Source organism: Peromyscus maniculatus, chromosome 2 (genome assembly GCF_049852395.1).
Source record: "Peromyscus maniculatus bairdii isolate BWxNUB_F1_BW_parent chromosome 2, HU_Pman_BW_mat_3.1, whole genome shotgun sequence".
Taxonomy (NCBI): Eukaryota; Metazoa; Chordata; class Mammalia; order Rodentia; family Cricetidae; genus Peromyscus; species Peromyscus maniculatus.
In genome coordinates, this window is record NC_134853.1 from 22,358,700 (window position 1) to 22,430,788 (window position 72,089).

Consider the following 72,089-nt stretch of genomic DNA (forward strand, 5'->3'; position numbering starts at 1 on the left):
GGTTAGCCAGATCTTAAATAAATAAATTAAAAAAAAACTTATATCCTGAAGAATAGACAGAGCAGATTCTAAGTTCCATGGGAAAGTGTTTTATTTTGCCAAGAAACAGATATTTCTTATGCTTTAAGTATCTGAAAACACAAAGATCCACCTCAAAGGAACCACAGCTTCTTCCTACTCCTATAGTTAACGTGACATCATATCACATGACTCCTGAAGTCTCATCCTATGCAAACACTGTAGATTGTTAGTATAAAACTTTTCTGCCTACAAACCTTTCCTTTGTAACATTTTTTCCTAGTCTTATAAAATAATTACCCCTCTGCTTGAAATAAATCATTTTGGTTCATATTTTCTTTATAAACACTGCTCTTGCTCTAATAATGCCCTTTACTTTCTCCGTAGGTAAATTTCTCACCACTAGTTCACCTATACCACTTATTCCTCTAGCAAGACAGACCCTGGGATCACTGCCAATAAAACAGCACACGAGAAAAGAAAACATTGTTTAGATTATTAAATTTTAAAGCACAAGTGAATTAAAAAGATGATTTAAGATAAAAATTAATTGAATATTTATGAAATAGCATGATATGAAAGTTGAAAGGAAACTATGAGGAGGGAAGGGCCATGAAAACAGAGGGAAAACTGGAGGCAGGAACTGGACCAACAAGGCAGGGAGAAGGAGGATGAGAGAGTGTTACCAGGGAGTGGACAAAATCAAAATGTAATGATACATATATATGGAAATGTGATAATGAAATATCTTTCTTTGCATGTTAACCTAAACTTCAAAATAATAAAGTTAAATAAAATAGCATGCATTTTTAACACTTTAAAAATAACTAGCCCTGCGGTCTAGTTTTGGACCAGTATATGAGTGCTTGTCCAACAGGTCCAGATGAGGTAAAAGCCCACAGGGACAGTCTTACTCGGCAAGGACCAGTGGACTTCAGGATACTGCAGGATACAGCTGGGACCACGCGGCCTGCATTCTCTCTTCTCTCTCGTGATATTGATGATTCTCTTGGTGGGTTTAGTGTCATTTTGTCAATCTTGCATGGAACAGATGTGATCATTCCTGGAAACCCAATTTTTCTCCAATATTTTCCCCTAAAATTCTTTGGGAGCTGATGCTTCTCAGGTTTCTTGTCTGGGGAAGCCAGCTGTCTGAAAGAGCCTGGGAGCTGTTCTGATTCAGAGCTGACAGGATCGGAGGCAGATCACCACTATTTCTGTAAATATGTTTTGAATGATATTGTTGTTCTTGAAAATGTGTGCCCATGTCAATTACCTTTTAGTTTTGTAAAGACAGGATGTACCTAACTCGATATTTGGCCAAGCCAGCAAAATGATAACTGTTGTTTTGGGTTGAAAGATGTTTTGATGTTAAAGTTGGGAAAAACACATTTGACATATTTGTTTTTGCTGGGGGTTAATGGAGGATGGAAAAAAACATGTTTGTTATTATGGGAAAAAAGTAAATAAATAAATAAATAAATAAATAAATAAATAAATAATAAATAAATAACTGTTACACATCAGAATTTTTAAATCATTTTCCAAAGAATGCTACTTTTTTCAGATTTTCAAGGTGCTAATTGCCCACAGGAGGGACTATGTCCAATCAAACGTTTGGAAAATATTGGGTTCAAGTTAGGCAGTTTTAATTAGAGAACATTCCCTGACAGCACTCTGTTAATGTGCACACTGGCTTTTCTGTCTCTCAGGTAGAAGGTAAAAAGCTATGTGCTTTTGAGATGGTAAGCAAAGCAGGCTCAAATTTGTGAAGACAATTGTGGTTTAGAGAAAACAGTGAGAGACATGAAGAGCAGAACACTTGGAGTGGGAGATGTGTAAGGAAGCTCTTCAAAGACATTGTTTAATAAGAGCTGCTTGTGAAAATTCTCATGTCCCAACTTTCAGAATAAACGTTTACAGATTAGGTGACTCAAATGAAAAGACTCACTTGCTCCAATGTTCTGATGACCTCTTGTGGCTCAAAAGCAAAATGGTCCCTTGAGAAACTACTGACACACTGGAAAAGAGTATCCCCTGCTCTGGTGAGCAAGAGAGACAGTAAGAGCCAAGTGTGGTAGCACAGCCTGGGGTGGCACAGCACTCAGGATGCAGAGAGAGGCAGGAAGTGCATAAGCTTGACCAGACTGGACTCTGTCCCAAAATAAATAAATCCCAGTAAAACAAAATACAGACTCTGGATTAAATGAAAAAGAACGTCCTTGCGTTTTTGAAGTAAACAGATACTTGAGGATTTTGAAAGTCTTGCTTTTGCTTTGTCGTTGTGCCCACATAAATACGTATCTAGTAATACATGATGATTTCTTTCTTCTCCTTTTCTAATAAGACTGAGATATCATGTCAGACATCTAACAAGTCATGCCATGGTCTCACTGAAGAGTACTGAGCTGCCATGAGGGAAGGCATGAACCTAATCAGGCCCAGCTTTAATTAATATACAAACAAAACATAATATTTAGTTTAAATACAAAAGATAAATGGACATTAGGTCAAGCCTCCCTGTAATCACTGACAGAGCAGGTTTAACAGCTAACCTGAATATGAAAGTCTTTCTTCTTCTCTTCAGAAGAAAACATTAGGACATCCAGAACTTCCGGTTAGTCTGGGGCTGATAAAATCCAAATACATTGTATAAATTTATGAAATTCTCAATGAATGGGAAAAAAATAAATAATATCAAAACTTTTCTAACTCTTAAAATTATCCAAAATTGACTAAGTGTAAATGGTCTTGTTTCCAACCTCAGAAAGACAAACATTTCTGTGGTGGCCTATAAAGCCAATGATCTGATCACAGAAGGTCTACTGATCCAGGAGTGCCCTCTGCCTGCAGTATGATAACTATTTGAAACCAGTGTCCAGACAGCCAGTTTAGTTTGCCTGCTCTCTTTCTGGTATTGAACACAGCATGTGTTTTCTGGGTTTGCTTGTTGGAACCCACTTTACTCTAGTTGAGATCCTTGAAGAAGTATATGGAAAAGTTAAGTTTGTGTGTCTGTAGAAGTCAATATTTCAGCAGGACATTTTCCTTAGATGGATGGGGGTGTTTGTTCTGTTTTTGATATGTTCAATTTTAAATAGGGGGATATTTAAGGAAAGGCAACCATATACTCATCTCCAGAGGAGCTGATCATATCTGCTCAAGAAATCTGCCACCCAGGAACTGACCTCAGCTTCCAGAGAGGCATGTAAGCGCACACACTACACAGCACATGCAGGGCCTTTTCCTGGACTGCAGTAACAAGGGTGATTTCTCATGGTTCATCAATGTTGTTGAAATGGCAGGATTTCCTTGGTTTTGTGACAATAATAATAAACACACACATCAATTTCTTCATGCACACATTTGTTGATGAATACCTCAGATGTTTGCAAGTCTTGGCAAATTTGAATAGCACCACAATGAACACGGAAGTATAAATATCCTTTTGAAACACTAATGTCAATTTCTTTAGCTATATATATCCAGTTGTGGGATTTAGAACACAAATACTGTTTGATCTCACTTATATGTGGAATCTGAAAAGCTGAATTTATAGAAACAAGGGTTAGAATTACCAGGGATGAGGACTGGAGGGCTGTGGAGATGCTGGCCACTAGGGGTACAGTTTTGGTCATAAGGTAAATAACTCTGGGGTGCTCATATATAATGTGATGACTATAGTTAATAATAGTGTATTGTATACTTGTACTAAAAGTGGAACAATGGCAGCATATTCTGAACTTCGTTTGTTCTACAGAATGTGAATGTGTTGTTTTGTTGTTTTCTGATTCACATAAAAAGCCTTTAAATACTGCAACTGGAGAGGAAGCTCAGAAGTTAAGAGCATTTCCTGCTCTTGGAGAGGACTAGGGTATCTAATGTCTCTCCTGGCCTACTCAGGCACCTGCATCTCAGCAGACATTCGTGTGTGTGTGTGTGTGTGTGTGTGTGTGTGTGTGTGTGTGTGTAAGAATACAACATATACATATATTAAATATATACAAATGTTTAAATATATACGTATATAAATCTTTTTGTAAGTTTTTAAATACTAAAAGAAAATGTCTATTTTTCTTGTTTTCATGGGATAGATACCCCTAGCAGAGTAGGCCAAGAAGAGATACATGGGAGCACACTGTTAGATGGGATGTTTCCTGTTGGGCTGACAGTGTAGCTCATTGGTATAGTTTGCCCAGTATGTTCCAGGGTCTGATTCAGTATTCAGCATTGAAAAAAAAAAAGAATGAAATCAGAAAAATTACCATAGAGATAATAACCTCCAGCATATAAATAGTGAAACATAATATGATAAAAACTTTGTTGTTATATATTATTTCTCACTCCCATCCATTTTAACTATATGAAATGATGACATACAATCATCTTCAGACCTATGAAAGTGATAGATAAGCTCGTAAGCTTCACAATAAAACATATTCAGGATGTTTACAGATGGTGAGACTATGGGAAGGCCGACCGCGGCAATATAAGAACCTCAGTCACCCATCAGTTGCAGACTTTCAGATGTGAGCATTGTATAAAGCTAAGTTTGATTCTCTGTGGTTCTACAAAAACTACAGCAGCATTTACCTTGATTGGATCTTTCCTATTCCCAGTCAGTGTGGGAAAACTGAGAAAGCCCAGAGAAGTTCTGACCCTTAACTGTATGTGAGCATTTGGCAGAATTCATAGGCAATCCTACCTAAGAACTCCACAAGACATTTGTTAGCTTGTGAGCCAAGTATGTTGGGGAAACAAGTGATCCTTTGGAGCATTTAGGTGCCGGCTTGGTTGAGATCCATGGCACTGCCAGCTGTGCTTTCTGAGCCGCCTCATGGCTTTTGAGATCTTGATTTGTTATCTGTTCACTCTGGAACCCAAACTGTCCTCAAATTCATGGCAAATCTGTGGCAGTCTCTCAAGTGCTACAACTGGAGGCCATCACACCCAGCGTTTTAAAAAAGAGTTTTAAAAAAGAAACTTTCATTCACATTTACAGTGCTAAAAAAAAAAGAAATAAATGTAACATAATTAAAGTTCAGGTGTCATTGGCAAAACCAGACATAACCTTGACTAGGGGAGGGAAGAGACCACCAGGACCCTTCCTCTCCCCTCCTCTCCCCTCTTCTGGTCCTGACAGTGAATTTTTCCAGGGTGTACTTAGACCATTTGGCTGACTCACTGTTGATGTAAAAACAAGACCCAGGCACTGTGTTGAAAGCTGCTGAGACTGGAGTAAACTAGTCAGTAGCACCCTGACTATCAGCTGAGCACTGCGACACCCACACCTTCCCGACCAGACCAGGGCCAGCATTCTGTGTCTGCCACTTCGGCCTGAGCAGCATGCTTGAGACTGCAGAGCTGTACTTCAATGTGGACCATGGCTACCTGGAGGGCCTGGTGCGAGGATGCAAAGCCGGCCTTTTAACTCAGCAGGACTACGTCAACCTAGTGCAGTGTGAGACCTTGGAAGGTAAGCCGCTCACCTCATCCCATTAAAAGAAAACACACAAACAAAAAAGATGTTACTCTCTGGAAGGGAGAGAAAAGGGCTGTGATGTTCTAGTCAGAAGGCGGGAACAGGTTTTTAGTTCTGGAATTTAGGCGCCCTGAGGCCTGTGGTTTGGGGACCTTGGATGTGAGGAGAAAAGAACTATCCATATTCTCTAGACATAATTTAACATTCCCTTCCATAATGAATGCAGGGGACACCCACCCAAGAAACCCCCACCTGCCCCCCTGAAGTTCTTGCAGTTATTTTCAAATATATTGTTTCTATATTGATCCTTTGACCTTAATTTGTAATGTCTCAATAAAGAGTACTTCTCACACATTTTTGATATATCCTGATAATTGTACTTTAAAATGCTGTGTTTTCTTGGTTGTCCTATCCACATAATTATAAACACTATTTCATAAGGAACTTCACCAAACATGCTAGAGTCTACAGAGAAAGAAACAGCTAATAGAGTGTAGAGAGATGTTTGTCTAGCTCCAGTTTTTCAGTATTGATTAGAGACTTGTTTGAGATTTTCCTTTAACTGAAGGACAAGTGAGAAAGAAAAGCCAGGAGTGTGGTGGGCTAAAAGTCCTGGCTTTGACCTCTGCTGTGTCTAAGTTGGTGACCCAGTTCTTCAAAGACTCTGAGCCTCAAAAGGCCTCCTTTATACATGGGGAGAGAATTCCTACTTAGTTATTAAGGAGAAAAAAATAGATACACACCCAGTGAATGATAATTTTTCTTAAATCACATTTTTCCCAAACTTTAACAAAGAATGCACATCTGTAAACATTTTGTTATTAAAAACAGCTTTTCTTGCTCATTTTTGAGAAACTTCCAGATTATTCTAGAAGTAAGAGAGTGATAAGGGAAACACTCTTTGAGAAGGGATTAACTGGGTGGCACACAGAAGGTGGGGGCTGGGACAAGCCATATTTATAAAACAGCTTCTGAAGGTGACTTTGCTAGCTTCCCCAAGAGCCTGAAGGGAGCTGAGATTGCTGCTGTAGAGTTGTGCCTAGTTACAGCCAGAGTTAAGTGCTTAAGGTGGGGTCAGCCTTGACCTGCCCTTTGATTTACTTTATAAACAGATCTTTCAGATGGTAAATAATTCTATTGACTGCAAACAATGATACATAATTCCAAATACAGCATATTCAGTTAGGAGTTGGATGACTAGAGAATGTTAATTGCTTATAGAAATGTCTGCATAAATTAAAGTAGGAAAAAAAAAACCTTCACATAGGACAGAATACTTGCATGAGAGAAGTCAGTCATTTGGATAAATTCTATTTAGTTTTGAATCAAGTCTCCACAAGCAATAAAAAAAAATGCTAATTTAAATGCAAGTAACAATTAAGCTGTCTTTTGATACCAAACACTTACTGTTCAAATCACAGAGAAATCAAAGAAGTTGTATCAAAGTCAAAGAAAGAATTCTAAGATATAAAAAATGAAGAGGATACAAATCAAGAATTAAAAGTTACCACCAGGGCTGGAGAGATGGCTCAGTGGTTAAGAGTAAGCACTGATCTTGCAGAGGACCTGAATTCAGTTCCCAGCACCTGCACTGGGCAGACAGCTCACAGCCATCTATCTAATAACACCAGGTACGGGGGCATCTGATGCCTCGGGCCTCCAAAAGCACCCCCATTCACATACACATGCATACCCACCCCTCACACATACACGTACACATAATTAAAAATGAAACAAATCTGTTTTTTTTTCTTTTTTAAAGTTATAAGATTTTTTTTTTTACTATGGGGCATTTTCACCAAAAGATTCTATTGAAAGAGGAAATGGAAGAGAAGAAGGGACTATATATAGTATGTGTCTGGCCTAGTTAGGAAACTCTGCCGAATGCATCATTGCTTTATTATCATTATGCCTCATGATTTTTCTTTCTTCTCAATATGAATTTTTTCAATTATGCAATTCCCAGATATTTATCTGTCTACAGACTCAGAACTCAGAAGGGTGGGCTGACCCAACAGAACCTCATGACAGCTTATAGGGACTGCCTCCAACCATATGTGAGTCTGTGTGACAGACTGCTATTAGGAGATACCCAGAAATACTGGCTATCAAAAATCAGTAAACCACATTCGAGGTATCATAGATGCTGAAAAAAATCCAGACGAGAAAACTTAAGAATTTTTAAAATGTGTACTTGTGGGTGTGTGTATGCCACATGTGTGCAGGTGTGTGACAGAGGTCGAAAGAGAGCATGGATGCCTTGGAGCTGGAGTCACAGAAGGTTGCACACCACCTGACGTGGTGAGAACCAACGCAGAGCCCTCTGCAAGCAGCGCAGCAAGCGCTCTTCATCTCTGAACCGTACCTCCAGCTCCTTAAATAAGAACTTGTTAACCTCAGACAGCTGAGGACACCGAGGCTTAGAATGGCTGTGAGCAACCTACATGCTACCAACAACAGAGAATAGAGATATGGGTGTTTCTTTACCACTTAATTCCTACGTAGAGGTACATTGGGTATATTGGGAGGTCTGGCTCCGCGGTAGAGTGCTTGCCGCTTGCCTAGCCATGCGTGAGGCCCCAAGTAACATCTCCAGCAACACACACACAGATACAGGAACCGAACCATGCTGTTTTGATGTCAGTTCTCTTTTGCTAATAGAAATAACACAGACTGCCCCACTTAGTCCATTTCTAGGGTGTTAGGAAGTAAACAGCCCCGGAAAGCAATGTATTTGTTGCTCTGTGAAAGCGCAGGTTCCTTTTGAGCCAACTCAGGGTTAAGAATCAATCAAGGGCATTTTGTGGGAGAGAAGTTAAAGACTTAAGGACTTCTGTTTACTTCTGCAGAATATGCACTGTGCGAACTGGGGATAGAGAGGAGAAGGCCAAACTGTGCTGTCACAGTACTATGTTGGAGCAGGTGCATTTTGCAAAAGAAAAGCTGACTTAGCAAAGATTGAATTTTCTTTCACTGTTTTAAAGCCTGTTGTCTTTAAACGTGTTCTGGTGTGATAGCAGCAGACTGTTTTAGAACCACTTACAAAGGACATACAGTATTTCAAGTAAACTTAGAAGACAGAAAATAAAATTCCCAGGAAATCTTTGGGAAGTCCTCATATTCAGGACTGTGCTGGCTTGTGAGTGTTGTAGCAGGGCAAATGTGGTCAGAAACACTCACCCATTCCAAGTCTGACCCTGACTAACCCAAGCACGAACTAGTCATGGGAGCCACTGCGAGTCAGTCTTTCCAGGGAACAAAAGAAGGAAGCTATTACTCTTTTTGAAAACAACATACTATTTTCATCAAAATCTCAATTACAAATAATTGTAGAAATATTCTTACCTCTTAGATGGAGACACCCATACCAGAAGTTTAATAATGAGTAGGCTTTTCTGAACATGGTGAAAGTATGCACCGGCTCTGGGGTGTAGACTGTACTCTGGACTGGATTTTCACATTGTTCTCCTTGCCATGAGTCTTCTGAAGGGAACGCAAGATGCTCACTTTATATTCTTAATCATTAGGTCTCTTCAAAGGGATTGATCTCCAGTGTTTCCCCCAACTGTGCCTTCAAGTAGGAACTAACACAGCCAGCATACATCAAACACTTTCTGGCTAAGGCCAAAGAAGCAAACATGGATAAGACGTAGTTCCTGCCTTAAAAGGACTCTCATTCTAGAAAATGAAATGGCTAGGCAAATAAGAACCCTTAAAGAGCGCAGTTGAGCAGAACCCATCAACATTTCAAATGCATAAAAGCAGTGTCTGGAAATTTCACATCCCATCAAAAGGCTTGCACACATGTGGGAGGACATATGTGCAAATGGTCTTCATTGTATTATTACTTGGAAAAGCAAAAGATGGATGTTGTGTTAGTTACTTTTGTATTGCTGTGATAAAACACCATGACCAGGGCTACTTATAGAAGGAAGGGTTTATTTCACCCTCTCGTTCCAGAGAGATGAGTCCATGATGGCAGAGTAGAAGTGTGGCAGCTAGAGCTGAAGCTGAGAACTTAACATTTTGAACACCAATGATGAAGAAAAGAAATGGAATCAGAAAGAGCATATGAGGCTTTGAAACCTCAAAGCCCACCCCCAGGAGGTACTTTCTACAGCAAGGTCACACCTCCTTAGATCCCTGTAACAATGCCACCCCCCAACTATTCAAGTGCCAGCATCTATAAGGAACATTCTCATCCAAACCTCCACAGGTGCCAATCAAATGTCCCTCTGTAGGAAACTAGTTCATTAAGTTTGGGGACATTTTTATAGTGGATTATTCTATAGCTGGAAAAAATGAAAACTAAATTGAGAAACTCCTGGATAGTGGAAGTGGAAAGATTACCAAGGCACATGAAATGAGTAAGCTATGCAAAAAGAGGACCATGCGTGACATGAGATGTCTTAGCTTCTTAAAAGGTGATAGTTTTTTGTTTTTTTTTAAATGGCTTTATGTGATTATGTAGATGCAAAGAATGTGTAATGAATTAAAAGAAACTAAATACAATTATTATAACAATTACCTGAAGACAAGAATAAGTAATGGGTGGTGTTGATGTGGCAGATAAGGAACATTGGAAAGTTTTCACTGTATATACACACATACACATTCTTTTTAAATTTAAAATATGGGGGCCAGAGAGATGGCTCAGCAGTTAAGAATGCTTGCTGCTCTTTCAGAGGAGTAAGTTTTAGTTCCCAGCACCCATATCAGCTCACAACTGTCTATAACTCCAGTGTCAGAGGAGTGGATGCCCATTTCTGACCTCTGTGGACACTTACACACACACACACACACACACACACACACAGACGTACAAATTAAAAATTAAATTTTGTGAAAAAGTAAAACTACATGTAGGAGGAAGACTTATCACGAAGACTTTTCTCTGAATCGTGAGACACAATTCGTGCCTTTCATTCTAGCACTGACTTTTGTTTTATATTTGGAATGAATATGCAACACTGCCATTGTTCCATGCTACACCAGTGGCTCCCACTAAGCTAAACAGACATCAGCTGACCTCTGCCTGTCCATCTTTCAAGCTTTGGGTCAGAAGCTTTTGACATTTTTAGACATATCTCTTCAATCACAAATTCCCTCCACCTAATTTTCCTGGAGAATGTCTATTCCCCTTTTAACCCTCATTTCAAGACATTACATCTACTGTATCCCTGGTGACACAGAATTGGCAAGGTTCAGCTTTGTGGTCCATAACTTACAGTGAACCTAATCTTGTGTGCAGCATCTATGACATTTGCATATATCACCTGCCAAAGGACATTAACCTCATTTACCTGTCCTACTGCAGACTAAAGTGTCAGCTTGTGAAGAAATAAGGCACCATCTGTTGCAGAATATTTGTTTAACTTTGCAAGGATGTGCTGCATTTGTTTAACTAGGTAAAGATGTGTTGCATTTTTTTATGCTGCAGAAAAATTGTTTAACTATATAAATATGTGTTGTATTTGTTTAATTATATAAAGATGTGTTGCTATTTTACCTTGCCTAAAGCACCTGATTGATTTAATAAAAAGCCAAACAACCAATAGCAAGGGAGGAGGTATAGGAGCAAATTCCAGACAGGGAGAGTAAGTAGGAGGAGGAATTTAGGATTGAAGGAAGAAAGAAAAAGAGATGCCAGGGAGACACCAGGGGCCAGACAGACAGACATGGAGGAAACAGGAAAGTAGGACATACAGAAAGAGAGGTAAAAAGCCCTGAGGCAAAACGTAGGTTAAATTAAGTTAAAAGAGCTAATGGAACAAGCCTTAGCTAAGGTTGAACATTCATAATTAATATAAGCCTCTGTGTCTTTATTTGGGAGCTGGCTGGTGACCCAAAGAAAATTCCAACTACAACCATCTCCTATCCATAAGCTATTTTATGGTGTGTGTGTGTGTGAGAGAGAGAGAGAGAGAGAGAGAGAGAGAGAAGAGAGAGAGAGAGAGAGAGAGAGAGAGAGAGAGAGAGAGAGAGAGAGAGAGAGAGAGAGAGAGAGAGAGAGAGAGCTTCCTTTTCTTTTTGGCACTACTGGGACTTGAACCCTGAGCCTGGGACATGGTAAACAAATGCCAGGCAAGCACTCTACTACTGAGCTAACTTCTTAGCTGTAGTGTAAGCTTCAATTGGCAGAAAGTATACCTTACATCCTTCCCTCTCCAGCCTCCTGAAGCCTAAGACTGTTCTGTATAGCACAAATCCAGCCTGTCTATGCTTCCTAGCTCTGGGATGGAAGCAAGCTATGGAGTCTTTGGCTTTGGAACTTCCTTATCTGATACTTAGATTTTACCTCTCAGATTTATCTCAGATTATCTCCCAATTCAGGGAAGAACCAGAAATACCTGGAGATGGTTTGTGAACTTTGAAACTGGCTCTCAATTGCAATGCCTATGCAACAAGAATTAGATTCTGTACAAGTCCTGTCTACTCACAGCAGAGAGACGGCAGGTTCTAGGAATTAAGCGTTTGTAACCCAGAGCGTGTTAAATTCTGGGAAACTGTGTTTTAGTTTCCTTAACACTTTAACTATGTAGGGCTTCACCCCACCCCACCCCACCCCCGCACACCGAATCTCATTGTCCCTTTCAGTGAAAAGAGGCGGACACTCTGGGAGCTGATTCCTGCCCCCTGGACTGTATGGTATCCTCACTTCCCATCCATACAGGTGGCTCCAGGGGGGCATTTTTTTTTCACGAAGCAATATAAATATAAAATACTTATTTTTTCAGAATTTAATGGGTTTCATGAAATCTGTGGGCGACTGCTTTCCTTGTTCCCCGTCTAAATTCTTCATTTTGTGTTTTGGATTATTTTTGCCTTGTATACAGAGGATTAAAGATTAGCACAGACATTCTGACATTGACTAAGCTAGTATGTCACAGTGGGTGGTAGAGGTCTTGCTTTTCTCTGTTAGGAAGTTGTTAAGGAATGTATGAATGTACAGTGTTCGGATCCTGCTCTTAGTTCACGTGTCTGTGTCTGTAAGATGACAGATGTTCGTCAGGGAGTCAAGTGTCTAGTGTCGTTAGTGCTCAGTGCCCTTCCCCTTCAGTGTTGAGCCCCAAACCTTCCCTTCCTTTTAAGTTAGGGGGTGACGGGTTTATATCAGTAGCAATCATCAACCAACTACTTGGTGGTGACTGGATTTGGCCTGATCACACCACAGTGCGGCTGCTTGGGTCCTTGTAGAAATAGCCTCAGTTTCTACCATTCCCCAAGAGATTGCTTTTCGCCTGACTGAGAGGGACCTGGAGACTCCTGGTTGGAGGTCCCTGGGTCATTCTGAAGTGGGGGTGAGGGCCCGGGGACTGGTACTGCTGTGGGAAGTCCTTGCCCCTCGTAGATCCAGCCTTAATGTCTGACATCCCAGCCCGAGCAGACCCTGCACAAAGTGGATATCAGAGTTACTACTGTGAGGAGTAAATAACGAGGATAGTTTTACCAAAGAGATGAGATACCACATCCTGTCTGCCTGTTACCATGATTGGAGTGCACCCTTAGAAAACTGAATGTAACACAAACCAGGACATTTTTGGAAATTGTATGCTCTCTAGCAACTTTGTGTGAATTTTTATACAAGCACTGTTTTATTAATTATATAAAATAGAAAAATAGAAAAAAAGAATTAGATTCTGGTTCTAGATCTTCTGCTAGATCAGAAGTCCGGAAATAGCACCCATTTCCAGGTTTGGATTCTTTGTATTTGACACACGACTGTTGATTCTGTTCTGCTTCAGTGATAACTGATTTTGGACACTCTTATTCCTGGGAATAAGAAAGTGAAGAAGGCTGTGTGGTGCCACATGTCTGCATTGTAGTACTTAGGAGGCTGAGGCAGGAGGATAGAGTTTGAGGCCAGCCTGAGCAAGTTTCTTTTTCAAAACAAACAAGCGAACAAAAGCCTCACTGGACTTCATAATGAGGTGCTGTACACTCATCTTCTGGTGCCAGATTTCAATCACAAATGAAATATAATGCTTGAGGGTCATACATTTGAAAAAAATTGAATTAAGTGCTGTGAAGAATAAGAAGAATGCTAAGACTATTAAGTACCGAAGTGATATCTATCTCAGGATATCATTGGTAAGGAAAAAAAAATCACTAAAAATTAAAACTACAAAAATAGTTCCAGTTTACACATGACAGTGAACCAAACTTGAAAAACAGTATTTTAGGAATACTCATGGAGATGACTTTGGAGAAAAGCTTAAAACAGATAAACATTCTGGGCATTTGGGGAGCCAGTGACTTAAAGGAAGTAAAAGTCAAGTGAATCAGTCTGGCAGTAGCATTACAACAACTGGAGATGAGGCTGGAGTTAAAGTTGAGAAAAATGTTGAGGTGCCTTGAAAGTCTGATTGTGAAGGTCAGGATGCTGTTGGTAACACTGGGTAAGGATAAGAGTCACATCTAAGTCTAGCAACAGATATGGACACACAACCTCTCCAGGCCTCATTTTCTTCATCTATGAAATGGGGTTCAATGAAAAGTTAAGAGATGACACATATTAAAACCATCTTATTAGTGGTAAAACACTCTATACATCTATAAATCCTGTCTTAAATTACTTAGAACACCAAGCAGCTCTTATAAGCCACTTGTAAGAGTGCTGTGGATATCACTCTATATAAATAAAACACTGATGGCCAGTGACCAGGCAGGAAGTATAGGCGGGACAAAGAGAGAGGAGAATTGGGGAAACAGGAAGAAGGAGGAGAGACACTGCAGCCACCGCCAGGAGAGGCAACCTGTAAAGATGCCGGTAAGCCACCAGCCACGTGGCAAGGTATAGATTTATAAAAATGGGTTAATTTAAGATAAAAGAACAGTTAGCAGGAAGCCTGCCACGGCCATACAGTTTATAAGTGATATAAGCGTCTGAGTGATTATTTTATATGTGGATTGTGGGACTGCGGGGCTTGGGGAGCCTAGAGAGAAGCTCTCCAGCAACAAATGGCGCCCAACGGCTCGAGATTCCACCTTAAACCTGAGAATATTTAATAACCAATTCTAAACAGAGCCAAAACCAGGTTCCTGCTTCTTGTCTCATACGGGCAGCTAGACAGCGCAAGACGCAGGTTTGAACACTGGCGGGTTCCTGGCGTGTGCGTTTGACCGGCAGTATGGCGGGAATGAGGCGTCTGCCACCAGCACATTACGCTGTGTGGTAGATTTAGCCTTTACTAGTATAAAAAAAAAGAGAGAGAGAGGTTTCTGGACTACACGCTGCTTTGATAAAAGCTTAGACCTACTATTTCTGAGAATTGATGGCTCCCAGAGCTGGCAGAAAATGTACCACCGCCATGTTGGGAAGCTGAAGTGGGCAAAGCCAGCAGCCACAGCGCCGTTTCAGGCTTAAAGAAAAAAACATATACCGTTATATAAACAAATAGTATCTAAAGATAAAGTGTTTAAAAAAAAACAGTGAAGGTAATAAGCCACGTAAAGATGGCTATCACACATAGAATCTGGATTATGTTCTCTTTGATATTCGTAACTGAAGAAAAACATTTGATTACAAAAGCTGTTGAGTTATGCCAAAATGTATATTTTAAAGGTACCTTCACTTCAAAATTTGGATTTAAGGATATGTTGCTTTGGAAAAGAGATTCTGCTTTTGTTTCCACAGAAAGCCAGAGGCTGTGGATTTGTTCCAGATTAAGATACATCAGGTTTCACCAGCCAAGACCCCCTGAAAGGTCTCCGATGACACCATGGCCCAGATGATCCAACATCCAGAGCGGTTTCAAGGCAACTGGTTCACACAATACAGCCTCACGGACTACCCCATAGGCCTAAAATTTTCTTTGCGTCCCCATAAGATACAGCGCCCCCCTCCAGCAGGAAGTAGTAAGAGATGCTACGCCCAAATTCCCAAATATACCAAGCTGGCTTTAGAGGTGGAATTGGCTCACTCCCCCTCTAAACCCAGACATATTGCTTTAAAAAAAAATCAGAAGAGCCCTCTGGTGTGGGACATAAAAAAAAAACAATATTTTTATTTAAAACAGGTTGATTATAAATGTGATCTCTTTCTAAAAAAGAAAAGGGGATATGATATATAGGAGGATATGGAGATGATAAGATAAAAGGGTAGATTAATGAACCTACTTTTAAAGAACAACTTGTTTAAAATGTTTTACATTGGTATAGATTTTAGTTTATGTTTAAAATGTTTTACATTGGTATAAATTTTAGTTCATTGATACAAACTTGAAGTTAATTTTGTTATACTGTATATATATATATATATATATACATATATTTCTATTCTTGTTTGAGGTATTATGTTTATATAACTCATTTAAAATTGTAATGGATAATTAAAAAATAGATTAATAATTAGTCATCTATGATAATCATATCTGTAGCCATGTTAGTTAAGTCTTCTAGGTATACATAGATATATTTCAGATAGATAGGTAATCTTCAAACACTTCATAGACCTAGAGAATATGGCACTTAAATAACTTAGAATTCTGTTGACATGAGACACAATTGCTCCTGGCTGCACCAATTCGATCCCGAGAGAATGTTGGGCTTCTAAGACATTTCCATTTGGAAGTTTGTCTTCTTGACACAAAATGGCCTACTGGGCAAAGAACTACCCTTGCCTTGATGGCTGACAGTACAAATGCAATGCTGTCCTTTCTGGAAAAGCGGGACACAAGGAAAGCGACCACTGTACTCTGCCAAGACAGGGTAAGGTGGTCTCTTAAAATTCCTGCTTCTAAAAATGGTCTGTCAGATACTCTAGGCCTGTAGCCAATTTGAATGCACCAACAATGCTGAGAAACATTAGGTGACTGTCCAGGCTGCCAGCTGTCTTGGTCTACTCTTGCAAGATTCCCGAAAGTTGCTTGCATCCATCTACCATTTCTCAGGTACCATTATGTTCCTTCTCAGGTCTTTGATGTGGTTGAAGACTAGATAGTCGTAATTTCCTCAGTTATGATAAAAGATAAGTTAGCTATAAAACCTGAAACTCACAAATATAAGATAGATAGGACATCTTCTTTAATATTGTAACTATAATTCTTGCTCGGTAATTGTTTTGTTATATGTAATTTTACCATGTTAAAGTTAAAACCTTCCTTTTTAAAAAAAGAAGAAAGGGGAAGTGCTGTTGATATCACTCTATATAAATAAAACACTGATGGCCAGTGACCAGGCAGGAAGTATAGGCGGGACAAAGAGAGAGGAGAATTGGGGAAACAGGAAGAAGGAGGAGAGACACTGCAGCCACCGCCAGGAGAGGCAACCTGTAAAGATGCCGGTAAGCCACCAGCCACGTGGCAAGGTTTAGATTTATAAAAATGGGTTAATTTAAGATAAAAGAACAGTTAGCAGGAAGCCTGCCACGGCCATACAGTTTATAAGTGATATAAGCGTCTGAGTGATTATTTTATATGTGGATTGTGGGACTGCGGGGCTTGGGGAACCTGGAGAGAAGCCCTCCAGCAACATAAGAGCAGGACAAAATTGAAACAGTTCTTAGGAAAAAGTAAATGTTATGCGAGGAGCTCATTAACAGCAAAGAGCCTAGGAAAATTAATTAATAGATTGATAAAAGAATCTGAGTGTCAGATGATCATCCAAAACAAGAAAAGGTAGGAGTGGGAAACAGCAAAGAGATGTGAGAGATGCCTATAACTCCAGCAGTGGGGAGGCTGAGGCAGAAGGGGGTTGAGTTCAAAGCTAGCCTTACCTACATGTGCAAAACTTCAAGACCCTAGAAAGGGAGGAAAGAGGAAGCAAAAGAGGGAGAGTTAGAGAGGGGGGAACGAGGGGAAGAGGAGAGGGAGGACGAAGAGGGGAGGGGTAGAGGGAGGGAGACCAGGAAGGAGGAAAAGAAGATTTTGTAGTTGGAAGTTTCTCTGGTCCTGCCCAGGACCTGCAGTCAGGATGAATCTCTCCTGCCTGGTCCTGCAGCCACTCAGACCCAAGTAAACAGAGAGAGGCTTATATTAATTATGAACTGTATGGCCATGAGCTCAGGCTTATTACTGATTAGCTCTTACACTTGAATTAGGCCATAATTCTTATCTATGTTTAGCCACATGGCTTGGTACCTTTTCTCAGTTCTGCCTTGTCATCTTGCTTCCTCTGTGTCTGGCTGGTGACTCTTGACTCAATCCTTCCTCTTCCCAGAATTCTTCTTGTCTGCTTATCTCACCTACACTTCCTGCCTGGCTACTGGCAAATCAGCATTTTACTTATCAACCCATCAGAGCAACACATTCACAGCATACAGAATGACATTCCACAGCAAGATTTGACATACTAAAGGACTGAAGGGGATTATGAAGTTTTAATACCATTTGAATAATACTAAGTTAGCAAAATAGAGGAAGAAGTGCATGGCTTTTTAATAATTATTTTCTCATTGTTGTGACATAATGTCTCATATACACAACTTAGAAGGAAAGAAAGAAGTAGTGTGTCTCACAGTTTGAGGAATGACCAGTGCATCTTGGCAAAGAATACACAATGACTCAGCCCATATGGCAGGAGCTTGGGTATGGTCTGCTCCCATTTTTAGGATTAGAAGCAGAGAAAGGGCTGTAATTTTCTAGGACTTCTCCCAATAGGCTAACCAGCTGGACTTACCCACTAGACTCTATCACCCAAAGGTTCCACAAGCTTCCAAACAGCACCATCATCTGTGCACCAAGTATTCAAACCCAAGAGCCTGGGGGGATATTCCATACTGAAACCATAACAGATATATATATATTGAAATCTAGATAATTATTAAATCCAGTGATGGGACTGAATACAAAAGCTGGGAAATTCCCCACTTAGAGAATAAAAGTCAAAGTTCTTAGACAATCAAACTGTTTAGGAAGTAGAGGAATACACAAAAGAGAAAAATTAACATCTTGAAGTAGTCTCTATATACTGCCTCTTGATATACTGCAGTTGCCTTTTTAAGCTGATGATTAAACCAGAGATATCATTTTATTTAGCCATTGCCATAGCTTGACTGTATGGACTCCCCCCATGCCATGTATGTGTATGTATGTATATGTGTGTAAGTGTGTGTGCGTGCGTGCATGCGTGTGTGTGTGTGTGTGTGTGTGTGTGTGTGTGTGTGTGTGTGTGTGTGTACTAGATGTGATACCCAGGGCCTTACTCATGCCATTCGAGCTTTCTAATATTTTCTGCATCAGAAAACAGAGTTGAGAAAGATCAGTAGGCCCCCTTAAGCTCAGCACTAGCAGAGTTGGAAGATGGGAAGGTTTCAATGGCTGCAGCAGTACCCTGGATGACAGGTGCGTCTAAAGTTGCCTCTTTGGCATAACTTCCAAGAGAGAAGAGAAGTTTCTTTTTGTTTGTTTGTTGACTTAGAATCTCCCTAGGTAACCCAAGTTGGTTCCAAACTCTTGATCTTTCTACCTCAGCCTCCAGAGCACTAGGGTTACAGACATGTACTAGCACACCCAACTTTCAATTTAAAATCAGGTCCAAATAGCAAGCTTCACAAAATAAAATAATTTTCCAAAATATCTGCCAATAAATGAACACAAGGGTTCTTGGTTAGGGTTTCTGTTGCTAATGAAGAGACACTATGACCATGGCAACTCTTATAAAGGAAAACATTTAATTGGTCCCGGCTTACAGTTTCGGAGGTTTAGTCCATTATCATCATGGTGGGACATGGTGGCATGCAGGCAAACATGGTGTTGGAGAAGGAGCTGAGAGTTCTACATCTTGATCTGTAGATAGAAGAAGGAGACTGTGGATATCGTGTTGGGTGTAGTTTGAGCATATGAAACCTCAAAGTCCCCCCACCCCACAGTTCTTCTAACAAGGCCATAGCTCTTAGTGTCACTCCCTATGGGTCAAGCATTCAAACATGAGTCTATGGGGGCCATACCTATTTAAACCACCACAGAAGGTTAATAATGAAGATACTGTCTCATTCACTACCCACCTGGCTTTGGATCATTCCCTTTATGGGGGTAGTTTCAAACTCAAAAGAAGCATTTTACATTCTGACAAACACGCATTCAGGCATACATAGATACCTGCCACTTTATGTCATAAAGTACTCTCGTCCATTAAAATGGCCTAATGGATTTCTTTTCTATTGCTGTTTAGAAACTATTATATTCATTAAGTACATAGGGATGCCACAGTCTGTAAAACATCGTATTTCCTCATTTAATAGAGAAAATACCATGCTACCTCTATTAATAAAATGGTAGTTTGATCTCCCCACATGTGCTCTGAGGGCAGCTCTCTTGTTTCTTAGTGGCTTGAAAGGTATGTGTCCTGCTTCTTACAAAGAAGTAATCCCCTAAATTATTCTATTAAAGCCTTTCAGTTCCTATGGTAAAGAAGCCTGTGTATCCAGATGAACTTGATTTCAAAGCCTATTGCTGGCACCCTACTTAGATGATCATTTAAGGAAATGCAAGGGAAAAATAGTGAACCCATTTTGAAAACTATACAACCCTGAGCACTATACAAATCTCTGGATGTGGATCATATTGGTTCTGGTGAAGGAAATGGGTCACTTATTCCATTTTCTAGGACTCCAGCATGCTAAGAATCCTCCAGGGTCTGGAGCAAAGAAGGTATTTCACTACAACTTCTCATTGGCAGGGAAAAGGTTTGAAAGTTATTTAGCTTAAAAGAAACATATGTCACTGAGCAAAATATCATGGTTTTGAAAGAAATGCCATCATTTGTGTTGCTTCTGTTGGCAAATAATCTTTGGTAGTGAAAATAAAAACTGCAAAATTACATAAAAATCTGTACCATCAAAATGACAGACAAACAAGGCATGGAACGAAGTGTAATTGCTTAAAATTGAGTTAAACAGGTAATTGATTCAGTAAAGAACAACTTTGATGCAAAATCTATTCAAGACACTGAAGAAGAATCCAATGCCCTATATCTCAACCTCTCAAGAACCTCATCACCCCTCCCCCAGGTATGAGTGGCATCCAACCATAGATCAGAATGGCTCCCTGTTAGCCTTCCTTGGGACAACACATGCTTATTTCTTGAGCTTCAATTCTGCTCTCCTACAATTTTTTTAAAGTGACACATTAAAATTTCTATTTATGATGTACATATTTTATATGAATCAAGTTTTTTAACTACATAAAAATATGAATATTACACATATCAGTGGGGTCACTATTTGTTGAATATATCTATCTCCTTGTGATGTTTTAATCTTCCTTGTCAAGTTGAAAGGATTTGGAGTTGACTAAAAGACATAGGAAATTGTATTTGAGGGGTTCCAAAGGCTTAAGTGAGGAGGGAAGACCTACTCTTCGTGGGTACTGCTGTCCTATGAGTGGATCCCAAGCTGAATAAAGATAGGGGGAGGAAGAAGCCAACTGAGTACCAGCATCTCACTGCCTCCTAAATGAGGGAGATGCAGTGTAAGCAGAAGCTTTGTCTTCCTGTCCCCATAGCTTCCCTGCCACAAGGACTCCACTGCTTCTTTTTAAATGATTTACATGTTTTATTTCATGTGTATGAGTGTTTTGCTTACATATATATCTGTGTATCATATGCATGCCTGGTACGCACAGGGGTCATTGGAGCCCCTGAAGCTGGAGTTATGGACAGTTGTAAGCCCTCATGTGGCTCCGGGGGATTGAATCCTAGTCTTCTTCAAAAACAACAAACACTCTTACCTTGCTGAGCTCTCAGCACACCACAGTGAAAAAAGCAGTTTAGATGGAGCCCCTGGAATTGTGTCATGGCTTGTTCACATCTTGGTGGATCAGGAAGCAGAGAGATTCGACCAGAACCAGAGATAGATGTAAGCTTAATTAGAGCTACGACAAACTGTAGGATGGTAAGAAGGGCTAAGATAATAAATGTAATTGTGGCAGTGGGTCCCAACTTCAAAGCCCACTTCCAAGCTGGGCAGTGGTGGCGCACGCCTTTAATCCAAGCACTAGGGAGGCAGAGCCAGGCGGATCTTGTGAGCTTGAGGCCAGCCTGGTCTACAGAGCAAGATCCAAGACAGACACCAAAACTACTCAGAGAAACCTTGTCTCGAAAAACAAAAACAAACAAAAAAGCAAAACAAAACAAAAGCCCACTCCCAGTAACCACCTTCCATTAAATAGGCCATAATTCTGGTCTCTAAAAATAACACCACCAGCTAGGAAACCAATATTCAGACAAGTTAGCCTTATAGAAAATATTCAAAATACAGCAGGTGCTATGCCAGAAGTATTAACAAAGTGTTTTCAAATTCAGGTCAGTGAAATCGAGGCTTTACAGAGTATGTGATGAATTATTGTATTGATCGACAGCAAATTATAGCTTTTAAACGCCTTTGAAGTCATTTAAACATGGCTTTGAAGTCATTTAAACATGGCTTTGAATCCCAGTTTACTTACATGATTCTAGAGAATGGGATCCACAGTAACAAAAGCATGGCACATGGCCTTTTGAGGAAGAATAGACAATAAAATGAAGCTGGAACTGAGTTCAATTCTCTGCAACACAAACCATTGACATGAAAAGAGTGGATGGTGCAGTGGTGATGCTTGATTCTGTGAGCACAATGTCTTCTAGTTCCAGTACAACCTCCATATAACTCCCCCATTCCGGCCTTCTGGACTTCCGCCTCTTCGTCCATAACTAGAGGACACTGAAAGTGAGCCATGGGGCTGCCCAGCCCACCCTGTATGTATGACTGCGGTCGCGAGTCTCTCTTTTCCTCAAGTTGGACAGAGCTTTAGCATTCTCAAGTTTTTCGAACTATTTACTAAAGATTAAAAATGGCCAACGAAAAGCGGTCTGTATCAGTGAGGGTTCTATACAGGAACTGAACCGACAGAGTGAGTGCATATTGTAATAGGAAGTTCACTAGAACAGCTTATAACCCATGGGGTCTGGGTGGCCCTCTGCATGATGGTAAGGCTGACAACCCTGTTGCTGTTCAGGCCACAAAACTGGACACTACAGCAGTCCCCATGTGATGCTGAAGGCCTAAAAGACTCCTGGAGAGTCCCCTGGTCCTGAGTTGACAGGGGGACAGCAGTGGTGGTCAACAGTGGCAACAGAACAGACACACATCACCAGCATAAAGTGAAGGATGTCAAGCAAAGGACACTTTTCCTCAGGCCTCTGTGTATCTGGGCCTCCACCAGAAGGTGCAACTTAGGGTAGGGGAGAGCATTCTTGGATAACTTGGAAATCATCAGCCTGGAGGACTGTCTCGCAATTGAGTCCAGATCCTGTTAAATTGACATTTAAGATTAACGGCTCTGGTCTAGGGGTTTTTGTTTGCTTGCTTGTTTTTAGCTGTGTGAAATACTGTTTCTTGGGTAATTTGAAATTCTTATGGTGTGCTACGATATCACTATTTCTGCTGACTTTTCACTTCTTTGGAGATCATCACTCTAGTCTAATGATGTAAAAATCTAAGAAGATAGTGAATATGTCTTCACCTTAATGCTACCACAAACACCTCTCCAAGTTTAACTTTACTTGGGGTTCTTTGCATTTCAGATCTGAAAATTCATCTCCAGACCACTGAGTACGGCAACTTCCTGGCTAATGAAACAAACCCTCTCACTGTTTCCAAAATTGACACAGAGATGAGGAAAAAGCTCTGTAGAGAGTTTGACTATTTCCGGAATCATTCGCTGGAGCCCCTGAGCACATTTTTAACCTACATGACGTAAGTGAAGCTCTGCTAAACCCCAGTGTGATGGATGATGGCGCCTAACAGTTATAAGTGGAAGAGTGGACCTGAGTGTCTGTGTTAGACCTCATTGTCTGTCATTTTGGATGCATACAGATTTTAGTGATGGGTAAATTTACAACCTATTTTTGTAATAGAGAAAACTTACTTCATCAATATGAAGCCGATTATGGAGGTGGTGATATCTCCATGCACAAGTGTTTTTGTTTTAGTGACTACTGAGTGGGGCTAGACCTTGAAGTGTTAGTACTGAGGTAAATCTTAAGTGACTGTTTTATATCATTTGCAGTGTGGAGGAAGACACACAAGTTGTTCTAAAGGTCATATCTACCTTTCCTGGTCCCTTTCTCACAGTACAACTGCCTCTTGTCATAGTTGCATGTTTTATTCTTGTCCCTTGTCAGTGGTTTCTACCTTTTGATGTGTGTGCTCTTCGTTCTAAGGCAAATTCCAGTGCTCACATAGTAATACATGGCACTTCAGTGACACCAGTGCTCACGTGAGCCACTTGAATAGCTTTGTGACACTCTAACTATCGTAACTAAAAGCAAAGACTTATAATAGATATGCTGGGCATTATATAGATCAAGTTTAATTACAAGGGACAAAGTTATAACTAATAGGCCCAAGTTCTACCAAGTGCTTGGCACTCAAACATGCAATACATTCATAGAAAGATGTTAACAATGATGCAAATGCTGCATTGTATGGGTCTAAAAGTAGATAAATGAATAAAAGAATAGGACTTTGTATAGAACACTGTGTTCAGCAATAGACTGAAATCAGGAAAGTGTCTATGAATCAAATGAAGTGGGCATTGGAGAGTAGGTCAAGGGGCGTGATTATAACTTTCCAAGAGTTCAGAAAAAAATAAAAATTGCCCTATTCCACATATGCCTTTGATACCCACCCAGTTCCTCTCCCCAATGGAACCACTTCTTAATTTCTTGTGTTTTTTCATAAAACATTTACATGTATGTAAATCTAATAACGCATACCCTAACCAACACTCCATATTTCAGATGTATACAGACAGTGTCTTTCTTTCTGGGTCTCTCTCTCTCTCTCTCTCTCTCTCTCTATATATATATATATATATATATATATATATATATATATATATTTCTTACTGATATCCCTGTGAACATTGTTCTCCTTAAATAACCACATAATTCTATGTTATAAATATGAGATCACTCCATTTACCAGTCATCTCTCAACAAGTAACTAAATTATTTTCATTCCTTTACATTGCAAAAATTAGCTAATTTCTGTGAAGACATTTCAGTGCATGGGATCAAACTCCAAAACCTTATATTTGCAAGGAAAGGTAAATGCTCTGTTAATGAGCCACATTCCCAACCAGCTAGGCGTGTCTTGAATTCATTTCTAGGTTCAGTTTGTTGCGGTGGAAGTGATGAGTCAAAGAAATGTGCTTTTCTTGCTTTGCTTCATTATGAGACGGGTTCTCTACATCTAAATAAACAGCCTGAGACTCACTGTGTAGCCAAGCTTGTCTTGAATTCATGATCCCCTTGCTTCCCATTAGAAATGGGCATTTAAAGCTTTAGTAGATGTTGCTAAACTGCTCACAACAAAAGTAAAACCAATTTGAATCTCCAAACTAGTATATAGGAAGGCTTGTGTTCTTACACAGTTGCCAGCATTTTGTATTCTTTTTAAATTTTTGACAAGCTAATAGATTAAAAGCTCTAAATCTCTCCCTGTAGTTTTCAGTTCCTTATGAGTAAAACTGATTATTCCATACTTATTTAACACTAAATTATTTACTTATTTTTATAGAGCTTATAGAACTTTTTAATTGAGCTGCATACTTTGTATGTATGCATAATTTACTTTGTAAATTAATATAGTAGTCTTTTTTTAGTAGTAATGTGTTAAAAAGCTATTTTTTATTTGATGCAATTTAATTTTATAATACTTATTGTCAGTATTGTATGCTTTTGGTGCTGAAGACCTAATTCAGGACCTCTGTGGAAGGGCTACCCACCACCCCCACATTTTCCCAGAGTACTCTTGAGTAGGAGCAGCAGGAAATATTAGTTAGAAGGGTAGAGGGGAGAAAAACAGATAGAAAATACAGGATAGCCTCAAGATGATCTGGGTCCTAATCCAAATGGGCCTGGGTATTTTTAGGAATGCCAAGGGGTGGCACAAAAGACCTCCCCCCAGCACAGCCAAGTACCGACCATCTCAGACACCTGCACTCAGGCCTGTGGTCCAATCATCCTCTCTATGCAGACCTGCTGGGTAAAGCCACTAGAAAACCTGAAAATGGGCCCCAACAGACCTCATACATACTAGGCAAAGTGCTCTGCCACTGACTACACTCCAGGCCTAGTAATCTTTATTTTTATAATTGTGCGCGGAATTTCCAGTCCTCTTGACTCAACCTCACAGGTGTCTGGGATTGCAGGAATGTACAACTAGGTCTTATGACTGTTGAACTTTTGGCAATTGAACCAGGGCCACCAGCATGCTAGACAAGCCCTCTTCCACTGCGCTCCCTCCCCAACCCTTAATATTTTGAGACTACGCCAGACTATGTGGCTCTCCTGGTCCTATACTAGTTATACAGTCCAAGCTGGCTCTGGTCTCTTAATTCACCTGCCTCAGCTTCCTGCGTGCAAGCATTGCAGATGGGCACCACTACATCTGGCTCCTATAGGGCCATCTGTGTTTGATGCCACCGTACCATCTTGTGGTGTGACTTTTCAGCTCTGGCAGAAGCCTGCTGCTCTCTGCAGAGCTCAGAGATTTATTTCAATAACCAGTTTGTACAAATGGGGGGATGGTGTCCCACAGTTCTGAAATATCTTCTCTTATTCTCCCTCCAAAATGTTCTGTGAAGTCAAGTGCCTCTCTAGCCCCGATGAACTTCCAACAATCAGATTCTATTTTGCCCTAGTAGGAAATACCCTGAGGCAACACTATAGCACTGTCAAAGTCAACCCTAAGAGAGACAGTCTAAATTTAAATTGATTATCTTAAGCTTTGCACATTTTATATGAGATAATTACTGTACATGAGAAACTTATTTTGAAAATGTGGAGCAGATATTTTTAAATCCTCCATAGCAAGAATATCTGAAGGTTTTGAATACCATAATTATGCACAGTTTATGAAACAAAGGAACAGATCCAGCAGCATGTTAGTGAAGACTGTTTAGTACAGATCGAGATTGTTTTGTTTTTCTTCCTTCCTACCCAGTATTTTACAGAAGCATTTCAACTGCTCATCTCTCTTGCAGAACAACCTTTTAAAAAATAATCTTTCCAGCATTTAAAGTATTCTACTATTCTACTAGATAAACAATTTTAATACAATGACCAGAAAAACATACCCTTCAGGACCTGTGCAGCAGTCCTGACCTCCATCATATATAGCTCAAGAATATTCTGATAATATTGTACCTACTGTACTGAACATGTTCAGACTTTTGTTGTCACGTTGCTTGAAATTATAACAACTTATATAGCATTTATATCATATTGGTTAATAGAAGTAATCTAGAATTTACATTAAATATATAGAACAATGCATGCAGATTACATACAAATACTATGCCATTTTTACATACTTGAATGTCTGGGAATTTGGGTGTTTGGAGGGGGGTCCGAACAGTCCTCACCATGGGCACAGGGATGAATGCAATGAGAAGTCTTGGGTTAAAGATGAAAGATACTGAGAATCTTGGGTTAATCTGAAGAAACCTTTAAACATTGTTTTATAAGGGATAACCAAAGTTCCTTACTATCCCAGAGATGGCCTACAGATCATCTGCAGGCTTTGTCCTATGCTGTGTGTTCAGGTTCTACAGACTCGGGGCCTTTCAGTACTAAAATCAGGCAAGTCCTCAGCAGTCTAGACAGGAAATGAATACTGAGAACTCCTATCGGAATGGAGCAAGCAGATGTGTCCTTGAATGATGAAAAGCCAAGACAGGATTAGGTAGCAACTGTCACAAGCTAGAGCATTCAGTCAGTCAGGGGTGCCTGCAGGCTTGGAGCAATAGCTCTGACATCAAAGGATCTACAGACAAGGCCCGACACAAGCAATATTTAAAATGTGAATATGTTGAAGGAATAACTGTGAGACATGAAAAGAGTTTGTGCGTAGAAACAGGAACTCATTTCATATGGATCTGGACCTAGATGTGAAAAGAGAAAGAAGGGCAGGGATGAGAAAAGAGCCTGGCCATGTTCAGGGCTTTGATCCTAAGCAAAAGCCAAGAGAGGAGGGCTTTCACAAAGACATCCAAGTTCACATGCTTCTCTGTGCCAATATGTACTCCTCACTTGATGATCACCACCCTATATGACAAGGAGTACTTTCCTGCTGTGAGACCATAAGATGGGATGACTGAATGCTTCCACCACTGCTGGCTGGATAGCTGAGCAATCTAATGTCTATGACTTTATGCTCTTTTCTCATATGGCCAGTGGAAGAGTACCAGTTCACAGGACTGTTGTGCACACAGTGCTCATTCAGTAACTGGCAATGCTGCTATCATACTTATTTACTGGGGCATGAAAAATAATCTGCCTAAGTCTGCAGAGCTGGTAAGTAAGCACCCAAGTACTGTGCTCCAAGCAGCTGGATTCCAAATGTGCTGTATTCCTTCCTGTTTATTTATTTATTTGCTTTTACCTGTTAACTCTTCCTACTTCACAAAGTGAGCAGAATGATCTGTTTAGGGAGATAATTCTGTTATTATAAAAGATGTGCTCAGGAGATGAAAATAGAAGATGTAGACGAAGTTATTTCTTCAATCTGCACTGAAAATCTTGACAGTCGAGATGGGAAAGAGGGGAGGATGCCATGGTGGTTAGATGCTTTGGGGAGTTGGATGTCTCAGAATGGAGTATCTGGATTTGTGATGAGTAAGGGAAAGGGCAAAAGGAAGGGGTGGTCTGCAAAGGTTTTCTTTTTCTCTGTAGAAATTCAAAATCCATGTGAATTAAAGGATATAATGAAAATAAGTTTCCATTTATCTCATCATTACCTGACATCTTTCTACATTTTAAGGGACTAAAGTCACTGTTGATTTGAAATATTAGCATCCCTACACTCAATGTCAGCTTTTTTCCAACGTAAATAATTTTCTAACAGTGGAGCCTTTTTTTTTTTAAAGAGACTGTGGAGCCTTCCCTCTGGGTCAGACAATTTATATATGTTAAGCTTTGTGTTTCCCTCCCCAAACTCTGTTTAGTGCATAAATTTCACAGTCAAATTATTTCCAATAATATTTGAAATTGACTGACAATAGTGGCAATTAATCCTGACTATCAATTAGATTGGACTGAAAGATGCCAAGAATAAGTAAAGCACACCTATAGGTGTGTGTGAGAGAGATTTTTTTCCATCAATGACTAGAACTTAAGGGCTCTCTCTGATCTACTCAATAGTTCAATCTATGGATGGATTAATATTTTGAATAAACTATTGGAACGTGATGGAACTGGTCCTGGTTGAAAGAAGTAGGAGGAGTATCTCTCAGGGCATGCCTTTCCCACCTCCTTCCTATCTTCATGATGTCACAGTTGTCACCTGAGTTGTACTGATCAGATGAATATCATTCAAGTGCAGGTAGAGCAAGTTTTACTTCTGGCGAGCCTTTCTCCATTCACAAAGGGTGTGAGTGGTTTGAGCTGAGCTTGTGTAAGCAACTGCAGCTGACCTAGCTCCCCGGCTGGTGTGAGTGCAAAGGCTCTGCTCTGCCCCTGCCTTCCCACCATGGTTGAGTAAAACCTCTGAAGTGGTGAGTCAGTCAGTCTTTCCTCTTGAATTGTTTACGTCAGGTTCTGTAACAGTGATGCAAAGTTGCTTACCTCAGTACCGCTGTTCATTCCTGATTGTGAGTTTCCAGCCAGAAAAGTCCTTCTACCAATCTTCTGCATGGCTCTGCCTGAAAGGATGTACTACTGTCTCCAGAAATTCCACAGGAAGCAGGGATGTGGCTAAACAGTCTCAGCTGCAGTGGCTGATAAGGCCTTATCATTTAAACCTTCCCAATCCTTTACTAACTGAAAAACACCAGTGCTATTCTGCAGAATCAAAATCTGGTCTGCCTGAACTGGATGGTATGTGTTTGATCATCACAATACACGTATTAAGTGACTACTGCAAGTGAAGACTTGTGCAAGATTCTAAGATTAAAAATGAATTCATAAGGCTTTTATTTCCTAACTGTGAAAGAATTATTAAAGTTGCAGATTTCAAGATTGTGCTTCCAAAAATCATGGTTTAGTGGGTCTTGGAACATGTCTATGAATCTGGATTTTATTTAATAAGCTTTGCAGGTGACCCTGATGCAGGTTGGGAAATTCTCACAACCAGTGGTTCCAACATGACTCTACATTATGCTACTTTGGGACCCCCAAGAAAAAGACCTTTAGTCATTCAAAGCCTTGGTTTCTATCTAAGGAAGAAAGGTCATTTTATACAATACAGAGTTGTGGGTTTAATTCTAAAATGGGATCAGCTACGTATTTTGTGATAGCAACTGTAAGTAAAATGCAGGGCCTTTGGTTTAAAAATGTTTAATAAGGGGGGAGAACAAAGGAATCTGTGGCTGATATGTAGAACTGAATGGTATTGTAAAATAAAATAAAAGGAAAAAATGTTTAATAATTTCAAGAGAAAATGCGGTATAATTAAACCAAGTGTGGTTCTCTGGGGTGTTACATAAATCATAGATTTGTGAAAATTACCTGTAAACATATGTACTTACACAATAAGTAAACACATCTCGTCTACCTTCACTCAAAAATGTTCAAATGTGCAAATTTTACTTGCAAAGGCCAGCACACTGTTCACATGGGAGAGTGAGTTAAGGATGCACAAAGGCAGCAAATGCCCAAGCCCAGGCTTGTAGGAAGAGAGGTATTTCTATTAGAAAGTAGCTAGATCCAGGTGAGTCGAACAATGAAAAGAAACCAGTTTAATACTGCTGCTAAGCTGCTGATGCCAACTGAAATTAGTAAAATTAGCATCTGAGGATTAAGGGTATTAAGGGAGTGGTGTGGAGGAGCTTAGGATGTCATCCCTGCAACACATCTTCAAGTGGGATATAAATCTGGGCCAAAAGCGTGATCTTTCCTTTGGGCTTTGTCCATGAGCTGCCTAACCATTAACTGTCCACCAGGGGGCAGGGTGGATCCTGGTAACCTGGTTTCCAAACTATTTCTCCTTCCTCACAATTGCTTCAAGAGATTTGAGGCTATTTCATAACCTTGGTTCTCGGGATACAGATCGACATCTCCCTTGGTAGTGATCCACATATCTGTTGTCCTAGTTTTATTTTATCTTCCTTTTTTATTGCAAAGAATCAGTATGTTTTAAAAATTAGTTTTTTAATTAGAATTTAATACTCACTACAGGGTAGTGCATTTATAAATACTTTACATGTATTGGTTCACTTAATTCTCACAATAACCATACTGAGTGGCACTCACATTATTGAGTTTTTAGAAATAAAGGAACATATTAAGTACTTCTGTCCTGAAGTTCCATCATAACCATGCATATGTTTTGATTATATCTTTCCTACATATTCCATATGAAAAGTTTCAGATACACACTTTTATATAAAAGTACAAATTTATCTCATTAGCTATATTGTTTGTTTTAGACAATAGTACTGCACTATAGACATTGTCTGTGTTACCTATTTCATATTTATTATGAATTTTCAAAATACATGTAGATGTATTTTATACAATGAATTTAATATATCCTATTATGTTTGGTACACCACAATTTAATCATTCCTTTTTCTCTATCTGGATTGAATGATTAATTGATTGATAGATTTTAAAAGGTCTCTCTGTAAATGTCAGATAACCGTGAGTTCCCAGTTCTCTGGCCTCAGCCTCCAGAGCACTGGTATTACAGGCATGTGCTACCATCCCGGCTTGTTTCATTTCTTTGGCATTTCAAGTGACTCTGTAATCAATCACACTTCAGCTATGCCTGTTCTTTCATGTGACGAAATTTCTTTAGTACAGATTCTCAGAAGTGAAATTGCTTTGTCAGAAGGTATTCAATATTTATTTTTTAATATTAGCAGATTGTGCTCTCAGATCCTCTCCTATCCACTAGGATTTGTTTCTTATCTGTGTCAGAAGAATAAAAAGTATAAAACCTGCTCTGAGTGATAATTAAACATACTAAAGATGAGGTGTTATTGTATTTTTACTGCAAGAAGCAGGCTATAGTAGATGCTCTAACTGACCTAGCCAACCAGAAACACCCTACTATTGATTGGTAGTTTTCTCTGAGTTCCTGAAATGCTTCAAGTATGCTAGAAGAGGCAAAAGAATAAAGGCATCTTTTTAATATTAGGATCGTTCTATGGATAGAAAAGTTACAGGCATGAAATGAGCAATTTTCACTCTTCGAGCGAGAACTCCAGATAAGGTACCAGGAAGCCAGTTACTTCATTTACTTTGGTTAGAGAAGTTCATTGCATCCCTCTTCTACTCTAAACCCAGAACACACGAAAAAATAGTAAGTAAAGTCGCTGTCTTCGCAGATGGGTAGGAACTATGGATAACTGTATTTCAAATGAACACATGAAATGACTTACCCAAGAGCACACGGTTGGTAATGGCAGAGATAGTAATGGACTCCAGATAATACAATCCATTAAATATGTAATAAATATTTGTGAATGAATATGCTGAGTATTCTTTACATACATCACTGCTTCTGCCAGTATACATGCATAGAGACCAAGAGACAGAGAGAATAAACAGTCAGACAGACAGAGATCCCTTCTAGCTGGAGACATTTTAAAGACTTATTTTTATTTTATGTGGATGTGTGAATGCCTATGTATGTATACCAAGTACATGCCTGATTCTAGAGGATACCAGAAGAAGGTGTCAGATTGGATCCCATGAAATTGGAGTTACAGGAAGTTTTGAGCCACCTCATGTGGGTGCTGGGAACTGAACCCCAGTCCTTTTAAAGAGCAGCAAATGCTCTTAACCAGCCCTGAGTTGGAAACATTTAAAAAGCTAAAATGAAAATGTATCTGACTATTGCCTGAAAGGATGAGAGGGATTTGAAATTTTAGCATCTTTACACATCTAGAAAAGACAAAGAACATGACACCAGAATAGAAAAAGGCAAATAAGTTTGAGAAATTTTCAGCAAGTCTGATCACTATTGTAAATACTAAAGAGGTTAACAGTTCTAGAGTTTGGGCAATATGCAAAATACATTCTCATTTTGATGTTTGCTATTATAGGAAATGCTAAATGCAGAATAATTTTTCAATATTTTATTTTGTTAGAAGAAAAAAAATGAATGTGTCAACAAAAATTAAATCATTCTGAAAAATTAATTTTCACTTCCTCTATTCAAAAAAGAGAAGCTTCAGAAAACCAAAAACATGATACTAAAACTGCAGAGGGAACAGAATGTTTGTGTGTATTCTGAATCTCAGAAATGTATCTGCAAATCATACAAAATGTCAGGACTTCCCCATGCAGTACATCTGGTTAGGTCTGGATTAAGCAACTCCATGACTTAATTAAATGTTTATCAAGTCAAACCTTCACTTGAAAATTATTAAGTCGAGAGATACAACGTGGCCCTTACTGTCTGTGTCAGAATGAATGACAGGTCAGCTTGTATGAGTGAACTAGTACCTTTCACTGAGGAGTTTCACTGGGAGATAAAATAAATTGTTTTTAAAATGGATCAAACTTAGCACACACACACACACACACACACACACACACACACACACACACACACACACCAAACCTCTGTTAGTGAACATTTGTATCTGAAATTATATGGTATGTTCCTCTCTCTGTTTCCCATATATGCAAACATGACCTAGCCAACATATCTAAGAACTCCAATCACCTAAGACAACTGTCATTGAGCACAGAATGCATTATACTGTCCAGATGGAAGGATGCTGGTGTGCTCTGTTAGGTAGGAAGGAACTGTAGCAATCAAGCTTGATGTGAAGATGTGATTTTCAGGTCCATAAGATGGCTCATTGAGTAAAGATACTTGTCTACCAATCCTGATGACCTGAGTTCCCTCCCCAGAACCTACACAGTAGAAGGAGAGAACTGACACCCTCATGGTGTCCTCTGACCTCCACACACACCATGCATGCACAACATTAACCCATAAAATAAATGTGTGACTTCCAGAATCAAGCCACATCATAGTTGCATGCCTTTTAGAGCATATATTTAGTATAATCACCAAGTTATACACTGTTCACTTGAGGCCAAAGGAGGGAGTTCAGACTGAGTCTTCAGGGCTTCCATCTAAAAAATGAATTCAAGTCTTTTTATATACAAAAGTGACTGTCCTTTAGAACAGTCACTAGTGTTATAGGATATTATTTTTAAGGTGTGTTTACTTTTGCTTATGTTTCATTTTTTAACTCTGTGAAGCTGTGTTACTGTGCCTGTCTAAAACACCTGATGGTCTAATAAAGAGCTGAAAATCCAATAATTGGGGTGGGGGAAAGAGAGAAATGGGCAGTGCTAGCAGGCAGAGAGGATAAATAGAAAGAGAAATCTGGTAGAAAGAATGAGAGAGAAGAAAGAATGAGAGAGGAAGGAGGAAGACTTCAGGGGCAAGTCACCCAGTCACCCAACTACATAGCCAGAGATAGAGTAAGAAGGAAAGAAAAGGTATACAGAAATAGAGAAAGGTAAAAGCCCCTGAAGCCAAAGATAGATGGGATAAGTTAAGTAAAGCTGGCTAGCAACAAGCCAAGCTAAAGCCAGACATTTAAAAGTAATAATAAGCTTCCATGTGATTTATTTGGGGGTTAGGTGGCAGGCCTCCAACATAGCAAAAACATCCAACAACACACTAGTAAGCACTGTTTTCATTTTGGGGTTGGGGGTTTTATATTAGCATACCTTAATTACAAAGTATAACGAGCTCATTATAACATTTTCATTTATGCATATAATATACTTCAATAATAATGTATTGAAGTTAATGATTTGATTGCCAAAGAAAAAAAATAGCATTGAACATTTACTTAAAGAAAATGACATCTAGAACAATGACCACCCAAAGATATGAAGAGTTTAAAGGTGTTAAGGTGCAGAATTGCCTCCCCCACAGAGAGAGGAGGGGGGAAGGAGGGAGGGAGGGAGGAGAGAATAAAAATTGCATATGATTTTTTCAACCTTTTTATAAATCAAGCGATTGCAACTAATCTCCCAAAGCATTACCAGCTCACATCCTTTTTAAAATTTAGATTTTCGTTATTATTAGTGTGTGCACGTGTGAATACAGGCACACTCATGTAGATGTCAAAGGATAACTTTGGGGAATTGATCCCCTCCTTCAACGGTGGGTTCTGAAGATTAAACTCAGGTAAAAGCCCCTGAACTGGCTCACCACCATGGCTCATGGTCTTCTGGATGTCTCAGCCTTCTACATGACTGCCCAGTTTCTCATCCCCACCCCCTACCCTCCTACCCTCCAAGAGGAAGGGTGGATTTTGAAGTAAATGTAAAACCACATATGAGGAAATCCCAAGCTTAATAAAAAGATATAAACATTGTAAACTTTTTCATATTAAAGATGTGGTTTTTCACTTCCTATTTTCTTGTCTACAGAGACCAATTTGTAAGAAAATCCCTTCTCAGAGTGCATGGCCTTCTTTAATACAAGGCACTCTCCTGTGTGTTCTTATTATGACTAATCCTGAGGCCAACCATTCAAAACTGAATAAATATTTCCATTCTTAAGCTGAGGAAATGGAGTGCTTGTGAACTGGCTTTTAAGTGGCAGAACTGGCCTTAGAATCATGTTTATCTATTCCCAAGTCTCGGCTCCTTCTAATGTGACAATCTTATTATGATTTACAAACTGCTTTGATATGCATGGTTTACTTTAGTTTGCCCCGTGGCCCTACCAAGTCTGCCCCTTCTTGTCCTCTGGTGCCAGATTTGTTTAAAAGAATGCTCTACTTCCCTCTGTTTGGACACTTGATTGCACTCCCCCTTCAGTCTTGCATCCTATTCCATTGTGCCGGAAAAACCATGTGTGGTGCTGAGCATGCTCCCACCTCACCTAGGCATGTGCAGTTGTCTGCCTCAGGCCACTCACTCTGATGACAGTCTTCCTTTTAGCACTCCTACCCTTTCTCTGCCTCTTACCAAGTCTCATTTCTGCCCAAGAACATTCCTCAGTCATCTACTCTACTTTCTCTCTCTCTCTCTCTCTCTCTCTCTCTCTCTCTCTCTCTCTCTCTCTCTCTCTCTCTCTCTCTCTCTTTTCCTTTTGTTTTTTCAAAGCAGGGTTTCTCTGTGTAGCCCTTACTGTGCTAGAACTAGCTCTGTAGACCAGGCTGGCCTCAGACTCACAGAGATCTGCCTGGCTCTGCCTCTCCAGTGCTGGGATCAAAGGTGTGCACCACCACCACCTGACTATTCTCTCTCCTAAACTGTGTACTTTATTTTTCCCCTTCAGTTCTATGGGCCACATTCCAGACCTTGGTACATACTAGGCAGGCATTCCACCACTGGGCTATATCCTTACACATGAAAAAAACATTTTAAATTATCTTATCTTTTTCTGAAGAGGTCATCATAGACCAATTTAAAGGGTGCCCATATACAAGGAATGGAAATGTGTGCTTGACCTTGAAGGAAGAAGGAGGTTGCTATTACTTTAAGAGTGAAAACAGTAGTGCTGTTGACAAAGAATAGAGATTGCAAAGAGAAGAGAAATGTATCAGAGGCATTTGGGTTGTATGCCTCTGTGGTCCATGTGACTGTGGTGCCTGTGGGAAAAGAAGTGGTCATATGCACCAAAAAGAAGTACAAGAGTTCGGATCCTGCTGGGAACACAGCTCAGTGACAGGAGACTGCCATGGCATCTCTGAAGCCTGCTTCAATCTCCAGAACAGCAATATGTAAATTAAAAGCATGCATCTATTTAGTTTTACATTATAAATCCATAATAAAATTATTTGTGCTTATAAGAAGCAAAGGACATATTCTCAAATCCATAGATTTGAGACTCATGAGAGATTTCTCCAGAACTGAGATTTGTTAATATTCTGTTTCTACAGCAGAAGAAAAATGTGGCCTTGGGTGATATCATTGAGTGGTGGGTACTGAGTGATTGCACTAGGATGAAATCTTTGGTGCAAACACACACAGGTACTTCATTCTCTCATCTGAGATGGCCAGACTTCTTAGCAAGCCCAACAAGTGCCCAGACGGTGGCTCTAGCAGAATTAGCTCATAAATAGGAAGAAAAGATTTCTGCAGAGAAATAGTTGATTCTAGGACGGGGACAGGAAATGTGCGAAATTAGCCTGGACCACCTTATAGTGCCAGGACAGGAGCAAGTGCTAAGAACCAAACCACAATGACACAGTCATGTGAAAGGAGCATCAGTCCAACTGAATGAGCTCTCACAGTGGCCAAAACTGAAATGATCTGAGCAACACACTAAAGGAAGAGGCACTGAACTGTCATCCCAGGATAAAATAAATACCATGGGTCAATACTGGTGCAAACAAATGATTAAATTAATTAATAAATAAAGGAGAAAGAATAAATCTCCCCTGTGGAAACATCCCCATAACTATTGAAGAAGGTCTGTGCTGAAGGAAGATAATCATCATCAACACTTCTCAGGGGTGCTGCATGTAGAAACTTTAAAGAGGCAGAACATGGAAAGAATGGATGGTGCAATTTTACTTTAGAGAAATCTGTCAAGTGCTATCTCAGCCAGAAGATCAAAGTCAACATCAAAATGACAAATTATGTTAACATCTACTGTTGATAGGACACAATGGAAGTTATACTTTATGGATGTTCCTCCAAGTCACCCATAATCTGAGCTGCTGGTAAGACAGATTTTAGCAATGAGGCATCCCCTGTACCACATCTGATTAGTACTCCTGAAATTATCAAGTTCTTAGACACTGCAGATCATCGCTGACCTGTGTCTTTCTTAAAAAGTATTCACCTTTTTCTATCTTGTGCCCACAGTAGTTAGCAAATGGCAGCCATTTCACAGTTGCTGTTAATGACACTGAAGTATTGAAATTTTTTCCATAAAAGAAAGTTTCTCTAACTCAGTAAATTGTGACTCTTAGCTGACCATCAGCAACTGTCCTTCCAGCTCAGAATCTGGTCATTATTATACAAAAATATGTTTTAGGTATTCTCAAGATTCTTAAACAAGTTAAAGAAAGACCAAGAGCAGAGAACAAATCTAAGACCAAAGTGCTGAAAGTATTGTCTGGTTTGAGCTGGTTGTCTTATTTGAGCTGGACAAAGGACTTGAAGCTGTGGCTTTGAAAGTGGTTGTTTATTTACTGCAGTTGGTACTGTGTGGGCATTGTATACAACCTGAGCAAGTGATGTATACTTGGAATGGAAAAGAGGTTTCACAGAGAGGCAGGTTAACATTACTGCCAACAAATTCCTGTCAGATTGGAGCAGGGTAATCTGAAGGTACATATTCCCCAGCCTTGGTGCCCAGATCTGTGAAGTCTCAGCAGTAAATTGTCAGGAGGCTTGAATGAGAACATGCAAAATGCTTGCCATGTAATACAAACTCTAGAATGACTAATACTTGTTTATAATTTTTGAAGTAGAGTCTCACTATATAGCTCAATTTCGCCTCAAACTTGTGGTCCTCTGCCTCAATCGCCCAAGTGTTAGCATTACAAGTGTGTTCCACTATGCCTAGCCTAAAAATGTACTTCTAACAACTTAAAGTAGTTTTGAAATTAAATGACTAGTCTATGATTTCCCCAGATGCTGATAAAGGAGGCATAGAATCAACTATTAGAAAAGGGGCTAAAAACAGGGGTGTTGGTAGACTATGAGTAGTAGTGAAAATTACCCTGCCAGAGTAAGTACCAATCCTGGATCTGTCAAGAACTTTATCTAAATTTATCTGTGAACAAAATTATGTAAAGCAAGAGTTTGAACTAGGTAGATAACCAGGTGACTTGAAGCTAGCCACCATATTCATAGCCATGGAACTTTAGGGGTATTATGGCAGGAGAAAGTTATCTTCTGAGCAATGTCCCACCTCCAACAGCTAGATGGTATCGATATACCTATGTGTGGTGTATATATGTGTGATGGGGACAAGGAGGGAAGGCAGGGACAGGAAAGAGATACTCCCTAACCATTCATTTCTTAAACAATGCTATGAGAACTGGTGTTATTGTTATTTTAGAAACAAGTACACTCAAAGAATGAGTTGAAATAAAATTCAACCCAATATGTACTACTCTTGCTCTTTGTGATAAGAAGCCAACTTCTGTATTAGCAAAAACATAGGCACATGTAATATACACATGTCTGCACCCTCTGCAGGCCATTACATGTAGGCAAATCCTCCTCACAGCCTTGACTTAAGTTGCAGAATGTCAAGAATGCATATGCTGTTACATTACAGAGGTGCTGTGGGGAACATCAAGTGCCTGAAGCTTACCAAGGACTATTAAGTGGTAGCAAATCCTCTGTCAGGTAATTGCCTTTGAGCCTAAAGGGACAGTTAAAGAAACAATATCATGGTAGTATTATTTTCAACAGATAAAGTGGATTCTAAAATTTCATAATGTCTAAATTTGGTGCTGCTGTTTGGGAAGCAAAGAAACTTTATAGTCAAGTGCCTTGTATGAAGGATAATTGCTTCAAGAATGCTAGTTAGAATTCTCAGTGGGGTAGACTGTAGATTTTCCAGAGCAATGCAGACTTGCTTTTCCACTATGAAATGAACCAGTGTTCAGTAAGCCTGTAATCCATGTGCTAGGCTTCTGCAATAGTATTTCCAATATCCAAGTTTACTGCAATCCACTGCAAGGTGTCACTTTCCAAGTCTACATTATGGTGTAGTCTCCCACCATTGTTTAACTAGAGGACCTTTGTTCATTCATGAGTGGACTGTCCCTTCCTTCCTCCAACCTGTCACCTCATTTTTTCCACTGCTTCTCCCTACTTGGTACTACACATTCCCCCTTCTCTCTCACCTGAAACAAATAGTAGCCTTCTAAATGAAAGGCTACTTTCCACTTACATTAAGGTCAGCTTGTGGGATGAGCTCTCTCTGTGTCTGTCTGTCTGTCTGTCTGTCTCTCTCTCTCTCTCTCTCTCTCTCTTTCTCTCTCTCTCTCTCTGGTCTTTCCATTTCCCATTCATTTAAACATACATTGATCAATCCTGCCTTTCCCCCGCCCCTTTACTCTCCCATGAACATACTCTGCTGAGTGCTTTTACTACCTTAGATGGTCTCTTAGTTTCTTTAGCCTAGGGATGTCTATGTCAGTGTCTACTTTAATGTACCTGTGGTCACTGACACTCTGTAATATCTCCTTATAGCTTTTTAGAACTTTTTGGGGTTCACTCTCCTGGCTCTCCTCCCATCTGACCATGCTTCTTTATATCCTTTAGCCCTTAAATGTTGAGGTTCCTCCTATGGTTGCACAGAATGAACCCTTTGCATAGTCTTAGTTAGGGTTTCTATTGCTGTGATAGGGTAGGAAAGTGTTTATTTGGCTTGCATATCCTGAATCTCTGTCCACGAGGGAAGCCGAGGCAGGATCTCAAACTTAGCAGGAACCTGGAGGCAGGAACTGATGCAGAAGTGCTGCTTACTGGTTTGCTCAGCCTACTTTCTTATGGAACCCAGTACCACCAGCCCAGCTGTGGTCCTCCCACATCAATCAGTAAGTAACAAAATGTCCTACAGGCTTGCCTACAGCCCAACCTTATGGTTGCATTTTCTCAATTGAGGTTCCCTCTCAGATGACTATAGCTTGTGTCAAGTAGACATAAAACTAGCTTGTACATATACTCTCTAGGAAGTGATCTTAATCCTCTCAGGGTTTTGGCTTTTAGCTTTAAACTGCCCTCTTCCTGCCTCTAGCTATCTTTAGGTTGCACTTCTGCGGTTTTCTGGCTCTTTCTTGGTTATCTCTTGCATACCTTAAACTCATTCTGTCCAGAATATCTACATATACTGCAAATGTCTTCTTCCCCTCACTGTCTCTTCTCAACCAAGAACTCCCCAATCTATTCATGGTCCTAAACACTAAAAACAGCATAACACACTGATTAAAAATAGTGTCCTTGAAGCAGGCTGCCTGGGTTTGGTTCTCAGCTCTCCCATTTGTTAGCTATACCTGCCATCATGGACTACATTTACATCTATCTGGGTCTCTGGTTCCTCATCTGAAAAATTGAGACAAAAATGGTACCAACATTACAGTGATGTTATAGAGAACAAATAAAATAAATTTTGTAAAGCACCACATTCTATAGGTGTGTATTTACCTCTTCTTCCATTTTAATATTAAATACATAGACCATAACACTCCCTATAGTTGAAAAGCTTTCAGCATCCACCATTGTCCTTAATACCCAAGCTCCTCCCTTTATACATCATGACCTAGCAGAGGCAACCTTGGGCCTACCTCAGTGATCCAGACTCTGTGTGTGTGTGTGTGTGTGTGTGTGTGTGTGTGTGTGTGTGTTATCTCAAATGTTCTTTCTTCTACCTTAAAAAACTCTGTCCTCCAGGTCTCAGCCCTTTACATCAAAAACTCCACTCATTCTTCAAATTTCAGCTTGAATATCATCTCCCAGGGAGTCTGACCTGTGGACTTCTTCAGGGCTCAACTACAAATCACCATACCACCCAGTTAAATGTTTCTCTAATGCTTGACTATTATTCCAGATGCAGCTACATGATAGACAATGTAATTCTACTGATGAATGGGGCATTGCAAAAGAAATCTGTGAAAGAAGTTCTAGCCAAGTGTCACCCATTGGGCCGTTTCACAGAGATGGAAGCAGTCAACATTGCAGAGACCACCTCAGATCTCTTCAAGGCTGTGCTGGTTGAAACACCATTAGGTATGAACACTTATGTGTAAAATGGCCTGTGCATGTTAGCACAGTCATTAGAAAATGTACCTTCAATATGAAACACTTTTATGAATTTTTTTTTTTTTTTTTGGTTTTTCGAAACAGGGTTTCTCTGTGTAGCTTTGCGCCTTTCCTGGAGCTCACTTGGTAGCCCAGGCTGGCCTCGAACTCACAGAGATCCGCCTGGCTCTGCCTCCCGAGTGCTGGGATTAAAGGCGTGCGCCACCAACGCCCGGCCGAATTTTTATACTATACAGATCCATCGTTTTGTACAGGACATTTAAGCTGGGCCTGATGGCATATATGTGAGAGAGAGAGAGAGAGAGAGAGAGAGAGAGAGAGAGAGAGAGAGAGAGAGAGAGAGAGAGAGAGAAGGTTAAGGCAGGGGTGGGCAAGCCTGAGGTCGGTTTGGTTACACAGAGAGACCCTGCTTCATAAAAACAAACAGCACCTAATGAATCATTCAGGCCTGGGGGGATGGCTCAGTTGGTGAAGCATTTGTCTTGCAAGCATAAGAACTTGAGCTTGAACCACAACTTTTGCAGAAGAAGAAGTAGGAGAAGGGGGGGGGGGCAAGTGTTGTGGCACATTGTTCTAATCCCAGCACTGGATAGGACTTGCTGGACCACCAACCTAGCCTACTTGGCAAGCTCCAGGCCTGTGAGAGAGACTCAAAACACAAGGTGGACGGCTCTTAAGGAATGATACCTAGACTGTCCTCTGACTTATGCTTGTGTGCACACACATGTGTATGGGCGCCTATGTACATAAGAGTATGTACACAAATATAACACACACACATACAGAAAAAATCATCTAGCCTTGCTTTCTCAGATGAAGACAAGTGAAGCAATCTGGGCTCAGTCATTTATAAGCCATTCAAGTTAGGGAAGGAGCTGGGGCTGATATCCCAACTACCAAATCTTCCTGCTTTCTACCATGTTACAGCAATGAAATGATGAACTTGTACATTCTCAAACTCTGGGTTTGCTTTCTGTGATCCTTAGTCTTTCATATTTAACTCTTATCCAAATCAGGTCATACCGAGGGAGCATTTTATTTTAAGAAGTTTAGAAATGTCATTGCTTTGTGCTACTTGGGAGCCTCTATCAAATTATCTAGATTAATTATGAAGTGACTTAATTTCACTATAACATAGCACTGATAACAATGCCATTGTTCAAAATGTTAATGAGACAAATTTCAAGCATTATCACTGTCAGAAATTCTAGATGGTAGCAATTCGTTGTTGGTCATGGGCAAAATAGCTTTCATTTCAAATTGAGGACTAGAGGCTGAAGAGATGTTTCCATGGTTAGAAGTACTGGCAGCTATTCTGGAGGACCTGGGTTCAATTCCTAGAACCCATGTGATGGTTCATACTATCTATAACTCCAGTTCCAGGGGATACAACAGCCTCTTCTGGTCTCTGCAGGCACTGGGCATTCTCATGGTGCAGACATACATCAGGCAAAATACTCAAACATATACAAATATAAAAAAACAAAATAATTTGGGGAGCAGGGTTAAACACGGGGTATTTTGCACACTAAGAACATGTTCTACCCATGACACCACACTCTGAGCCAAAATAGTTGCCCTTTAAACAGGTGTTTTATAAAGGTAAGGGAATGCTTGGTCACTTTTAAATATCTGTGGCTTGGATATTGTGCCTGGTGGAAACAAGGTGAGTCTGGAATGAGTGAGCCATGAATCTGAAGGCAAGCTCTGCAAGGTCCCAGTACAATGACTTGGACACTTTAGTTTACCTCCACTTTCCTCATTTCATATCACAACAGTTTTGAAAATGAATGTAAACACAATTTTAGTAAAATAATGTGCCTGGTATAAATTGGGTTGCAGATGGTAAATATTTCTACAAGGTTGTGTTGCTGGAGAGCTTCTCTCCAGGTTCCACCAAGCCCTGCAGTCCCACAATCCACGTATAAAATAATCACTCAGATGCTTATATTACTTATAAACTTTTTCGCCATGGCAGGCTTCTTGCTAACTGTTCTGATATCTTAAATTAACCCATTTCTATAAATCTATACCTTGCCACGTGGCTGGTGGCTTACTGTCGTCTTTACATGTTGCTTGTCCTGGCAGTGGCTGCAGTGTCTCTCCCCGCTTCTTCCTGTTTCCCCAATCCTCCTCTTTCCTTGTCCCACCTATACTTCTTGTCTGGTCACTGGCCATCAGTGTTTTATTTATATAGAGAGATATCCACAGCAAAAGGAATTGCAAAAAGTAAGCAAGTCTTAGATGACTGTTTCCAAGGTTGTGAAAATTAAATAAGCTAATGTGTATCCAGTCTTTGATACAAGTAGTGTCTAGGGTTCACATGCAGTAAATGCTTAATGAATAACAAGCTCTACCACCCCAATCAATGTTTACCTTACCCAGTGTGGACTGTTGCTGCACCGAGTTCTCATTTGCAGTGAGCACAGGATGATAGTGCTGTGCTATTTCCTCTAGTTTGTAGTCTCACTTGTGATTCATATACCTTTGCTTTCAGCTCCATTCTTCCAAGACTGTATGTCTGAAAATACTCTCGATGAACTGAATATTGAATTACTGCGCAATAAACTATACAAGGTAATTCTTTTCCCAGATGTATTTTTCTTGATTACACAATATAACATAATGGAGTTCTTTATTAACAGTTACTTTACCCATTGGCCAGTTTCTGCAATTATTAAGCAATGCATATTTGGAATATAGTTTTTATTGTTTGGGCTCATTTATGGTTATATGCATGCATGTCATTTTCTCCTATCCTTTGCTCTATGTACAATGCTTTAAATGCAAAAAGTGTTGGTTAATGATGGTAGATGGGCAGATAAACGTGTGGGGAAAACCATATCATAGGAAACAGCATAGACAGTAGGCATTCTGTTTTGTATCATCCATCTCTGTTGAAGATCTTTGTGGGAGTCCACAAAGGTTTCCTAGTGAGAGCTGAGCTTGCTTTACACAGTAGGGCTGCCTAAGGTTGACTATGTGCATGATTACCAGGTGTTGGAAGGGTCTGCACTTGGCTGTGCTTGGGGGAGGTCTTTTGCTCCACCCCTTGACATTTCTATAAATAGCCCTTTAGAAGAGACAGAAGGGGCTGGTGGGTTTTGATCCAGGCCCTCCCAAGGCTATCCTGTGTTTCTATCTGTCTCTCTTCCCTCTATATTTCTATCTAAATATTTCTCATTTCTCCCTACTCAAGAGTACCCTGGGGTAAAAGTGGGGCGAGGCCCCTGACAGATCTGGTTCTAAAATTTTGAGTCTTATAATTAATCTGTCCATGCAATTTTAAGCCTGTGAGATCATTAACAACTGGTAAATGCTATGTCATATGTGCTGCTGCACATCAGATTGTCTGGATTGTGTTACCACCATTAGCGTTAGGCTATATACCATAAGGCAAGAAAATCTGCTGGTGGACACTATCATACAATAAATTAATATACACCACTGTGGTATGTAAATAGTGTATTAAGCTCAAATACATAGTCCCCTCAAAAGCATTTTATTTATAGGCATCTTTTGTTTTATAAAGAGATACTTGTAAGGAGGCATTCCTGGGATATAACAGAACATAGTGTTCTAAGCAGTTCATGGGCCTTAACTCAATCTAATAGAAAAGCTGTGATTTGTATATAATTCTTGTTCCTCATATAAACCTGAAAGATGTAGAGACATGATGCTTCCTTGACAGAAATAACTTAGTATTTAGTTAGTTAAGTATTAGAGCTGGAATACAAATCCAGGAAATCTAACCTTACAACCCAGGTTCTGCTTTTCCAATATATTCACATAGTCAAAGCCAATGTGTCTGACAAGATTTAATATTAGAGTTACTAAATCATTTGCAAAGCTCAGCAAATGACTTGGCACTCTTGTTAGAATAGCTGGAATTAACTACATAAATGCTTGTTAAGTAATTAGACACTGTGGTAAGTGCAATTTCGTTCTTTTATGGAGTTCTTTTTAGTCTGGGCCACAGGTACATTAAATCTCTATTAAATTTACCATGGAATATCCTCCTATGAGAGAAACAATTCCATTTCCACTAGAGCATTTCATAAGCTATGAAAAGATGACTTAGAAATTTCTAGAGGGAAAATTACTTATTTCATTGTTTATAATCTCTCTTCTTTCTAAGTCTTACCTTGAGGCATTCTACAAATTCTGCAAGGATCACGGTGATGTCACAGCAGAAATTATGTGCCCTATTCTTGAGGTAAGAAGGATTCTTTGGCTCAGTCTTTGCCAAATGAGTTTACATACTTGTCCTTGCTTTGACCATGTTGTGTTTCTTTATCTCAGAAGTTATCTGAAAATTTAATAAGCAACGTCATTTGATGTCTTAAGAGTAGTGTTTCCTTGGAAGCTAGGTTTGTAGCTCAGTGCTTGAACACATGGTGCCTTGGATTCCATTGCTGGCCATGCAAAAATTAACCAGACAAAATAACTATAAATGTGTGGTTATGATTCATGTTGATGGATATGTAGAAAATAGGTTACAATTCGCTAAATATTTGTATACTACAGCAACTGGTAAGAGGGAACACTGAACAGCAGGAATCCCCTGTGGGTTGACACTACAGTCCATGATAGCTCTGTCCACAGTGACATCATCCTTATAAAAACCTAAAACAAAACCTACCTAAGCAGTCCTCCACCGTTAGAGCTTCCAGCAAAAAGAATATAGTTCAAAACACACAAGGAGCAGGAATTTGATTATGTGTGGGACACCAAGACAGTGTCTTCTCTGGAGCTGATGTTAACACCCTTTTAAATTTTGTCTTTATCACCTCAGATCCCACCCATGCTCAGATGTCCTCTTGACAGAAGATTGACCAATAGATGCATGGGAGACTGGGGTGGACATCAAGAGAGGCTAGGGTTCATCCCAGGGCACAGATTGCACTTAGTGTTTAACACATTTCTCTCAGTGGCTCTCTAAGCCTCTTGAAAAATAAAAGGAATGCTGTGTCAGACTTGTTTAGGGGTGATCAAAGAAAAATATATTTAAACGTTTTAAATTAGAGTGATGTTCACTATGAGGCTACACATCATACCAAGAGCCTTCAGACAAAAGGAATAAAGAACATTAAAGTATAAAAAGAATTCAAAAGAAAACCTAATCAAGTAGGCCAGAAATAGAAGCACGTGTTATGATAAAGACAGCTTTCAATGAGAACACTCCTTCCGCATGCAGAGGTATGGAATGGAACGTGTGCTTACAAGCTAAGGAATAAACAATTAGGAGTAAACTTCATTATTACAAAGGCATGGAATAGGAAATGAAGGGATTGTTTGGATAATCCATGATAGTCAGTCAGAACCATCTCTCCTTAACCTGGCATGTGAAGTGCTTCCTGGTTCTCCCCATCTACCCGTTATCCAATTTTTCAGTGGCTTCCCTAGGTGTGTAAGTTGTAACCATCCTCCAAATGGCATGTGCTCCCTCCTGCAGCGACCTCCTCTGGCATGGTCTCTGTTGACTTGATGTCTGCAATGCTGCCAACCCTGTCATACTTCTCTCCTTAAAGTTCTAACATCTTACAACTAGAAAGAATACCAAAGCACATCTGGGACAACTACCTGCATGTTGCTTATCCCACCCTAACTTTCATTTCAAGGATTCTAATTGCCATGAACAACCCCATTTGCAGTTCTTCTCTTTTCCCTGGAAATTCTAAAATGATTTACAGGACTGATTATATGCAGGAGCCAGAATGTAACTGCCTTTGCTTCCAAATAAGGCTACCCTGCTTCTGACCCACCCATCATTTCCATGAGAGCAATCAAAAGGACCAGTGGGAATGCTCATTCTCCTGATGATAAGAAACACCTGTTCTAACAAAAGCCTTCCAGGAGAGCTGTTGCAAGCCTGGCTTTGTTATTAGCTAGTAAGTGTGGAAAGTAATGAAGGACAGCTCAGAGCCATTCTTTGCAGCTTTCTTTTGCTGGTGAACAGCTGTGGAATCTTCTCAAAAGGCAGAGTGTGGTTCAGTAGGTTTAACTTTAGATTGTGGTTTGAGATTCTGCATTTTTAGTAAACTTTCACTGATTTCAAAGCTACTAAGCCACGACTTCAAGTAGCATCACTGTAGAAAATATTGTAGAAAATTCAAAGGTTATGAAATCAGACAGGTTGTTCTGTTAGATTCAGTAGACAGAATGCTACTATGTGATAGGAAAAGACTCCAAAAACAAACAACAACAACAACAAAAACAAAAACAAACACAAACAAAAACAGAACTCTTCCAATAGTTAAGAGTAGGGAATGGGAAAGTACAGGGACAGATTTTAGAATGACATACTAAGTATGAAGTACTTCAAGGACCTGAGCATGCAGATGTATGGAATGGAACATGTGCTTACAAGCTAAGAAATAAACTATAAGAAATAAACTTTGTTATTACAAAGACAAGAGATAGGAAATGAAGGGATTATTTGAATAATATATATAGACAGTCAGAGCCATCTTTTTTTAACTTTTTTTATTTTAATTTTTATTTTATAATTAATTTAATTTCACATATCAGCCACGGATTCCTCTGTCTTCCCTCCTCCCACCCCCCAGCCTTCCCCCCCATTCTACCCCCCCATTCCCACCTCCTCCAAGGCAAGGTCTCCCCTGGGGATTCAGCTCAGCCTGGTAGACTCAGTTGAGGCAGATCCAGTCCCTTCCTCTCTACACCAAGGCTGAGAAAAATGTCTCAGCATAGGCCCTAGGTTCCAAAAAGCCAGCCCATACACCAAGGACAGGTCCCGGTCCCACTGCCTGGGGGCCTCCTAAATAGTTCAAGCTAATCAACTGTCTCACTTATCCAGAAGGCCTGATCCAGTTCCATGGGGGCTCCTCAGCTATTGGTTCACAGTTCATGTGTTGCCACTATTTTGGCTATTTGTCCCTGTGCTTTTTCCAATCATGGTCTCAATATCTCTTGCTCATATAATCCCTCCTCTCTCTCACCAATTGGACTCCTGGAGCTCCACCTGGGGGGCTTGCATCTGCTTCCATCAGTCATTGGATGAGATTTCTAGTACAACAGATAGGGTGTTTGGTCATCCAGTCACCAGAGTAAGTCAGCTCGGGCTTTCTCTTGACCATTGCCAGTAGTCTATAGTGGAGGTATCTTTGTGGATTTCTGGAGACCTCTCTAGCACTCTGCTTCTTCCTATTCCCATGGGGTCTTCATCTATCATGGTATCTCCTTCCTTGTTCTCCCACTCTGTTCTTGATCCAGCTGGGACCTTCTGCTCCCCTAAGCTCTCTTTCCCCCAACCCTCGCCCTCCATTAACCCCCCTCACGTCCAGTTTGCTCATATAGATCTTATCCATTTCTCACCTGGCATGTGAAGTGCTTCCTGGTTTCTCCCCCTCTACCTGTCTATCCAACTTTCCAGTGGCTTCCTTAGGTGTTTAAGTTGTAACCATCCTCCAAATGGCATGTGCTCCCTCCTGCAGTGACCTCCTCTTGCATGGCCAGGATAAGAAGAGGAGGGGCCCTTGGGGGAGTGGAAAGGGGTCTAGGAGGAAAGATTGTAAGAACCAGTAGACAGGGAAGTGTGCAGTGAAATGCTTTCCTCTGAACATGACAGTGGTTACACACATGAACTCACTGCTGCTGTGGTTACCTACACAAGACCTGCATGAGATCATCTCAATTTAAAATCCCAGGGTGGAGTAGAGAAGAGTACCTGAGGCCCAACCCCTAGCTGAGAGGCTATTGGTGGTTGATATGGCTGCTGGAGAAGAGAGTTACTTTTCTCTAGGAGTGTGGCATTGCCACTGGTAGGTTCCCCAATGTCCTGGTGGATGACTCCCTACATCCATTCATTTATGGAAAGCATGAATTGGACTCAGCGGGTTGAAAGGTAAGTGTGTGTGTGTGTGTGTGTGTGTGTGTGTGTGTGTGTGTGTGTGTGTGTGTGTGTGCATGTGTATTTCAGGATAAAAAGAATAGAGGATTATGGAAGAGTTAATGTGGATATAAGAAAAACTGAGAGACAGCAGTGTTGCTGGAGGGCTTCTCTCCAGATCCCACCAAGCCCCACAGTCCCACAATCCACATATAAAATAATCACTCAGATGCTTGTATTACTTATAAACTGTATGGCTGTGGCAGGCTTCTTACTAACTGTTCTTATATCTTAAATTAACCCATTTCTATAAATCTATACCTTGCCACATGGCTCATGGCTTACCGGCATCTTTACATGCTGCTTGTCCTGGCGGTGGCTGGCAGTATCTCCCCCTCCTTCTTCCTGTTCCCCTAATTCTCCTTTCTCCTTGTCCTGCCTATACTTCCTGCCTGGTCACTGGCCATCAGTGTTTTATTTATATAGAGCGATATCCACAGCACTTCCCCTTTTCTTCTTTTTTTAAAAAGAAAGGTTTTAACTTTAACATAGTAAAATTACATATAACAAAACAATTATCAAGCAAGAATTACAGTTACAATATTAAAGAAGATATCCTATCTATCTTGTATTTGTGAGTTTAAGGTTTTATATCTAACTTATCTTTTATCATAACTGAGGAAATTACAACTATCTAGTCTTTAACTACATCAAAGACCTCAGAAAGATATAATACTACCTGAGAAACGGGAGAAGGATGTAATCAACTTTTGGGAGTCTTTCATGGTAGACAGAGACAGTTGACAGCCTGGACAGTCACCTAATGTTCCTTTGTAGAGTTGGGGCATCTGTCTTCAGCTCACAGGGCTAGAGTCTCTCTGTCATTTTTTTCAGTGTCCTGTAGAATGTCTGGCAGTTTTCTCTGCGAAGCAGGAACCTGAAGGACCATCTTGTCAAGCAAAGTTCAGTGGTCATCCTTCCGTGGGTCTTGCATGTCTAGTCGATCAAGTAGTCCAGGCAAGAACAGTTTCTTGCCTAAATGGCTATCTTTGCCAAGGTGAAGATAAACTCCATATGGAGTGTCTTCGATGCCCATCCTCCTCTCTGAAGTAAATCTAGTGCTGCCAGAAGCAGACATGTCTCACTGTCCAGAACATCTAAATTTTTAAAACATTTAAATGCCATATTCTGTAGGTCTTTGAAGTGTTTGAAGACTACCTATCTATCTGAAATATATCTATATATACCTAGAAGACTTAACTAACATGGCTATAAATATGATTATCATAGATGACTAATTATTAATCTATTTCTTAATTATCCATTACAATTTTAAATGAGTTACATAAACATAATACCTCAAACAAGAATAGAAATATATATACAGTATAACAAAATTAACTTTAAGTTTGTAACAATAAACTAAAATTTATACCAATGTAAAACATTTTAAACATAAACTAAAATCTATACCAATGTAAAACATTTTAAACAAGTTGTTGTTAAAAGTAGTTTCATTAGTTTAAAAGTAGGTTCATTAATCTACCCTTTTATGTTATCATCTCTATATCCTATATATCTATATCACAGCAGAAACATGGAGAACAAAGGAATAGGAAAGAAATCTCAAGAAAGACAAGCATGATTACAGGAAACAGGATTGATGGAATAGGAGCTTAGCAGCCTATGGTATTCAACATAGGTCATCAGTACATAATGACCTCTTAACAATCATAACGAATCAGGCCTTAAAAAGAAGATCAATCATTCCAAGCCACATGTTTCTTAGTTACAGAATCAGAGATGGTGGGTCATTAAAAAAATTCCAAACCATAAAAATAAAGATGGTCTATAGTATAAAGTTTAATTCTATAAAGTGAATAGGACTAGGGATGTGGCCTAATGATAGTGCTGGTATGACATGCATGAGGGATGGATTGGATGAAGGGATAAATTGCTGTGAAGTGGATATCGTCAATGGGCCCTGCCAAAGTATGCCACTAAAAGGACATACCACATGCAGCAGAGTGAGTGCAAGATGTTTATTGGGAGAGGGGGATGAGGATAGTGAAAGAGAAAAAGGCTGTCTCAGATTGGGGACCGAGAGAGACAGGCAAGCAGACAGACAGACAGAACAGGCAAGAGAGCAAAAATAGAGAACTGTGACTAACTGACACTTTTAAGGGATGCACAAGTTGCATCACTGAGCCAGCTTGGCAGGAACTAACACTGGCATCCTCATCATCACAAACAGTAACAATAACACCAACATAGTGACGGGAACAATTAGGGTTAGTAATATGTAGTGATGCACATTTTTGTTGTTCAAACACCCTGGCAGACATTTTTACTTGCATTGCCTTATCCCTTCCATGACTGAACTTGAGTGGCATTATTACCACTTTTATGGAAGACACATTTATTACTCTTGTGACCTACATGAGAGCAACATGTAACTCATTGCAGGGAGCCTGGGAAATAAAGCTTGATAGGGTTTCAAGAGTCATAGGCCATCACAGGGCTGTGCAATTTCCCCCCAGCAAACAAATTACTCCCTTTCAAGACTACAGGGACATTAGTAACACATGCCTACATTGTAATTAGACATGGGAAGTGGATCACTTCAGAGATGCAATTCTGCATGTAGCATGTGGTGTAAAAGATTATTAGATTTGCTGCTCTCGTGTCTTTCCCTTTCAGTTTGAGGCCGACAGACGTGCTTTAATCATCACTCTGAACTCATTTGGCACTGAATTGAGCAAAGAAGACAGAGAGACCCTCTTCCCCACCTGTGGCAAGCTCTATCCTGAGGGGCTGCATTTGTTAGCTCAAGCTGAAGACTTTGAGCAGATGAAGAGAGTAGCAGATAATTATGGAGTAAGTGATTTCACCAGCACCCTGCGTGCCTTGCATTTCTTCAGCACAGGCCCTTTAGAGAAGCTCACACATCCATTCAGACACCTTATCCAAAGTGATATCCAGATGGCAGCAAGCAGTGCCTCTCGCTGTAATTATGCCTCCCAGAGAAACACTTCAAGTTTCCAGTCCAAGCTGGTGCCTTTTAAGAGTCCTGCCAAGAAAGCCCTTGTCTAAATCTCCCAGGAGTGGTTATCTGAGCACGTCTTGAAGTACCTTATAAAGCAACTTCCCCAAGAGACTGCAGCAATTTCCTGGAAGTGAGAGTTTATGTCAAAGTTACAGAAAACAGCCTGACCTCAATGTTCCTTTCAAGTACCCACTGGGGAAACAGAGTCAGGACAGAATACGAGACTACACGAACAGGGACAGTATGAGAATATGGAATATGTGTGGGTTTTCACAACCCCTTTGCTGAGTGGCAGAAACGGGGAGAGGAAGAGAACCGCTCACTCGCTTTTCCTCCTTCTGCTCTCCTCAGCACTCTAAGACTGGCTGGAGTTCCTCACACATGCTTATTCCTCTCAGCCAGACCCACTTCCTCAGCTTTGCGGGTAGTCACATGTATATCCTGCAGTTCACTTCCTCAGTTTAAGAATGACCCTGGTGTTTCCTTGTGGGTTTCTGAATCCTTCCAGTAAAACAGTCAGCAAACAGTAGACATAAACCTCCTTAGTATTTCATCTATAATTGTGGGCAACGCTTTAGTATAATGTTTAATTTTGAGCTTCTCCCCAGTTTCCACTCATTCTGCACTTGAGATTCCATGATATGCATCAGTTGTCATCTCAAGGAACTCACAAACCTATACTGGTCAAATTGTAAGAGTTCACTAAGTTCAATGTTTTTATGTGTGAAAATGACAATGAACATTGAGAAAAACATAGCTTTTTCCAAATGCTTGCAGCCATTCAGCCCACAAGTGAGAAAGTGAGAATTTTATTCACCTCTTTGGTTGTTGGGATTTGGGGCAGGAGGAATAGGGGTTGTCAGAAAGTGAAAGCCTTGACCAAAAGCATTCAGTACAAATTTTCTTTAAAGCACACACACACACACACACACACACACACACACACACACACACACACACACACACACACACATTACCAATATCTATTTTGCTAAGAAAATGTATCTCTATGCATTTGTAAGAAATGAAATATCCTTTACACTTAAACTCCTGTCTTTGTTTTTCAGATTTACAAGCCTTTGTTTGAGGCTGTAGGTGGCAGTGGGGGAAAGACATTGGAAGATGTGTTCTATGAGCGAGAGGTATGGCAGAAGTGGAAATGTTATGGTTTAGATGCTTTTGTTGTTTTTTTATCATGGCTTTTAAATGTTTTCTCACTTGGAGTTTCTTTTTATATTTCATCAGGACAATTAATGCTTTTCAGTTAACATTGTGCATTATTGCTTCCTTAGAGGGTTAGAGCCTTGCAGCTCATATATAGTTTCCTATAAATATTCCTGTACAGAATGAATGTTTAGTGGAAGCTTTAGAAGTGACTTTCCATAGTTAGTAGCTACAAAAGGAAAGCAAGAATGTCCTCACAGATACTAACTCCTCTCAGTTTGGTTCCTCTCACTCCCTAATCCATGTCACCTGTAGGAAGCGTTTATACATAGTTAAAATGCAGGCACAGCTATACCTACTTGGGAAATAGTCATATGGAAATGCAAAGCCCAGATTATTCCCTTTCCCTAAAAAATGCAGATGAGTTAATCACTTGTAGTCAAGTCCTTAGCTACTGCACTATTTAATAAAGAAAATTTTTATTTTTTCCCAATCAAGTTGGTTTCCATAAATCTAGAGATTTTTTTCTAGTATATTCACTTGATGCCCCACCCATGCCTACCTGATTGACATTAATAAAGAACCAGACTTCAGAGTTGGGATGCCACTGTATGCATCTTGGGAACTTTTCTGTACCTAGACATTGGGCATTTTCCAACAGCCCACTTTCATAGAAAGAAATAGAAACAAGACAAATAATCCAACATATTAGAGATCTTTAAAAACTACACAGTCTGTACCAGCACCACAAAGGGACCATCAAGGAAGCTGCTCTTCTCAGGAAAAATGAGTGTCTGTTGTACAGAACAGGGGTGGCCTCCACTTCTCACTGTGTTGCTTAGGGTTTGCAGAGCAGCAGGATGGACCACATACCTCTTTTGCTTTCTTTCCATCCTAATATCAAAATGGAGCAAAGTGAAAAAGCTGTTCAATTTGCAACTTTATTCTGGTCTTCAGGAATTTCATTTTCTTTTGCTTACTTAATTTTATAGAACAAAGCAATGCAGTTGCATGGACTGTAGTTACAGAGCACCTAAAAATAAAGCTAACAATGTCAGACTGAATTCAGAACACTGTTACACTGCCCTGAGAGGTAGACAGCCTTAAACATCTCTTCAGATTTTTTGAAGTAGTGGCCAAGAAGGAATACTTTACCTAAATTGGGTTAGCCCACCAACTGAAAGTCATATATATATATATATAACTGCAAAGTTAACATACATTCCCCAAATCTACCTTTCTTGCTTGTAGTGCTAGGAAACGAAGCTTATCTTGTTAGTCCATAAATTTACTTTTTAAGTTGATACCTTCTACATTTGTCCATGTAACACTTCCTTAAGATGTGTTAAGTTACCTCTGCTCCCACTATTGGTCTAACTTATACTTAAGAACAAATGAGCACCATAGAAACAGAAAACATTTCTAGCTTGTGTGTTATTTCATAAATGTAGTATGTTGTAGACCAGCTGATGGTCCATGTCATCTTTTTCTTTCCTTAGGTGCAAATGAATGTGCTGGCATTCAACAGGCAATTCCACTATGGTGTGTTTTATGCATATGTAAAGTTGAAGGAGCAAGAGATGAGAAATATCGTGTGGATAGCAGAATGCATCTCACAGAGACATCGAACTAAAATCAACAGTTACATTCCGATTTTATAAGCCTGTGATGAGGCCTCAAATGTAGAAACTTATGCCTGTTGAAAGGAAGTTATTGAGGGAGAAAAAGGGATTGTGTCTTACATTATCTAGAATATACAACAGTAAGTCTTACCTATCTCCTCTCCATGAATTGCATGTCCCCTGGAAGTCTAGCAAACTGAACTTAAAACAAAGTGTTCCCTTTTTATTTTCAGCAAACCTTAATCATTTTTTCACATTTATGTCTCGTTACTCACTGACCTTACACAGCCATTTTAATTGACCCTGTAGTATTTTTCCTACTCTCATTTCGTTATGTTAAAATCCTACCTAAATGGGTATTTCACTCTTCCTTTTTGATTCTTCTCCCCAAACTCAAACACTGAGTGCCTGATCTACTTTTTAACCAAAGGTTCCTTCCTTGTAGTCACAAAACTGCAAAGCTGTGTGTAGCCAATATATACCATGTTTGGTGAATAATATTATCTTCTTCTCCCCCCAATATGCTTGGATTGGTAAGCCTGAGAAAGACAGAGTTCCAAGATGTTAGAGGTGCTAAATTTGCTAATAAATTAGGTTTTTTTCACAAATATATATATATATATATATATAGAGAGAGAGAGAGAGAGAGAGAGAGAGAGAGAGACAGAGAGAGAGAGAGAGACAGAGAGACAGAGACAGAGACAGAGACAAACAGACAGACAAACAGAGAAGCAGAGAGAAGCAAAATATGTGGATATCTATATCTGTGGTCTGTCACACTGTTTTCAAGAGGAAAATTCCACAAATTATATTTTGTTCCTTCAGAAGAAAAATGTCACAGATTTAGTATGGTTGCTTCATAAAGCCTGGAACCAGTGGAGAGGGCTGCTCAGAAAAATAAAATAGTAAAATATGTCCCCAATCTTTTCTCTAAATAGCAAGAATGTTCTTAAATATAGTCTGTATTTGCTATACTTCAAGAATTAAATATGCTCAGTCAACAAGACAACTCGGCAGGTAAGGAAGCAAGCATGCTGTCTACCTACCTGAGTTCAATCCCTGGGAGATCACATGGTAGAAAGTAACTCAGTACTACAAGATTGTCTCTAACTTTTATATATGCAACACACACACACACAACAATTGTAAAAATAAAATTAAAAAAACATGCTGAACTAATTTGAACCTTCTTTGTATAAGCATACTTAACAAAGTATATAAACATACTGTCTAGAATAGTATTCATAAACTAAGGAGCACAACATTTTTCTGTAGAAAAATCATTTATAATTATAAGGAAAAATAATGATTTGTTGAACTAAGAAGAAAGCCAAGTTGCCTGCTTCCTGACTGCAGGTGCAATGTACCCAGCTACTTCACGCTTCTGCCACCATACCTTCTCAACCGTGTAGACTGTACTTTCAAACTGTGAGCCAAATAAACCCTCCCCTCTCTAAGTTGTTTCACTGGGTATTTTGCAACAGCAACACAATGAAGTAACTAATACAGGAAATTAATACTGAAGTGGTTATGATAAACTTTATTGTGTGATTCATTGGCCTTTAAAGTTGGTTTGTATGAGAAATAGATTTGGGAAGTTATGGATGCATCTCAGAGACATTGAACTAAAATCAATAGTTACATTCCAATTTCATAAACCAGTGATGAGGCCTCAAATGCAGAAACTTATGCCTGTTGAAAAGAAGTTATTGATGGAGAAAAAGAGATTGTGTCTTACATTATCTAGATTATACAAAAGCAAGTCATATCTATCTCCTCTCCATGAATCTCCTCTAGAACAGCCCCAGAATATTCTAAGCAGCACTTAATAGGACATTCTGATATGAGTTTGAAAAAACAAAATGCTAAGAGAAATCCAGACTGTAGAGTCCTCATCTCATGTGATTTCTAGTGAGTACTCAGCTAGAAGCCATTCTTCTGATATTGTTTTAAGGAATCTAGCTGTATTCTGCCTGTGTCATAAAAACGCGACAGAAGCTAAATTCAAAGGGACTTGACTGTTCGCTTGGTAGGAGAAATTTCAGGAAAGTACAACATTCAGAGCATGTCATGGTTACTACTCATTGCTTTTATCAAGGTCTACAATGAGAGAAAGCATCAAGAACAGAAAGACATGAAAACATGCATTCGGGGTAAAAAGGAGTATGAACAAATTTGAAATTATAGACAAGATAGGTGTAGACAACACAGCTATATTTGCTAAAAAGAGTAGCACCATTAAAGGGAGCCCTCTTGCTCTACACTAGGACAATTAAAAAGGTGCCCTGAGGGCAAGATCCAAATGGTCTTCTTGTTTGCCATGGCTCAGTCTCTTCTCAAGACTCAAGACAATCTACTAATTGCAAGCTCTATAAAATAAAATAATCAAGTTACATATGTCCAGTATCTAATGGCATGGAATGTTTCCATTTCAAAAATGAAGAACAGAAGGATTTAAAAGAAATGCTGAAATCCAGAAGGGAAAATGCCAACCACTGTTTCCCCATATCCAGCATCTGGGGCTCATGATAGAATAATTTGGGCTCCAATGGCCTTTGGCATCCCTGCCTCTCCCGTTCTGCTGTCTGCAGCACCTATGATCTCTCTCTCTCTGACTGGTTGCACTCTGTGTCTATAGCTTTCTTCAGCAGATCTCCCATAATCCTGAGAATTCCAGGAAAACTGAAGGGACTCTAAGCTCAAACCAATTCCCTGGGGAACTGTTTGGGTTCTCTTGTTGTTGTTTTATTTTTTTGTTTCTCAGGATCAGTCTCAAAGGTACAGAGAGACTGGTGCAACCATGGGCCAGAGATTGCCAGGCAGGATACTTCATAAGCTAGCAGAAATCAGTTTGCATGCATGAAATACATAAAAGTGATAGAGCCATGGATTCTTGAACTAACACAGAGTGCAACCAGTCAGAGAGAGAGAGATCATAGGTGCTGCAGACAGTCTAAAGCAACCAGGCTAATGTGCCCCATCTCACTGGCTGCTCAGCATAGTGGCAGTGTAAGATGACATGGAGAACAAGAGAAACCTTTGGCCAGTGGTGACTGTATGCTAATCAGCTCTGAAGGCTTCTTTAATATTAACACTCAGGATTACCACTTTGAAATGTTTTAGATCCACAGAAAAGAAAGACATGGGATGCATTGGAAATAAAAAGCCTATGCAGCCAACCAAAACTCCTCACTTAGAATAGGAATCCCATCTGTGAAAATTAAAGTTAATTTGAAAGGAATATGTTTGCGCTGAGAATTCCAGTTTCTACCACTGACTGAGGGTTTGACTGCTAACTGAAGTCCAACCCACTAGAAAGTGGCTCAATGAGGATGGTGCCTGGATGATTATGCTAGGGAAAGTGAATTGGAACTGTTTTTATAAAGGAAAGAGAATAAGTAAGAAGGTCCATGTGAGACCACTGTGGGCACCAGTACTTTACAAAGGAGAAACTCCTCAGACAATGATGAGTCTACCAGATTCACGAGTACCATTTAATACCTGTAATCACTGACTACACGGGAAGCAAAGTAGGAACTCCTCAATAATAGCTGACTTTGGCACTTGAAAGACTAGTTGTACTAATGGTTAGTTACAAACTGTAGCATGCATGTACCTTTCTTATAAACAATAACATGCACATGGTTTTCTTACAAACAATAGCATAAGACTTATAAACAATAACATGACTGTAGCAGAGCCACTAATACTACTCTTAATCTTCAGCAGTGAAAGTCATCATTAACATCTATTTTGTCAGTGCTGGGAATTGATATTATATGCTAGACATATGCTCTACCACTGAGCTACACACCTTTCTTACCCTTTTGAGAAGTAATTTCATGTTTTCAGTAATTAATACATTTCTATTTTGTAAAGGGCATGGGATCCTCATGCCCATAGCACTAGGGAAACCAGGAGTGTTAAACATTTAGACTTATCTCCGTGGAAAAGATGTGTATACCTTTTTCCATCTAGAAGGCTGGGAGTGGATATAGTTAATAGGTAATCTGCTATATGTAGGGCCAGGCCACACCAAAATCCAGAGACTATTACGTTTATCCCATACTCTTCCTCCCTATACCTTTATCTTGAGCATTGCTTCTCAGTCAATAGAGCCCAAGCTTAGGGGAGATGTCACATGTACTTTGTAGCTTAGTGAACTCTACCTCTATACTATCTGTATGACTGAGACCACACAACATCCTAGGTCCTTAAGCTATAGAACTCATCTTTATGGAAGAGGTCACATGTGCTTTGCAAAACAGTTTTGATATAGTCATGCCTTAAACTTTCTTGTGCACATGGGGTTGGGATAATTGTCACTAGGAAGCTTTTCTCCAAAATTGTGCTGTACTTCAACATGTCTTAAAATTAACTGCCTGGCCTCAGACTCTAGAAGTTAGAACCAACAAGGGCTAACTAAGTAGTATTGAACTGGATTCCCTTCTTGCCTCATGCAGATCATTATGCTGCTGGCCATGGTGTTTGCAGAGACCCCTGCCCCCTCTACACAAACACACACACACACACACACACACACACACACACACACACACACACACACAATTTGCTTTTGTAGGTTTTCTAAAACTAAAGCATCCAATTATCCAAAGTGAACTTGGCTATTAATGCATGACTCACCATATAATATGCTGTCTGCTTTACATTTGGGGTTGTTTGAATTTAGACTTTAAAACAATTTTGTTTTTCAGGAGAGGTTACTAATGTCTTTTGGGTTATCTCTGTAATACCATCATGAACTTTTAAAAATTAAGAAAGTTTAGGAGACCAGTCCCCTGTCATTAGCTCACTGGGGCAAAAGATATTTTAAAAAGAGAAAGGAAGCAGAGCTGAGGGTTTGCAGAGTTTTGTTCCATTTTGGCTTTTATCTGTTGCTTTGTTTTGTCTTGGTACGGCCGTGCAGGAGAGCAAACTAGCTTTGTGCATGTGAGGCAAGTGCTGAACCACTGAGCTGTGTCCACAGTCAGACTTCAGTAACATTCATGATACATTTTTAATTCATTAGCATATTTCACAATATTTGAAGAGACCTGGAAGGCAAAGGACCATGAATCTCACTCCAACAGTCTAGATCCTCTGATTTACCCTGATGGTATGATATCTGTGGTACATGCTGAATAAATCATTCAGAGCCTCAGAAACCTGTTATAAGAAGAAAAATGTGGGGAGGGCAGAGGAACAGACAAAATCATGTCATAAATAAAAAGTGTGTGCTTTAAGGAATCAACACCATAGTGTATGCCTTGTGCTGGGTGTAATTCATGAGATATTAGCCTTACATTAGCAATGAACATTTTAACATCAGTCCTTAGAATAAATTTAATCATTTGGATTCACATGTAGTTTAGGAATCTGATGACAACTAAGACATAGTCTCTTAAAATAATGAATATCTTCTTTATAGCTGCAAATTTTTGCATAAAATCTTTGACCTATTTATGGACACCAGGATAGAAAACTCAATTGCAAAGGTTGAAGAAGGAAGAAAAATCTCACTTTAGGAAGAAATGGATGGACAGGATTTTAGTTGTAAAAATCACTGGCCTGTGAGATAACTCAGTAGGTACAAGGGTGAGTTCAATGTCCAGGCCCACAGGGTGGCAGGGAGAGAGTGAGCTCCACAAGTTGTCCTGTGACTTCCATGATTGCACTGTGGCATTTGTAACCCCCACCCACCCAAAAGTAAATCAAATGCAAGTGCTCCATATACTTTTCTTAACCGAGGGTAAGATGCTCTTATCTACTGAGCAGAGCAAGCAGGCTTCAAGGAGGAAACCCCTGTGTAGGTGGAAAACTACTCCACACCTGGCCAACGAAGTGAAGCATGTCAGTCAGGAAGAGGGCGGAGGGCGGAGGTCACAACCATTTTGAGCTCCAACCAAATTGAAATTATGATTCAAAGTACCTATAAGCTGCCGCTTAAAATTGATGGATACACTGGTCCTGGTTTTGGCAAGAATAATAATGAAATTTTGTGAATTGATTAAGATAAATGCTCATAAAAGATATTTCCTGAAGCTTATCTCTAGAACTGAATAATAAAGTGGATAAAATTACTTCTAGGGCTTTATCGTCAGTAGAATAAGAAAGTTGCTTTCCCCTACTGCCTCATTTTAACCTAGGGATGAAGCAGTTCTATCTTACAGTCATATCTATTTGCTTAAAGCTGAGCAAAATGCATCAAGTGGGAGAGTAGGACATGATCAGGACAGACACGGGAACTCCTCAATAAACACTAGAAATCTAGGAAAAGAAGTTAGAAACTTCAATCCATCTATTTCCAGAGGGCAGCATAAGCCTCCGTGTTGAGGAAGTGGCCTCTGCTGTTTGGGGTGAGGCCACTTTCAGGAAAGACTGCAGAGACAGTAATTGGTTCAACTCGGTAGCAGCTGGACACTGCTGACCCCGTCCGAGCCCCACAGAGAGGCTGATCTAAACACAGGAGTGGTTTGAAAATGTGGAAGCACAGCAGGAAGGAAAAAAGGAAAGCCTCTGTAAAAACAAAACAGAAAGCAGAGCTCAGTTCAGAAGAAACCTCAGCAGAGCATGACTCAAAAAACAACAAAAACTCCAGCTTAGATCCGTGAGAATTACCCACTTGAAGAGATAGTTTTAGGAAAAGTAGGCAAAAATCTATCTCATTGATGTCAAATGAAAAGCATTAATCTCTTTTAAATCAACTTAACACTTTAATAATTTTTCCTTTTTCTTTTTTCTTACAGTTTTGGGATTTTCCTACATATTTACCCACTAGGCTATAATTATTACAGTGTAAGCACTTCATGTAATTAGGGAAGAATATACTCTGAACAAGAAAATAAAGGCTACCTTTAAATGTAACTCAAGGGCACTGTCAGAGCAACCAGGTTCAGCCTCTGAGGAAGTCAATGCCAAGGCTGTGGCTTGCCATCAAAGGGCCCACGAAGCAAGGACTTGAGCACTCTGCTGGGCTTGAAAGACTCACCTCAGATCTGAAACCCTAACAGAAAGTGATTTCCACCTCTGTGGATATGGTTATAGACACAACCAAACAGCACTCTCTTTAAATAGAAAGTGTCTACTTATTGCATAAACTGATATAAATTAAGAGGTTTTCTTTTTAGACAAAAAAAAGTGAAAACAGCCCCATTAACTTTTAGGAATCAAGTAATACTGTCAAGTGTAAGCCCAGAGCCAGAATTTAAGAAAAGGACTTTTTAAATATTCATTAAAAACAGTAATGGAAAAATAGATGACACATTTATTTTTAAATCCAGAGTATTTCAGCTGTTGTGTCAAAGCACACAGCTGTTCCTCCTGCAGAGATGTTCATCTCGCAGCCCTCGGGATGCCACTGCCCTTAGTATCCACCAACCTGAATTACCTTCTCTGTCCACCCGAGAGTACTGGACCAATGTATCATTTTATTCATATGCAATGATGTGGAAAACATCCAAGCTGTTTCAACCAAGAAAGATAAGAAATTAATAACAAGGCTTTCTCCCAAGAGATTGATATCAGGACTAGCAGAGGCCATTTTTATGTTCTTATTATACCCTTTGTGGACTTCAAAACACTCGTCCTTCAAAATGTGTTTGCACATTCTTGAGAGATTAGCATTCATCACATTATCTGTATCAAAATGAGGCACTCTTTGTCTTATAGCAAAAATCAAACTAAAAACCAACAAAATATCTCCATGAGTAAATTAACATACATGATTTCATCTTAAAAATGATTTATTAGCTGGGAAGTGATGGCACACACCTTTAAGCCCAGCACTTTGGAGGCAGAAGCAGGCAGATCTCTGAGTTCAAGGCTGGTCTGGTCTAAAGAGTGAGTTCCATGACAGCCAGAGCTACACAGAAAAATCCTGTCTCAAAAAAAAAGATTTATTTATTTTTACTTCATGTGTATGGGTGTTTTTACATGCATGCTTGTGCACCATGTGTGTGCAGTGCCGCTACAAACCAGAAGGCATTAGATCCTTCTGAACTGGAGTTACACAGTGGCACTCAGAAATGAAGCCAGGTCCTCTACAAGAAAAACAAGTACTCTTAACCACTGAGCCATCTCCCCGTGCCCAATATACATGATATAGCTTAATGTTTCTATTATCTGCCAGTCTACTCCCATGGTCATATCTTGAACTAACAAGCTTAGTATACTACTCCAAGTATCTTTTGTTTCTTTATTCAATATAGCTTGCCAAAAAAAACCCAACTTTATTTCCTCATTGCTATCTTTCATAACAAAATCAAGAAATAAGTTGTGCAATTGAATTAGGATGCTGAAATATAGGTACAAATGGATGTTTAGAAATGTAGAGAACATCTCACTTAACAATGCTCAACTTAGAATTTTCACCTTTTGCCCTACTTAAGTATTATTGGAATAGTTTAAAAATACATTTCCATTTTTTCTAGAACTTCAGTTGTTTATTCCACCTGACTTTGAAAAATTGATTACAGAAGATGAAATACAGTTGTCTAAGTAATATAGTATACAAAAATAACATCTTGATTTCTGAGAAAATGTACTTCTCTGCAGTTCCTGAGTAGCTCCAAATTATGCTGCTCTAGGCATCAGTGTTTACTCAGGGGTTTAGATGTAGGCTTTGAAAACAGTATGTTCTAAACCTCTGCCATCATTTGTGTCCCACATCAAGGCTGCAATGATCCCACCTCCTCTCACCTGGCATTTTCCTTGCATGTTTGCTTTTCTGATTTATTTACCACAACTAAGCTGCATTTTCTATTAAGACCTGGCACACATGTTACTTGTTGTTATTGAATAGCTACTCAAGTCACACAACCCAAGGCCACCGCTATGCTAAACTTGGGTTATTTACAGAAACCCATAGATTTACAATTGGTTTTACCTCCTACATAGGAACACAGTCAAGAAACACAGAACTGACTACTGATCTGATTCAACTCTTCACGTTCAAACTCTCTATTCACAGTGGGACAGAGTGGAACAAGAAAAGCCAGGCTCCCCTTCCCTTTCCTTCCTTTACATTGCAAGTAAAGTCCACAGACCTGAATAAAGCCTCTCTCTCTACTGAACTTTAACCAGTGAGCAGGATTCAGTGACAACAGCATGATAAAATACAGTCATCAGTCAGAAATATGAGAGCAGCAAAGGAAAATAATTAGCCTATAGTCTCCGTTGTGCATTCTAGTTAAAGGTGCCCTAACTCACCACATTTGTAGCATGGAGTCATTGATGGCTCCTTGCTCAATTACCCCATACCCATAGCACTTCCCTTTGTTTCAAACTTCTTGAATGTGTATAAATTCTACATGAGATTAGCACTTCTGCTCATCCATGTAGTCAAGACCATGAACGGGATGGATGGGTTCACTACAGTTGTGGCAATCTCTCCTTACTCTTGAGTTCTTTGTGGTCCTTGGCAATATGACTGCCTCTGCCACATTTAAAGCAGGCATCTTCAAAAGATCACAGTCCTTGGCAAAATGACCAGCTATCACTGCAATAAGAGTGTTCTGGAAGAGAAGAGAAAGTAATGTGGAAAGCTCTGCTATGGCTTTTCATTCGACGACTCAAACCTCCATAAATAGGGCATTCCCTAGCTCACTAGCAAGATTATTTACATTGGAAGTTCTTATAGCTTGCTGATTATGGCTGCAGTTGGAACTTCTGAATGGCCTGTCTGAATGGCCTGCAGCATTGGAGAGTCAGATACAGTACCAAGGAAGGAGTTATTTCCCATCTTTATGAGTGATATGCATTCAGGAAAAAACAGAGTTGGGGGCTAGGGTATGTCTCAATTGTAAAACCCACACCTAGTCTACTTGAGATCCTGGGTTTGGTCTTCAGCACAGGAAAAAAAAACAATGAAAGGAAGCCATAACCCAAATTTTGAATTTTGGCATTCTCTCAGGCAGGGTGATAACTTCTCATGATGCCAGACAAAGTTCAGAACTAGAGCTCCCAGTCAGCATTGTCAACAACCAACACTCTACAGGAATTGTGGCTAAGCCACACTGTTCAGATACATTTAAGATTGGTTGAATGGGACATAATACCATTAGAAGCTGACAAGTGTCATTGGGATATCATAGCTAGAAACTATAGTTCACTGGGGTAATTTGACAGCCACTGGAGTAATTAATATGACCTGAAAAAGACCCCTGTGAAATAAGTTGAAGCTGGTCACATGGATGATTGTCTCTGGGAGTCTTTAAGAGTGCGACTCTCTACTGTACAACAAAACAACCTCTGGAGGCATCACAATCCCTGACTTCAAGCTCTACTATAGAGCTACAGTAATAAAAACAGCTTGGTACTGGCATAAAAACCGACATGTGGACCAATGAAATAGGATTGAAGACCTTGACATTAACCCGCACACCTATGAACATATAATTTTTGACAAAGCAGTCAAAACTGTACAATGGAAAAAAGAAAGCATCTTCAACAAATGGTGCTGGCATAACTGGATGCCAACATGTAGAAGGCTGCAAATAGATCCATATCTGTCACCATGCACAAAACTTAAGTCCAAGTGGATCAAAGACCTCAATATAAATCCAGTTACTCTGAACCTGACAGAAGAAAAAGTAGGAAGTAGTCTTGAACACATTGGTACAGGAGATTACTTCCTAAATATAACACTAGTAGCAGAGACACTGAGAGAAAATCAATGGGACCTCTTGAAACTGAGAAGCTTTTGTAGAGCAAAGGACATGGTCAACAAGACAAATCAACAGCCTACAGAATAGGAAAAGATCTTCACCAACCCCACATCTTACAGAGGGCTGATATCCAGAACATATAAAGAACTCAAGAAATTAGACATCAAAATGCCCAACAGTCCAATTAAGAAATGGGCTATAGAGCCAAACAGAGAATTCTCAACAGAGGAAGCTCAAATGGCTGAAAGACATTTAAGGAATTGCTCAACATCCATAATCATCAGGGAAATGCAAATCAAAACGACTCTGAGATACCACCTTACACCTGTCAGAATGGCTAAAATCAAAAACACTGAAGACAGCTTATGCTGGAGAGGATGTGGAGCAAGGGGAACTCTCCTCCACTGTTAGTGGAAATGCAAGCTTGTACAACCACTTCGGAAATCAATAAGGTGCTTTCTTAGAAAACTGGGAATCAATCTCCCCCAAGACCCAGCTATTTCACTCTTGGGCATATTCCCAAGGAATGCTCAATCATACCACAAGGGCACATGCTCAGCTATGTTCATAGCAGCATTGTTTGTAATAGCCAAAACCTGGGAACAACCTAGATGCCCTTCAACTGAAGAATGGATAAATAAAATGTGGTACATATACACAATGGAATACTACACAGCAGAGAAAAACAATGACATAATGAGGTTTGCAGGCAAATGGATGGATCTAGAAAAAAATCATCCTGAGTAAGGTAATCCAGACTCAGAAAGACAAACATGGTATACACTCACTCATAGGTGGATCCTAGATGTAAAACTCACAACTCCAGGGAGGCTACCAAGTAAAGAGGACCCTAAGAAAGACACAGGAATTGCCCAATGACAGAGAAATGGATGAGATCTACATGAGCAAACTGGACGTGGCGGTAATGAAGGGCAAGGGTCGGGGGAAAGAGAACTTAGGGGAGCGGGAGATCCCAGCTGGATCAAGAACAGAGAGGGAGAACAAGGAAAGAGAGACCATGATAAATGAAGACCCCATGGGAATAGGAAGAAGCAGAGTGCTAGAGAGATCCCCAGAAATCCACAAAGATACCTCCACAATAGACAACTGGCAATGGTAGAGAGAAAGCCCGAACTGACCTACTTTGGTGACTGGATGGCTAAACACCCTAACTGTCATGCTAGAAATCTCATCCAATGACTGATGGAAGCAGATGCAGAGATCCACAGCCAGGCCCCAGGTGGAGCTCCGGGAGTCCAATCGGCCAGAAAGAGGAGGGATTGTATGAGCAAGAGATGTTGAGACCATGATTGGAAAAAGCACAGGGACAAATAGCCAAACTAGTAGAAACACATGAACTATGAACCAATAGCTGAGGAGCCCCCAACTGGATCAGGCCCTCTGGATAAGTGAGACAGTTGATTAGCTTGAACTATTTGGCAGTTCGACCAGGACCTGTCCTTAGTGCATGAGCTGGCTGTTTGGAGCCTGGGGCCTATGCTGGGACACTTAGCTCAGCCTGGGAGGAGGGGAATGGACCTGCCTGGACTGAATCTACCAGACTGAGCTGAATCCCCAGGGGAGTGCTTGCCCTGGATGAGATGGCAATGGGGGGGGGGTGGGCAGATTGAGATGAGGGCTGGGGGCTGGGGACGGAAGGAGGGAGGGGAATCCATGGCTGATATATAAAATTAAATTAAATTATAAAATTAAAAAATAATTTAAAAAAAGAGTGTGATTCTCTGGCTGAAGAGAGTCAGGATGAGAATCCTGATTGGAAGGTAGTAGAAATTCTATAATATAACTTATTTTATTTTTTTTGGTTATACTTTTATTCTAGGTGTTTATACAAAATACCTTTTTAAAAACTCATATGAAAACTTAACTAGTATGGCCCAAGCTTCATATATTATAGTGGAAACCAAACTCCAGCCTTCTAGAAGAGCAGTTAGTGTTCTTAACTACTGAGCCATCTCTCCCACCCCATAGGGAACACAATGTTAACGAAATCTGACTTTCTTTCTCCTAGCACCTATCAACTGCCAGTAATTCTCCACCAGTTATAGTTCCCATGCTAGACAGACAGACAGAGAGTTAAAATGGAGTAACCCTTTATCTGTGTACAGTGGCACCTATCTTTAATCCCAGAACTCGGGAGGCAGAGGCAGGTAGATCCCTGGGTTTGAGGCCAACCTGTTTACAAAGCAAATTTCAGGACCGCTAGGGCTACACAGAGAAATCCTGACTTGAAAAATAAAATACAAAAACAAAAAACATGACAGAAAAGAAAAAGAAAAAAAAAGACAGAGAATGAAGTTGCCCTATACCTGGGCAACAGCACCCCTACTAAACACCACAGGCTAACAGATGAAAATCCCAGTGCTGGGAATGGGTTGCCTACTTCAGAGACATCAGGCAGTGAGGATTCCCAGACTTTGAAGACCATTATCAATGCTTATTGGTTATCCAGAACATGATAGTAAGACCCTACTGCTAAAGACACCACATACTTGAATCATAGGACATGGACAAATCAAGCTGGTACTGACCAGGAAGCTTCATCACTATTGGCTAGCTTCCATCATATCCTTGAGATATGATATTCCTTCACAGGGGCCATGCCCATCCAGGATTCCCATGCTGCCACCCAGGACCATGGTGACACCTGGCCCAGACTGCTGCTGGGGGCCACATCTGGGTCCATGGCCCTGCTGTAGCTCTGAGTTCATGTCCATGGCTCCTGTTGCCACCAAGGGCTATGCAGAGGCATGCTGTCGAGGCCAACACCTGAGGCCATGTTGGTCTTAGAGGGTCAGGCTACCACTGGGGCCATCCAGACCTGGGTGGCCTGTGCTGCCACTGAGGCCATGGTGTTGTCCAGTCCCTAACTGTCCAGGCCATGTCTGGGTCCAGGGCTTAACCACAGCCAGGGTCTATATCAATGTCTGTGGCTCCTGTTACCACCAAAAGCAGGGAGGATAGGGGTGCACAGAGTTGGCTGCAGCACTGGGGAGAACTGGCCCTGCCCCTCACTATGGCTACCCACTACACCTCAAATGGCTACCTACTACACCTCACCAACTGCACCACTCTGGAGAGCGGTCCCCACTTCCTCCCTCCACCCTCACAACCTGTGGCAGGTGGGAGAGCTGGCCCTGAGGTCCTGAGAGTGGGAGAATTGGCACTTCCTGCCATTGGTCGCAGCACCCAGGAGAGCAGGCCCAGTCCCTCAGTCAACCCTGTGGTACAGTACAGCTGACCCTGTTGGCAGGGGCAGAGATGAGCCAGGCTTGGGGGCATGAGAGCAGGAGAGCTGCCCCTGCCCCTTCCTTCATATGCCATGGGATAGCAGGGATAAGGGAAATATGCTCCCCAACCCACCCCTGGCTACCTTGGACAGGAAGGAGAGCTGACTTCAGGAGCATGAGAACCAGCCTCAGCAATCCAGAGAGGGGGCCCTGCACCTCACCTGGGCAAAACGGTGGAGCTGGCCCTATGTGGAGGCCCTAATTACTCAAGGTCAGAGAATCTGAGCTTGCTTTATCCAGCAGATCTTGCATAATGGGATGATTTGGTCAGGGGCATGGTTACCAGGTGTTTTGAAGGGTCTACACTTGGGTGTACATTGTGCTTTGATCTTGAAATGGGGAGGTCTTTTGCCTTACCCCTTGGCATTATACAAAAACCCCTTTGTAATAAACCTCAAGGTGGTTGGCTATTGACCCAGGGACCTCCCAAAGCTATCCTGTGCCTCTGTCTTTCTTATCATCTCTTTCTATCTATCTTTTCCTCATTCTGCTCTCCTCTCCCCAAGAACCCTTCGACAGGTTGGAGCTGGACTCCGACAGACTGCCACAGCCCTGGTGGTGTGAGTGTGGTGAGCTGGACCTGAGGGTGTGAGTGCAGAACTGGCCCTGCTCCTTGCTGTCTTCTACACTTGGTGAGCTAGCCAAGGCAGTGCTGGAGAGTTTGCCTGAGTGGTGACAATAAGGAAAAGCTGGCAGGCTGACCAACCCAGCTACCACCCAGGCCCAGATCCAGGACCACAAGGAAGCCCACCCCAGCATCCACCTGCTCTGGGAGCTGCTGGAGCATGTGAAGGGGCTGGACCTGCAGATCCAAAGCTGCAGGATCTCCATGACACAAGACAACAACAGGATATCCAAGAGGAGCCCCAGTGAGAATGAGAAGGTGTAGCAAAAGCCAGACCAATGACTCATTGCAATGAATACTTACAAGTAAAGATGTATAGACTAAAGGAAATACTAGGCCACACGATGGCTTCCATGCTGAGATTTCTTTTTGTTCCTTTTGTCTTTTTATTTTGGTTTTTTGGTTCGTTTTTTTTTTTTTTTTAATTTTGGGTTTTTGCTTGGGGTGGGAGGGGATTGCAAGAGCAAAGGGCAGAAGCAAGGGGACAGAGAGAGATGGGTGGGATCTGGATGTATGATATGAAATCCACAAAAATCAATATTTTTTTTAAGGTAACTAAGACAGGAGCCAAACCAACGCTTCTTTTGCTCTGTTGTCAGTCAGGTCTCCAAGAGGGGTTACTGTTGGGAACCCATATTGGCTCCTTTAATGCTTCCTCCTCTAGTCATGCCATTGACTGGAATGGATCAGCAGTTTGCTGACCATGTGGCTCACCTTGGAGGAGGCGGGCATTTCTCCCTCCAGAGACTGTTTTTCAGGGTGTGCACTTGTAAGTTCAGCCTCCAGGGTCTCTACTGCCTCTCTGGTGAAATCAGAATTTTAGGGCCCCTTTTAAGGAGTTCTGTCATCTCCTGGGTCCCTCCTATTTTTACAAGGAAGGAGGCCAAGTACTGTTTGACCTCCAGGATTTGACCCTTGAACACTCAGAAGGACAGATTCACCAGACAGCACAAGCAGCGAATGCTCACTGTAACCTTTACATAACATTCAGACAAAGGTTAGACGAAAATAAACAGATTTTTTTAATTAACATGAAATTAGATGTCAAGTGTTTTGACTCTTCCATATATAAATATTAATATAGTCTTATTAATGTAGACTTCATCTGTAAGTCATAGCCTCCAAAGATCATTGATTCTGTGAACAATAAGACATCCTATTAGATGAACCTAAAGTAAAAGAGGAAATTGTCTTCTCGTGTCACAGTTGGACCTAGGCTTCAAAACTATCATCTCTGCCTTTCCCATGCAGTGTCAGGGAGGTCAGAAGCAGCCCAGCTCACAGTCTACTGAGGACCCAGCCCAGTGGGATGAGTCCCTCTCATCCAATAGCAACAAAAATGCGGATTTGCTGGTAATGGGGCTGTCAAAGCATCTCACATAAGCCTTTCCAATCGTGATATTTATTAGTCCACTAATATTTAAGAAATCAGGAAAAATTGTTTAATATGATCTTAACTTTTTCTTGTAAATTACTAGAGTGATAGGAATATTACTAACTTTAATTATTCACCTCACAAATATTTGTGCATTTGCTGAGCACTGGGTTATATGCCAAGTATAACTGAGGACTTCTAGTTCAGAACAATGTTCTAACTGCTCAACCATAATTTTTTGTGTGATGTAGCTACAAAAAATGGTTTATTGAGTTTTTAAATTGTAAATATTAAGAATTATGCTATGACATAAATCTCTCTTACTAACCACATGTCTTAGTTATGGTTTATACTGATGAAGCAAACTCCATGACCAAAAAAAAAAAAAAAAAAAAAAAACCCAATTTGGGAGCAAAGGGTTTATTTTATCTCAACTTCCAAATAACAGTCCATCATTGAGGGAAATCAGGGCAGGAACTCCAGCAAATCAGGAACCTGGAGATCAGAGTTGATGCAGAGGCCATGGAGGAGTGCTGCTTACTGGCTTGCTCCCCATTGCTTGCTCAGCCTGCTTTCTCATAGCATCCCAGACTGCCTGTCCATGGGTTGTGCTGCCTGCAGTGGGCTGAAGTCTCCCACATCAGTCATTAAGAAAATGCCCCACAGGCTTGCCTATAGACCAGGCTGATGAAGATATTTTCTCAATTAAGATTTCCTCTTCCCTGATGACCCTAGCTTGTATCACATTGACAAAATATTAACAACAAACACAACATATAAAATCCACCATGCTCTCAATTCTACTAACAAAAAATATTTTAGTTTTTTAATTGTTTTTTCTTTGTTTTTGTTTTTATGTGTATGGATGTTTTGCCTGCAAGTACAGCTGTGCACTGTGTATGTACAGTGACCACAGAGGCTAAGAGAAAGCATCAGATCACCTGGAACTGCAGTTATAGACGGTTGTGGCCACCATGTAGGTGCTGGGAATCAAACCCAGGTCCTCTGCAAGAGCAGTCACTGCTGAGCCATCTTTTCAACCTCCAAAATATTTATTTAATCTAGCACCTAAATCCAATTCTTTACCATCTTTTGCCTAAATTAGGGCCACAGAATTCTTAGTGTCTATTCTTTCTCTTTTCAACACATTGGCCTCTTTACACCCGAGGGGAATTTTAAAAAACCAATATTCTGTCACTTCCGTATTTAAAATTCTTTCATGGCTTCCCATTCTATTTAACATCAAATCAAATATTTATCACAATGGACACGGCTGAGAATAGTCAG

General features: G+C 40.3%; 1 protein-coding gene across 1 annotated transcript; it reads left to right on the plus strand.

Moving 5' to 3' along the window:
* Positions 1-5,268: 5,268 nt before the first annotated feature.
* Atp6v0d2 (ATPase H+ transporting V0 subunit d2) lies at positions 5,269-57,138 on the plus strand. Its single transcript, XM_076563850.1, has 8 exons — positions 5,269-5,494; positions 23,003-23,174; positions 40,935-41,113; positions 43,644-43,723; positions 45,285-45,362; positions 51,699-51,875; positions 53,112-53,186; positions 54,708-57,138. The coding sequence occupies exons 1-8, from the start codon at positions 5,365-5,367 to the stop codon at positions 54,867-54,869; spliced, it is 1,053 nt and encodes a 350-aa protein (XP_076419965.1). The 5' UTR covers positions 5,269-5,364; the 3' UTR covers positions 54,870-57,138.
* The last annotated feature ends 14,951 nt before the right edge of the window (positions 57,139-72,089 follow it).

Excerpts from the sequence above, each read along its gene's own strand:
- Atp6v0d2 (XM_076563850.1), top strand. The coding sequence starts at position 5,365 with ATGCTTGAGACTGCAGAGCTGTACTTCAATGTGGACCATGGCTACCTG. Across the intron at positions 43,724-45,284 it reads TGCGCAATAAACTATACAAG|TCTTACCTTGAGGCATTCTA; the intron begins GTAATTCTTTTC and ends CTTCTTTCTAAG. Across the intron at positions 45,363-51,698 it reads TTATGTGCCCTATTCTTGAG|TTTGAGGCCGACAGACGTGC; the intron begins GTAAGAAGGATT and ends TTTCCCTTTCAG.